This window comes from Paramisgurnus dabryanus, chromosome 6 (assembly GCF_030506205.2).
Source record: "Paramisgurnus dabryanus chromosome 6, PD_genome_1.1, whole genome shotgun sequence".
NCBI classification, from domain to species: domain Eukaryota; kingdom Metazoa; phylum Chordata; class Actinopteri; order Cypriniformes; family Cobitidae; genus Paramisgurnus; species Paramisgurnus dabryanus.
Window position 1 is genome coordinate 43654174 of NC_133342.1, and position 72089 is coordinate 43726262.

Here is a 72089-nt window from a genome sequence, read left to right on the forward strand (position 1 = left end):
AAGAGCAAGATTAGAAATCATCTCTTTAGTCCAGTGTGAGAGAGTAGGTCTCTGAATATTTTTCCACTCGAGTGCAACTACGCGTTTGGCTTGTAGTAGACTGAAATCTACCAGCTTCTGTATACTTGCACTAACAGATACATTTTCAGGATAAATATGCAGTAAACATAGTTTAGGGTCCATAGGAATATACTCTCCAATCATTTCAGAAATCACATCCAAAACCTCCTTCCAGAATTCCTGTAACTCTTTACATTGCCACATGCAATGAAACAATGTACCAGTTTCATCGTTACATTTTATGCAATTGTCTGGTATGTTAGGGTTAATCCTATGCAATTTAACAGGGGTGATATATGTCCTAAACATCCATTTATACTGTATTATTCTGCATCTAGTATTGATAGACTGAGTTTGAGCTAACAGGCAAGATTGTTCCCATTCCTCCACAGTGATCTCCACCTGGAGATCTCTTTTCCATGCTGAAAGGTATGCCTGGGAGCTCTCTTTTGATCCAGATAGTAATGTCTTGTAAAGCACAGAGATCTTTCCTCTATCATTTATATGATTCAGAGTAATTCGTTCTAAAGTAGAAGGTTGAGGTTCTGAATATGCTTTTATTTTGGAGTATATGTAACTCCTAATTTGAAGATATTTAAAGAAATGAGTTTGGGGGAGTATATATTTGGCAACCAACTGTTGGAAGGTCATTAGTGTACCTCCTTCATACAAGTTTTTTAACATACATATTCCTTTCAACTGCCAATTTTTAAACCCCATATCGTTTCTTCCAGGTTTGAAGTCATTATTGCCCCATATTGGGGAAAAGGGAGAGATCGATACAGTTTCCTCCAAAAATGAATGGGTCTCATACCAAACTGATATGGTATTTCGGAGAAGGGGGTTGAGAGTGGACTTTTTTAGTGCTTTGATTGGAGCTGAGTATATATATGACTGTATAGGAAGTGGTATGTCATCTTTCTTAATATCGATCCAAGCTGGTTGGTCTGTTGTAGAAAAGTAAAACATAGCTGTTCGAAGTTGTGCCGCCCAGTAGTAAAGTTTTATGTTTGGCATTTGAAGCCCTCCTCGATCATACGGTAGATAAAGAAGGGATAAACGTAGCCGAGGGCGCCTATTATTCCATATGAATCTTGTAAGGGCTTTACTAAGGGTGGAGAGGAGATCAGCAGGTAGTGGAAGAGGTATAGATTGAAAAAGATATAGATATTTTGGCAAAACCGACATTTTGATTATACTTATACGGCCCACTAAGGAGATTGGCATTGTGTTCCATTTGTCTAGAGATTCCAGGACTCTCTGCAGTAACGGATCATAATTAGAGGGAACTATATCATCTATATTAGGTATTATAGACATCGCCAGTGTGTCGTCATCATGACGTATTCCCAGTGGTGAACGCAAAGCATTTTGGGAATCCGCGGCACGAACATACAGGCGCCAGACTTCTTTGCATGGAGGAAAGGACGCAGTGTTCAAAATGCCGTCTACTTGCTGTGTTATAAACTGGAATAGTCGTTCTCATGATAAGTGCCATAAAGCTTTAGAACGGAAAATCCTTTTATCGTTTTCAAACGTGGAAAAATATTAGTACAAGCCATGTTTCAGAGGTGACAAAAAGGCGACGAATGGCATGGATAGCAGCAGTAAGGAGACCCAAGATAAAATAATTTTTATTAATAAAGGCATAGAACCAGAGTATTTGTAGTGCACTGACGACAATTGTGTATACTTATTTAATAATTAAATTAATAAAAAGACTGAGATATGTTTGGTAATTGTATCTGAATGAAATTTAAATTAATTTGGTATATTTCATATCAATATATTTGTTTCCCTTAACATTTTAATTAACACTAACTTTATTCTCATATTAATTATAAAAATATATTTCTGTATAAAATAATATTACCAATTAAAATACATTTGAGAGAGAGAGTTTTTGGTTAAGTTACAGTTTGACAAGTTTACAGTTTGACAAAAGCACAATGTTGTGTTGAGTGTACTGTGTAAACACTTTGCAGTTTGAATGATGTCCTGACTCCTGTATAACCAAAATGACGGAGTATGTTTAATTGTTTCCTGTTCGATCGCGACCGTGCCTCTCTCTTTCTCTCTCTTCTTCTTCTTCTTCCTTTATTTCTTAACGCCATTCCAGCATGCACGGCTCATGGCGAGAACCAGGTAATCCATACACAAGTTTTATTCAGATTCATACAAAAGTTGGGGGAGGAACAATTTGGTATCTCCAATTTGCCTAACTTGCATGTTTTTGGCATGTGGGATGAAACCGGAGTAAACCCACGCTGACACAGGGAGAACATGCAGAAACTTCACACAGAAAGGCCACCTGCCCCAGCCGGGGCTCGAACCGAGAATCTCCTTGCTACCCTCTCTCTTACTCACATATCTCGTCTTTGTATTAGGATTTAGTTTTAGGCGGTATGGTGTGAACAATGTTTTCTTTAGCCTGCTGCATTTTGTAGGATAATATTCTGTTTTTCACGCTAATTTTTCGTTATTTTCATGCCAGAACACTAGCCTGCTATGCCAGTCCATGTAAACTGGCCAAACATACCCATAATTCTTTGCGTTCTGATGACGTTGCCGCCCAGATTGTCACGTGTCTTGGCGATGTCTATTCTAATCCCCAAGTAGGTGAAGCCATCAGTCGCGTTGTTAAATTGTGTATAACATGCCGGGGCTTTCCTCTCCTGTTCATTTAATAATAACAGAATACTTTTATTATTATTGACTTTATATCCAGAGAATTTTCCAAATTTCTCCAGTATATTCATCAGGGCAGGGATGGAGTTTTTCAAATTGGTTAAAAATAAAACTATGTCATCTGCAAATAGGGATATACGGTGTTCCCTCTCTCCGATCTTCATACCCCTTATATCTGGATTTTTCCTAATAGTCATAGTACGATGTGTTTTTAAAGTTCATACTCGCTTACAGAAACGCGTTTAAAACAGAAGCTAGACGATAAGGGGAAGGGCATCTGAAAACAGTCATCTGAAAACAGTCATCTGAAAACAGCTTTTTATATAACTAATCATTGCAGATGTTTATCTGAGATACTAATTTAGTTTATGTACATGATAGTTTATCTGAATCTAGTGCTATCATTTACCCATCAGTTATGTATGTAAGGGTATTTCTGTGGACAATTTATGCTAACAGCTGTTCATAACTCTCTTTAAAGTCTGCATCCCTCTCATCAGTACAAAACTATGAAGTGAAAAAACATATTCACACTTTTTGGACATAAAGTTATATTGTAACATGAGCCACATGAAGTTTACACCTCTGTTGTTTATCAGTTTCTTATACAAGTTAAGTTTTTGAATAGGGTGTGTTTCCAAATAAACTGAAAATGTCCTACTGACCTTCATTTCTATTTTGATTATATTGTTAACTTCTAAATAAACCTCAAACAAACATGTATACATTTGTCCTCACATTCTTTACTGTAGTTCTGTCCTGCCTCATTATGCAGCTCATTATGCAGCTCATTATGCGAGGCTTTGTTTGCTAGCTGTCAATCAATCCTTCTCTCATACGGCCCCTCTAAACAAAAAGTGTCTTACAATTTCTAAATCAATATATTGGTTTATGTGAATGAGTAGGCAGGATGATTTTCAAATCATTTTAAAGAAAAAACTCTAGACTACTAGATTCTGTTTAGGAAAGTCTTGTTAAAACATGTTTAGTATGGGTTTTGTGGACTTATATCAGTGACTTAAAATTTTTGCTTTTTAAAAACCACGCATAAACCTTTTTCTCTCAAAAATACAAACATGTACATACATGTAGCTCATATAATATTTTAGGCCAGTTTGTGCTGAACACAGTGGTATGAGACACTTGCCATTATTATGTTTTAAAGCAACTGAAAAAAGACCAAGTTTAAGAGCATGTCAGAACCTCTGACAGTGTCCCAAAATGGTCGGACCCCAGAGGGTTAAAAGCAAAGTTCTGCTTTAGTACTTCAGTGCACTTGAAAAAGTATACTAAATACCAGTAAAGGGTTGTGCACACCAAAAGTTTTAAAAGCGGCTGAAAACGCATAGACAACGCCGAATGCCAGCTGTTTTTCAGCTGAGTTCCAGCTTTCTTCAGTTAAGCGCTTTGGTAGCTCTGATACGTCAGCGGTGAGACAGTTGGTTGCTGTGATACTTGTCCCGCCCCTCCTCCACTGTGATTGGATGGCCGCGTGAGAACTGACATTGACGAGTGGAGCTTTTCATACAAAGTTGAACATTTTTCAACTCTCGGCGCTCAGCCGGCCGCGGGCGTAAAAGTTTTGGTGTGCACAATACCTAATATTTAAAGGTATAGCAGAGGATTTTCTCGATTTTTTTTTAAGAACCGCCCTCTCAATTTTGTTTAAAACTGCACATGCGCAACACTGTACCTGCTCCCGACAGGCAACGCCTCCAAACGTGTGCATGAGAGAGCATGCACGAGCCTAGATAGTGTCGACTCGTGCACGCTGTGTTTACAAGTTGTTGTCGGCATCCCACAAGCTACTTTACAAAATAATTTTTGAACTTTTTCCAGGTCGTGGCCGTCTGCTCGCTGACCTGTCCCGGGAGGACTTCAGTTGGGTTGAAGAGCTTCATAAACAGAGGATGGCAATTGAAGAGGTATGTGTAACCGCTAACTTGTCATTTTAGTTGCACAATACGTCTAATGCTAACTTACAAACTCTTTTAGTAGAAGCACTAGTATTGTTTTTGAAACATTTATGTTCCAGGGTGTCAGACAGACAGTGTGACACGTAATCTTTCCTTTTGTTATTGTAATGATCCCTCATACATTACAAGGCAAACAGTGTGCAACAGTGAAAACACTCAAAAGTGTACTGCCTTATTCCTTTTATTAGAAAAAGTTTGCACACATGAATTCAGTTTTCCTCTTAGATGGTTTAGTTGAAAGTTGTATGTATCATAGGGCTTATAAGAAGTTAGCCTAAGTGTAATATTGTTTTTACAGAATAGGATAAAGAGACTGACATTGGATGAGTGTCAACAGCTTCTACAAAGATGCCTCACTCGTGAACCTAGTCTCATCTTTGACCTCATGAATCTCACCCCTGATCCCCCTCCACCAGGACCTCCTCATCCACAGGCACCCAGCTGGTGTATCTGTAGAAACTGCAGAAACATGCCAACACTGCTGGAACAGAAATGCTGTGAACAACAACCACAAAACTGCACATCACTTTTACCACACATGGAGCTATACATCTTGCAGGAAGGTGTGCTGAGACTGTCCAGGCGAATCTGGAATGACCTTAGGGCAGAGGTGGACATCCAGGATGCAGGAGAAAGTCACAGACAGTTTCGCTATGCTGCATATAGAAACTTTGTTGTCTGGCAATATGGTGTTCTGGGACCAGGATATAGAATTGTTATAGCTTCATGCTGTGTGTGGAAAATTAGAGATCGTTTCCCGGATCCTAATGGCAATTATGTAGGCTTTATTCCGGCCAGAGTGTAAATATTTTGTATTTAATAAATCTTCCAAACATATTGTGTTTTCATTTACTTCAAATGAGTTTCCCATACTTCTATCAAATATATTACAGTTATTTGTAAGTGGCTTTAGAAAGTTCACAAAGGACTATAGTTTATGTAGGCTTTTATGTGATAACTGTTTTGAACTTACATGTACAAATATATATACAATTTACCCCTTAAAAAACAATTACGAATCAAGTTTTTGCACATTTTGTATTTTATTTGCTGTAATGTGTCACAGGTCAGGGCGGACCCGAGATAGCTAAAGGGTCACGCCCCTTTCCTAGGTTTCACCTCGAGGAGGTTCCCAAAGTCACCCCAATGACCAGACACACAAGGTAAGAATAAAATTTAAAATACACTTTATTTAAATTATTTAAAAAGATAAATAGGGGGGGAACTTAAAATAACAGCCTCTTCATGTCCACTTTCTCCTCTGTTACAGGCAGTACAAGTGCGGAGCAGGTAAGTTTCCTCACTCTCTTTCTCTCTCTCCACAGGCTGCTGAAATAAGTACGGTGCAGGGAAAGTTTTCCTCATTCTCTTTCTCACTCTCTCCACAGGCTGCTGACTGGGACACAGAAGATCAGTTATTCGGACTGCTGATTTCTCTCACCTTTCCAGCTTGAGACGACGTACAGTAAGTACGGTGCAGGTAAGGTTTTCTCGTTCTCTTTCTCTCGCTTTCTCTCCACAGGCTGCGGGAGCATTGGCCAGGTAATAACAACTGAGACCGGCAGCCTTTTCATTCTCCCACGGCGAAGTTAGCGAAGGCGGGGGTTTCTGACAATACACACACAGCAGTACACAGCACCACGTCAAAGTGAAATTTCCACAACAGCACAGATTCACCCACTGCACTCAAAGTGAACACTTAGGACGCCCCGTCTTCCTCCACTTCGCCGGAGTCTGTTAGACGGTGTTTAGCACAGCCCAATCAGCATTCACGTCGCTGTGATAGCCCAAGTTGTCCTCCTTCGGCTCGCCCACCACACTGTTTAGGGGTAAGGCCGTCCTCTTTTTCCTGGAGTTGTTTACTACGAAACAGGTTAGTGTAACGTGTGTCTTCAAACTCAATGTTTCATACTCACAATCGCTGTAAGTTCTCTTCTAATGTTCTCCTCTTTGTCCCACACAGGCGATCAACTCCAGCCACACGGAACGAGGCGTTTCTTCCCCCAACAGGGTTGCACAGCGGATTCACTTTGTTCAAGTTTCAAGTTTTCACTTTATTTATCCTTAGAAAGGAAATTTAGTTTGCAGCAGGATATGTAAAAGAACAAAAACAACTAAAAGCATCACCAGATGCCATCATCAACAACATTGTAAAAACAATAGACACACATCAACTCATCGACAACACAACAAACAATGGGGACACTCCTTATCCTGTAACTAATGACAGAGACCAATACACTCTACAAGTCAATATGCCATGATGAACATTAACAGAGATAATAAAATAATAAATTAACATTTACTATAAAATTACATAAAATGTCACCTAAGTGAATTCAAGTTCCTAATAGCCACAGGAATAAAAGAATCTCTGGCACGTCTGGTTCTTAACATAGGTATCTTAAAACGGCGACCTGAAGGGAGCAAATTAAACTCCCCAAAAAGTGGATGATCAGAACAATTTAAAATTAGATTAGCCTTCCCTTGGACCCGTTGGTCATATATATTTTGCAACTGTGGTAGCTGTACTCCAACCACCTTAGACGCAGCATTTACCAGCCTAGCTAGCTTACGCTTATTGTTCATTGAAAGGCCACTGTACCAAGCCACAATACAAAATGACAAGACAGACTGAATAAAACACTGGTAAAACAGAGTCATCAGCGTCTTACACACACGGAATGTATTCATCTTCCTCAAGAAGAAAAGTCTCTGTTGGGCCTTTTTACAGACAGCAACCGTGTTTCCCTCAAAAGATAGTTTGCTGTCAATGATGGTTCCTAAATATTTGTATTCCACTACCGTCTCAATATTCATATTTTGAATGACAGTTTGTGAACCATTGTGCTGTGATCTGCGAAAATCAATAATCATATCTTTTGTCTTGGAAACGTTAATAGAAAGATAAAAGTGTTCACACCATGTAATAAAATCATCAACTACAGGACCATGCCCATCCTCGTCATTGTTCAAAAGGCTCACTAAAACAGTATCATCTGCAAATTTTACATAGTGCCTATTCTCATACTTGCTTCTACAGTCATTTGTGTATAAAATATAAAGCAAAGGTGAAAGAACACAACCCTGAGGAGAGCCTGTAGAAGTCCTAGCTTTTGATGATAAAACACCATTTACCCTAACACATTGCGACCTATTTGACAGAAAATCCAGTATCCAGGCAATTAATTTAGAATTCAGATTAAAAAGAGACTGAAGTTTCTCAGCCAACAAAAAGGGCTGAATTGTATTAAATGCTGAGGAGAAGTCGATAAAAAGGAGCCTTGCATGAGTTTTTGAGGATTCCAGATGTTGGTAAAGGGAATTTAACAATGTAAGTATTGCATCCTCGACACCTCTACTAGCCCTGTAAGCAAACTGTAAAGGGTCTAACTGCTCTTCAACATGCTTCAGTAACTCCTGCTTCATCAACTTCTCAAAAGTCTTCATCACCAAAGAGGTGAGAGCTACAGGTCGAAAGTCATTTAAAACCCTGGGGTTCTTACACTTAGCTACAGGAATAATTGTCGAGTGTTTCCAAATTTTTGGCACTGTGTGTGTCTGAAGTGATTGAGTAAAAATCACTTTAAAGATCTCACTTAACTGACCAGCACAAGACTTAAGTACTTGACCACTGATATTGTCCGGGCCAGGACTTTTCCTGACATTAATTTGTTCAAATAATGATTTGACCTTAGATACATCAATATCAAAAACACAAGTACAATCACTGACCGAATCATCACACATGTAGCTAATTTTTCCACTAAAATCACTGTTGGAAAATCTCATGTAGAAACTATTTAATTCATTTGCTAAATGCTCATCAGAATCAAAACCATTTAATGATACAGTGCTAGAACCTTTTTGTAGACCTGTCATAAGCTTCATTCCATTCCATACAGATCTGATATCGTACTCACTGAATTTAGATTCAATTTTCCTTTTATACTGAAGTTTAGCCTTTGCTATTTCCGCACGTACAACCTTCCTAATTTCAGCATATGCAATTTTATCACCACTATTGAAAACAGTCCTCTTCTTCCTTAACAGATTTTTCAGTTCTTTAGATATCCAAGGCTTATTATTAGGATAGGAAACAACTGTCTTAGTTGGGATCACACTGTCCACACAGAAAGAGATATAACTACATACTGCATCAGTCAGTTCATCAATGTTGTTGGATGTGTCTTCTTGAAAAACTGACCAGTCAATCAAAACAGCCTTGTAGGGCCAAAGTGCTCTCTTCATTCCACACTTGTACCACACGTGTCTGAACTTTGTCTCTATGTAGCACAGGTCTGTACATGGGCAAAAGATGCACCACATTGTGGTCAGAAAAACCTAAAGGAGGACCCGCAACAGACTTATATGCTCCCTTAATAGAGCCATAGCAAAGATCCAATAGTCTGTCCCTACGAGTGTGGCAAGTAACATACTGGGAAAAACTGCTCAGCGACTTCTTACAATTGACATGATTAAAATCACCAAGAAAGAAGCACGGGGCATCAGGAGAAATAGATTGTGACTTTTGAGCTACTGAAAAGATGACATCAGAGGCGGATTTTATGTCTGCTCTAGGGTGGATGTACACTACTGTCAGGAATATTTGGGGGAATTCCCTAGGCAGATAGAATGGTCTGACGGACACTGACAATAGCTCGATGTCCGGTAAACAAATCCGTTCGCGCACAGTGGCGCCGTTGCACCACTTTGGATTAATGTACAAACAAACACCCCCACCGTGGTGCTTCCCCGTCATGTCTGGGTCACGGTCCAACCGGATCGGAACCCCGAAACCCTCAATGCTCATAGCAGAATCCACGTCAGTGTCAGACAGCCACGTCTCAGTAAAGGCCATCACACAAGCCTCCCTAAACTCACGCAAAGAGTCCACACAGGTTTGCAGTTCATCAATCTTATTCCTTAATGATTGGACATTAGCCAGCAGTATCGTTGGTAAGGGAAGACGTTTCTTTTTCATACATTTTTTCAAACGTAGTCGCACTCCGCCCCGTCTCCCTCTCTTCCTGATTTGTTTACCAGGTGTAATCGAACGCCTCAAACCTTGTAACGAAGAATTGTCACTGAGTAGAAAATCAAGACGATCAAACTCCCCGCGACTTAATAACCGGGTTGCATCTAGGTCCACCACATAATTGTTTGATTTAAATCCCAGGAGAAAGTCCCTTGTGTATTGAATCCTGTCGGGCTTCACAAACATGCCCCGTGCGATGTTCAGCACGATTGTCAGGAGTAGAATGAAGAATATCTCCATTGTTGGGTCCGATAAATGCAACAAACACTCGTACACACACTAAAATAATTATTAAAAAAAAAATATTATTTTTTATTTTTTATAATAAATATATATTTTTTGTCACAATATCTTCACTATAGCAAACACTCACGCTACTCCGCTTCTCCTTTGGTTTCGTTTCAGTTCCCTGTAGCCTCCGATCGTCTTCCAACCACTAAGGTTTACTACCTCTTTCCGCTCGCTTCCAGCGATACCCGGATCAACAGAGCCTTCGGGCTCTTCAAAAGGTGCATGTCTCTAATCTGCCCTTGGCAAAAGGAGCTTTCCCCCGTGTCGATCGCTCCCTTCCTTGTGTTCCTGTAGAGCTATTTATGTGTCTCCCTCACACAGCCTCCAATCACAATTTGCTTAGTTAATTTGTTGCACCTGTGGCTCGTAAGGTCCCGATTTTGTTGCCCTGGAAACCAGGAAGTACTGGTGTGTCATTAGATGTAGCCTGGGCGGAAACCCCATCTTCAGGCGGAACCAATCTCTGTCACTTTTGGTTCCGCCCTCCAATAGTCACCTTGTGACAAATGTACAAATTACTTATACTGTAGTTCTTTTTTACATGGCATGCATTCACCAAAAAAATTTTGGTATGGCACATTATTTACATGGTAAATGAAAAAAGCACAGATATGTCCCCCTTTGTAGCTTTTTTCCAAAGTCACATTCTCTTCAAGCACCACATCTACTGAGATGGTTGACTTTTAAAAAAACAACATGGGGTACATATTATCAGGACTTTTTAGGTATAAAAAGATATACATTTTTAAAAGAATTCTATTCTATGTAACAGCAGTGTACACTGTAGAAAATTTAATTCAACAAAATAAGGCACTTCACTTGAATACAACTCACCTAGCCCTCGACGGGCTTTCTTTTCCTTCAATTCTTGTATTGTTGGGGCAGGCCCACCTGACAACAGCCCCAGCCTTCGTGGATCATCAAGTGCAAAAGGCTGCTTAACCCTGCCATCCCCCTAGGAGCCAAAAGTCTTGAATGTAGAATGGCACTCTGTAGATCTGGGATGTACTTGTAGGTTTTTGTAGTCTTGATGGTGTACAGACGCCACATCTTCGATCTTTTGTTATAAATTCTGCCATACCTTTGAAGAGAAAACAAAATCATGTCAATATTTCAATTGTGTGCATAGCATAAATTATGCTATGTAGGTAAACAGTTATAAGAAACCTACTGATATGAGCCATCTGCATTTGTTTGTGCTCCTCGGTTTAGGTGGTAGTTATAATCCAGCCCTGCCAACAGGGTCCGAGCATAGTACACTGGTGGTTTGAAGCAGAAGGCAATCATAAGAATATGATTATGGAAGGACTCCAGGTCTGCAGTCGATCTAAAAAACAAAAATAAAGAAGCAAATAAGACAATATGTAAAACCAGCATTTACCAACATTTGCTAAAGCATCATTTTGGTGGTTTGGAATGTAATTGCATTTCTAAACTGATAGTTGACTTTAAAATGAAAATTGTGTCATCTACTCATCCTCATTTTGTTCTAAACCTGTAAGAATGTCATTTTTTTTTAATGAACACAAAAGATGACATTTTGAGAAATGATGGTAAACACACAGCAGATAGTGACCATTAACTTCTATAGTAGGAATAAAAAAATCTAATGGATTTTAATGGGTGCCATCAACTTTGTGCTTACCATTTATCAACACATTTTCGTCATCATTTATCACAATACTTCCCAAATATATTTTTCTTACTAGGGAAGTCAATGGTCATTGTCTGCTGTGTGTCTACCATCATTTCTCAAAATATCTTCTTTTGTGTTCATCAGAAAATAAATTCATACAGGTTTAGAACAACATGAGGATGGGTAAATGATAACAGAAATTAAATTTTAAAGCGAACTATCCCTTAAAATGTCTACCTGAAAGAGAGATACTTTGGTATGTTTTTCAACCAGCGTGCATCATAAACACTTGTTTGGAGTCTTCTGTGTGCCGCAGAGCCCATTGGAATCCATTCTTTGTTTCTGTCTTCCTCCAAAGGCCCATGTCGACAGGCCCCAAAGTACCACTCATGTACGCCAGTCACATGATGCAGAACTCCTGTCCACAGATTCTGTATTCAAATGTTTATGCATTGTAAATCATGTGTACTACAATAAACGTTTGACAAACACCCTTTAAACATTAGGATACTGCAATTGCTTACAAATATATCCAGTAAATATACACTTACGTTGAAAGCTTCAAACGTTTCTGCTTCCTTACAGCAGTACCAAAAGTGGTTGCAAATATCTCTGTTCCAGCTCAGAAGCAGGGCACAGTCCTTCTCATGTCCGGCCTAAAAAAATTGTGAAGGAATAACATAATTATTTTCTTACCAAAGGACAAACACGTATCAATAGCAGTATACTTACAGCCAGAATCTTTTTACTGAGGTTCTTGCCAGATGTCCAGGCTGTGTTTCACACCACAGTCTTTGTATTGGCCACTGTCTTGCAAAACAACAAAGGAGTATTATTACTCGTTGAACATCATACTTGTTTTTATGTAACTAATATAGCAAAAACAACTTACTAAAAAGTGCTGATATATTTGTATATTGGCATCAGTGCAAAATTCCGTCACATTCCCCAACTTTGGGCGCAGTGTGTCCATGGTCTCCATGAATGTCGCCTTCTCCATAGCCACAGAGTTCCCTCCCACCTGTCGTTTGTCCATGTTGACAATTGACACAATTTTTTTTGTGTCATTCTCCATAGTTGTGTATGTGCAGAATTCAGCACAGAACCCAGGACTGTCCATCCTAGCATCCCCTTATAATGAAAAATATAAATTGATTAAATGGTTTGAAAATGTATAACAGAATTACGACAAATAATTATAATAACATTGTAAGTTGCAGTGATGTAATATACTAACCAAGGAGCACAACAGAGTCCTTTGAACTCAACTGGCTGATGACATTGCTACTCTCCCTCTTCCACAAATCTTGAATATTCGGCACACAAAAATTGCATTGGATTTTGTAGAATGTATTTCGGTTTATTATCCCCAAGTTCATAAACTTGAAGAGCAGAGCTATTTTCCTGAAGTTGTTTCCAGACAGGAGGATGTTCACACCCAACATAAAATCCCCAGCGAGCATTCCATACTTGAAATATCGCTGTTAACTCCACTTCCAAACAGTGTGACCATTTGGACAAATCTGTAAGAATGCAAATGTTGAGAAACACTGAAGAAAATGACATTGTTGAAATTACTGTTTGCGAACTGCAAATTTAAACATGTAATACTCACCCATTCCGCAATGACAGCAGAGCACCTTGATTTACCAGAAACCTCAAATGGTTTAGCTGCATTACAGTGTGCCTTTGTGATGGAATCCTTCACTGTGCATTTTTCAATTGGAAGGATAAGGATGTCCAGCAGCTGCTTTATAATGTCATGATAGACTATGTATGCGGGCCGACCGATGACATCTTTCTCTGTGAGGACCATAGGTGCATCTGGTGGAGTGGCACCCTCCTGCCTTTCATCTTCATTATTTTCCGGGTCATCGTGCACAGTCTCATCAAGGCCAATCACAGGATAATCCTCTATCGACATTCCATTTGGGAGGGCAACACCAGACCTGCAAAATGTAAAAAAATATTCGCTTCTGCCAGCCACTCAGGTGCTAACATAGTCTGGCAGCTTTCCACGCATTTCATTGGCTCAGCAAGGGATAAGTTATTTTGGAAATGCAACTGTAAGGTTTACCCCTATGAAAAGCATACAACATTAAACAAAACTTGCAAGCATCAAAATATTTTCCATTACAAAAGGATAAAATAATAATAATACACATACTGAATGCAAATTTGAGGATCCAGGTCTTCTGCTTCATCCACGTCAGCGGGGGTTTCATAGGTCTCGTGTTCTTCAGAGAGTTCAACCTCCTCGGTGTCATCTTCTTCTGAGGATGACTGTGATTGTGTCTCTGTATCAGGAGTCCAAGTTTCATCATCCCAGTCAATCCTTTTGAATGAAATGATTTTAGTGCCTCTTTCAGTCCCATTTCAAAAAAAGCCCCTAAAACATCAAAACTTACATTGAATTTTGTAGACTGTTGAAGGCATCTTCATCAATGTCAACTACATTTACAGTAGTTGAGGCCCTAGAAAAAATATTCAGTAAATTTCCAAATATAAAGCAAAACACAACTATAGTTAAAGGAGCATTTCACACGTGGAAACATTCATCTTTATTAAAAGTGGATCATATTTGTAGTCGAAATGTAACATACATTTCGAATTTGGTGCCTATTTGACCGAGAAAAGAAGTGTTTGTAGTCTCACCCCCTCTACAAAGATATTGGACTTCCTTCTTTCAATGATGCAAAATGATGATTTTTACATCATTGAAAGAAGGAAGTGCAACACTGAAATCTGTATTTCTCCTGTCTCAGCGGCAACTGAGAAAATGATGCAGGACCATGACTGGGGTTCTAACTATACAAAGCTTAATGCAAATGGGTAAAGTGTCCCTTTAAAAATAACAGGTATTTTCACAGAAATCTAGAATTATAATTACCTCGCTTCTTCTTGTGGAACAGTTGTTCTTTCTTCCTCACTGCTGTTACTGCTGGCCATTTTCTCGACTCCCTTCACAGAGAAATCGGCTTCTCTATCTATTACTGTACACCCATATAGAACATAGAATCTGTTGCTAATCCTTGTTGGTACTGCCACAAGTACAAGACAGTTTATACTGTAAAGTATTTAGCTTGATGATAAATATGACAATGACAATAACTTAACGATCAGACAGTGACTCCTGAATAGTGGACACATCTGGTGGCAGGGGTCTGGCCCATTGAGTGTGTGTCAGCGGAGTGGATGTCATTTTATCATAGCTGTAACCAATATTGAATTATACACATGTTAGTTGTTTTTTCTAACAAAGTACAAGCATAAAACATCTTTTAAATTATAGTGCACAGATATGCATAAAAGTTGTTTGTATGCAAGGGCATCCAAATTTGGCTAGTCACATTTGGTGGCACTATTATGTTGCACAGTTATGTTGCAACTCAAAAGCATTCATGCAAGACAAAATGTCAAAAGTCCTTGCATGTTTTATTTACTTATTATACTGATCGATTGAGTGAGGACTCAAGACACGATTTGCAACGGAGAAGTAGTTTTTGCATTTGTGTACTAAATACTATACTATGGTGAACACAAAGGAAATATCAAACATGAACACACAAGGTTTTAGAACATTTCAGCGAGATACCTTTTAACATTTTGTCATAAAACTACTTTAGACAAACTGTCTGCGCGGTGCATGACTTGTGCCAGGGCTAGCATCGCTAATCATAACTTACATCAACTTTTACTAGTACTAGCAGTGATTTTAAATGGATTTCTCAAAATAGCATGCCAAACTTTACCTGTCAAGAAGAACTTTCGCCCTGTGGGAAGCCCAACATGTGCTTTTAGTGCACGCCATCGTGTGAAATATTCTCCTAAAAACACTCGAGTCTTGTTCCTTTCTTCGGATGCCTTTCTCTTCTTGTCATACACTTCATAGACACTTTTTCTCTTGCGACCCTCAGACATTTTGAAAAACACGGTGAGAACAGCGAGCTTAAAATGAACAAACAGGAGCTCGCTCGCCACACATATACACTTGAAAGTGCGCATGCGCGGAAAGCGAAAGGGACGAGCACGTACAACGGTCTTACGTAAACATATCACATAATGATTGACAACTAGGAGTACCAATAGTCTTGATGATCCACCCGGAAAATGAAGATCCTCCGCTATACCTTTAAATAGATTTTTAAGTGTATTGAAATAAATGGTGTCTCAAAATAGTTGTGTACACCTAGATGTTCCTAACTTAATCTTAAGAAATACTAAAGGCAAATTTTGAATATTTGTATATTACAAAATTAGTGCATGAAAATAGTACATTTACTTTTTTCACCTGGTATAGCTTCTTGAATTTCACAAATTTTGAAACCCTGGCTACAGCCATGATTGCACTGTTGCCGAGAAAATCAACACATGCATGTTTTATAAGTTTTTTCACACAGGAAATATGAACACATTGTAAACACAATCAAAGCTTTAAAAACAGAAAAAAATAGCACCTTTAAGACTTTAAACACATTGTAAAACTATCGGCATATTCCGTTTGTTCAAAAAGCATTTTTTTTATCTAGCAGTATTATCACTAAAGTGGGCATGCACTTGATGTCACAGCTTTTTTTATTAGGCTACTACACATTTTGTAATTATTTGTAGCCTACCTTATAATGGACACTCTTGTGACCTGACAACAGCAAAGCTCTTTTGAATAAACACAATTTTAATACACAAAGTGAGAGTGACCATCCATGTAAAGCATGGAAGAAAGCTCTTTGAATATCAAATGTTCATTAGTACTCATTTAAATTAATTACTATTGTACAGCATGCTTATCCCTTAAATTTGTATTGGTTTCTCTAATACGCATATGAGTTTTTTTGTATCAGTCCTGCAAGCAAATGTAAATAGAAAATTGTAATATAGATATAAACTTTTAGAAACAGAGGAATTTACAAATTCCTAAAATGCTACAATAAATATAAATAAATGATTTAAGTCACAATATTGACTTTTGCTTAAGAGGATATGTGTAATAATGCATGCTAAACTTGAACTTTCATTATGACAATTATTCTCCATTTAAATGTTAGTAAAATTGTGATATGCTTTGTCTTGACGTGCTTTGTAGGGGTTGGGTCAAGCTAAAGGATTAGAAAGTGCTGTAATAGTGACTTAGCACCAGTTTAACTAACTGTAAGGGTGGATTCACCTGAAGTGACACCAGAGGTGTATAGTTGTGTACAAATATAAAGAGTTTAGAAGACAGGATCCTACATTGAGGTAAGAAAGTATCATTTATGTGTGTTTTTTATTTGTGATCATGTTAAAAATTAACTCAGTATCAGTCAGGTCAGTATATAAACCTGCATTTGCCACACATAAACAAACTGTTTACGGGGCAGGGTTTGCAAGAAATACATTCTGTGTATTAAATATGAGGAGAATAATTGACGACTGGCCGTTGAATTATAAGACAATAATGCAGACCCAAGATCGTTATGCGGCACGACGTGAAGTGGAGTGCAGTTACTTTGTGGGTGTGCATTATTTTCTTATAATTCAAAGGGCCGCAGTCAATTATTCCTCTTATACCAAAATATTGCTCTGGTGCCTATTTTTAAAACATTTTAAAGGTTAGGTGTGTGGTTATTGAAAAATAACCAACACCCATGGAACATTTCTCAAACAATCAGAATAAAGCATTCAACAGCCCCGTGGTATAAATCTTTATGTAAAATGAAGAAAAAAATGTGGAAAATACAGCTTTCAATATCTGTTGAAATCTTGTTGAACTTGAAAAGCAAATCTAGTGTATAGTGCTTCTTTATTATCCTTGAGATTATTTTGAATAACAAAAATACAAACCTGTGTTCATATGTAAATTTGAAGTGCACTGTGTTCATTCATCACAACCCTTTCTTTCAACACTGTGCTACAGAAAATAATTTCATAATTTCAATCTTGATCTTCTCTTATTATAAACAGACCAGTGTGCAGTGTTGGTGAAACATCAGCAAGGAGCTGTGACAGCAGTTATGAACATGAGTTTGTTTCTGCTGCTTCTGCTGTCAGGTTGGTGTCATCAGTTAAATCTGTTTTTACAAGTATATGTTTGCACATGCATTTATTTAAACATTCATTTAAATTTTAACAGGACTTCTGTGCAGTGCTTCTGGTCTTTGGCGAGAGTATCATTACATAAACATAAGTATGACATGGACAGACGCTCAGAGTTACTGTAGAGAGAGATACACTGATCTGGTTACTGTAGACTCAATGGATGATGTGAACAGGATGATGAATACAGTGAATGATGGGTACAGTGGATCAGTCTGGATTGGACTGCAAAAGGGAACACAGAGTCGTTGGTTTTGGTCAAATGGAGAAGATACCATTTCACAGTACAATGCATGGGCCACAGGAGAACCTAATGAAGGATCAGATTGCGTAGCTTCTTTCAATAATGTCTGGAACGATCAATCATGTACAAACTATTTTACCTTTATGTGCTACAGCGGTAAGTAGTCACTTTATTGACTGTTAAAATTCTGTCTTACTAAAAAAAGGAGCTGACAATTTTCTTTGCATCTCTCAATAGTAAAGAGTGGATACGTCAGAATAAACGAGTGGAAACCCTGGGCAGATGCTCAGAGTTACTGCAGACAGTATTACACTGATCTGGCCACCATCCATAACTCTGAAGAGCAGAAGCAGCTTTATGCAGCTGTTGGAAATACCTGGTCAACCGTCTGGATCGGTTTGTACTCAGACTCTTGGCAGTGGTCTGATCAGTGGAACCTCACCTTTAGAAACTGGGCAGCAGGACATCCATTGGCTAATTATGGTGACTGTGTTGCCATGTCAACAACTGATTCTGGGAAATGGGTTCGATACAGCTGTGACCAACAGTACCATTTCATCTGCTACGGAGGTAAGTTTAACAAATTGATTTTACTTAGTAGCACAAAAGTCATGGGTATGAAGCCCAGTGAACGAAACTATTTCATAAAGTTGACTTTGAATACATCTACAACATTTTTAATAAAAATGCCTGCCTAATGCATTAATATGAATTATATCAAGCAAATAATCACATTTGATGTGTATTATTGTTTTTTTTATTTTACTAATAAATATCAATTTGTATTTCTGCAGAGGACAAGTCAGTTAAAAGACAGATTGTCAGATTGAACTTGGCCCAGGATGAAAAATACACTTTAAATGATCCTTCACTACAGAACGCCACATTGAATGAGGTTTGTCTTTGTCTTAAATACTTAAATTACCTTCATGTTAATATGTTGAATACTCATCATTAAATATTGAGTCTGCAGTATGCTGCCGGTTCATAAAACACTCAGTAGTTATATTAAATCTATAGTCAAGAGTCAAGTATAACAACAGTCATGTGATTGGTTGTGCTAGCATCATCATGAATTATAAAATTTACATAGATTTTATCCTCAAAGTGTGTGTATGCATCTTAAGCAGATTTAAATCCCAGTCAGTGGAAGATGTGTACGTGCATCTTCACCTAATTTACTCACCTTCCCGAAACATCCATATATGGAGTATGCAATTCCTAGTTTTACTATGCATAATGTAATTTCCATATCATTTCAATATGCATATTAACATCCATGTGACAGTACAAAACCAAGGAAAATATGGTCACTGTCAACTTCTAATCTCTAAAACTGCTGCTTTTCATAAAGTTCCAAAAACACCTGTCTGTTATTAAAATGAGCGCATCTGATGCAGTTAGTGCATCAAAGCATTAAAAAACACTGAACCTGACTTAATGCATTAAGACTGCAATATTAAAAGACCAAATTCAGTACATAGATTATGAAGCATAGGCTACCATGTACAGGCAAGCAGATGAGCCCAAAATATAAACACAACGGGGCGGTTTCCTGGACAGGGATCAGACTAGTCCTAGTCTAAAATAAATGTAAGACCTGTCCAAACTGCAAACAACTTGCACTGACATATTTTAAAATACATCAGTGCCCATTGGTTTTGCCCCAAAATGCACACAAGTAATGTTTTTAGTAAGGCATGTTTGTTAAAACTAGTTATATTTTCTAATTAAACTAAGGTCCAGTCCTGGTTTAAGCTAATGTTTAGTGTTTTACCATAATAAAACATTATAAAGACAATTCATTATGGGGTGTATAGGCATAGGGCATTTAGACATTAAAAATAAAGCTATGTTCAGGCAGGATGAGACCAGAATATAACATTTAACATGCTTAAGGGAGCTACATTAAGTGTTTCAAAATATAAAATAAGAAAATAAGAAAACTAGGGCACTACAAAATGCATACATTATAAAATGTCCTAATGCATCACAGTTTTGTCATCTTACTGGTTATAACATTTATTGTAGTGATGTAAACACTTAGGTTTTTCCGTCATTTAGCCAACTAAGCTTATAAAGATAAAGTGTGACTCACAGGCTTTAAGACAGTGTTATCTGTCTTAAAGACATGACTGACTATTTGTCATGGTTTACAGAGAGATGGGACCCAAGTGCAGGTAATGTGGAACTCAATGGGGTTTATTTAACCAAAAAGCCCACAAGGGGGCAAAAGACAAACTTTAACAGCAACTTGACAAAACAGAAGACACAACACGAGACTTAACTTGACTTGACTTGACTTGATTCTTTGACAAACGGTCATCAGAACAAGGGTTCATGATACACAGGACAATACAAAACGATTCAGCCCAGGACAAGACACACTGGGGCCTTAAATAGGGAAAACTGAACAAGATAACAAGGGAAGCTCAGGTGCAGGGAGTTAACTAATAATGAATATACTAACAAGGAAACAAGGGGGCGGGGCCAGAGACAAGACACTGCAGCACACTACACAAACAAAAGGCCATGTGCTACAACACAAAACATGGGTACTGCCACAATCCTGCCACATGGCCATGAATCACCATGAACAACTATAACAGACTGGCAGGATCATGACAGTACCCCCCCTTTAAGGGGACGCCACCTGGCGTTCCCCAAGGGGTACACAAGACAATGGACAAGACAAGACTGACTAAACATGACCACATATACGATGAATATAAACTAAAATAAACAGAGTCCAAGGTGACAAACGTAACTAATAATGATGAAACAAAAGTTCATAAAGGTGAGCATAACAGAGTCCAAAAGAAAGTCCAAGGAGGCTTGGGCAAAGGCCTACACAGAAGCTGTGGCTGCGGTGCAGACGGCTGAAGTGGCTGCAGTGCAGACGGCTGAAGTGGCTGCAGTGCAGACGGCTGAAGTGGCTGCAGTGCAGACGGCTGAAGGGGCTGCAGTGCAGACGGCTGAAGGGGCTGCAGTGCAGACGGCTGAAGGGGCTGCAGTGCAGACGGCTGAAGGGGCTGCAGTGCAGACGGCTGAAGGGGCTGCAGTGCAGACGGCTGAAGGGGCTGCAGTGCAGACGGCTGAAGGGGCTGCAGTGCAGACGGCTGAAGGGGCTGCAGTGCAGACGGCTGAAGGGGCTGGGCAGACTGCAGGAGCTCTGGCTGTGGCTGGGCAGACTGCAGGAGCTCTGGCTGTGGCTGGGCAGACTGCAGGAGCTCTGGCTGTGGCTGGGCAGACTGCAGGAGCTCTGGCTGTGGCTGGGCAGACTGCAGGAGCTCTGGCTGTGGCTGGGCAGACTGCAGGAGCTCTGGCTGTGGCTGGGCAGACTGCAGGAGCTCTGGCTGTGGCTGGGCAGACTGCAGGAGCTCTGGCTGTGGCTGGGCAGACTGCAGGAGCTCTGGCTGTGGCTGGGCAGACTGCAGGAGCTCTGGCTGTGGCTGGGCAGACTGCAGGAGCTCTGGCTGTGGCTGGGCAGACTGCAGGAGCTCTGGCTGTGGCTGGGCAGACTGCAGGAGCTCTGGCTGTGGCTGGGCAGACTGCAGGAGCTCTGGCTGTGGCTGGGCAGACTGCAGGAGCTCTGGCTGTGGCTGGGCAGACTGCAGGAGCTCTGGCTGTGGCTGGGCAGACTGCAGGAGCTCTGGCTGTGGCTGGGCAGACTGCAGGAGCTCTGGCTGTGGCTGGGCAGACTGCAGGAGCTCTGGCTGTGGCTGGGCAGACTGCAGGAGCTCTGGCTGTGGCTGGGCAGACTGCAGGAGCTCTGGCTGTGGCTGGGCAGACTGCAGGCTGAAGAAGGCAGATCTCCAAAAGCAGCCTGTCAATAAATGTCCATGACGAGTCCACCAATACCTGCTGGGTCCCTGTCTGGCTGAATCGTTCTGTCATGGTTTACAGAGAGATGGGACCCAAGTGCAGGTAATGTGGAACTCAATGGGGTTTATTTAACCAAAAAGCCCACAAGGGGGCAAAAGACAAACTTTAACAGCAACTTGACAAAACAGAAGACACAACACGAGACTTGACTTGACTTGACTTGACTTGACTTGATTCTTTGACAAACGGTCATCAGAACAAGGGTTCATGATACACAGGACAATACAAAACGATTCAGCCCAGGACAAGACACACTGGGGCCTTAAATAGGGAAAACTGAACAAGATAACAAGGGAAGCTCAGGTGCAGGGAGTTAACTAATAATGAATATACTAACAAGGAAACAAGGGGGCGGGGCCAGAGACAAGACACTGCAGCACACTACACAAACAAAAGGCCATGTGCTACAACACAAAACATGGGTACTGCCACAATCCTGCCACATGGCCATGAATCACCATGAACAACTATAACAGACTGGCAGGATCATGACAGTGTTTCTTTAGTTCTGTGCAGGATCATTGTGTTGTGTGCTCGTGTTGCGTGTGCATTCAAGTCTAGCGATCTAGTCTCAGTCTCAGTCTCAGTCTCAGTCTCAGTGTTATCTGTTAGTTTTATGTTTCATGTTGTGCACCCCCTCGTGGGTCTTTGTTTTGTAATAAAGTGTTTTCTGTTTTCCCCGACATCGTCTGCTATTGGGTTCATTCGTCCTGCAATCCTCACAGAATGATCCTGCCAACACTGAACCCAGCGACGGTGTCGGGGTCCATCGCATCATCTCCTGTCTCGCTTCTGCTGCCAATCGTGGTGCGTCCTTTCCCGGACTGGCTGACCGGGAGGATCCGTGGGCGGCTCTTTTCCGAGCTCTGGAGTGCAGCTGTCGAGTCCGATCCGGCCCTTGAGGGGATGGCTGCCTTGTCCGGGCCGATCCTTGGACTGGCCGCTGTCCAGTTTGTCTCGGCCTATGGGATGACTGAGTCTGCGCAGTCCGCGTCACCCACCGAGTCCGCGCAACCGACCCAGCCTGCACAACCCATGCAGCCGTCAGCGCAGCCCGCGCAGTCGACCCAGCCCGCGCAGCACGCGCAGTCGACCCAGCCCGCGCAGCCCACGCAGTCGACCCAGCCCGCGCAGCCCGCGCAGTCGACCCAGCCCGCGCAGCCCGCGCAGTCGACCCAGCCCGCGCAGCCGACCCAGCCCGCGCAGTCATTGACTGAACGGACTAAATCAGTGAGGTCTGCTTGGCCTTTGCTGCGTCCTCGCCCCAAACCCCCATGGACTGTCCTGTTTTGAGTATTTGGTGGACTTCAGTGTGTTTGAGTTTTGTTTTTAGCACCTTTTGTTAAGTTTTAGTCTGATGTCTTCTAGTCTAGTCATGTTTTTTATCTGTCATGTTTTCTTGTCTTGTGTGTTCTCTTTTTGGACGCCAGGTGGCGTCCTTTGAGAGAGGGCTACTGTCAGGACTCTGCCTTGAAGTCTTGTTAAATTTTGTATTTTGTCATGGTGGCAGAGTTCTGGCAGTCCCTGGCCTTGTGTGGAGGTTCATGCCTTGTTTTTGTGTTTGGGCATGTACCTCCGGTGTCTTGTCATTTGTCCCCGCTCCCTCGTCCTCCTGCTTATTGTTAATTATCACTTATTCCCATCACCTGTTCCCCGCTCGTTATCTTGTTTGGTTTGCTCTATTTAATGTCAGTGTTTCTTTAGTTCTGTGCAGGATCATTGTGTTGTGTGCTCGTGTTGCGTGTGCATTCAAGTCTAGCGATCTAGTCTCAGTCTCAGTCTCAGTCTCAGTCTCAGTGTTATCTGTTAGTTTTATGTTTCATGTTGTGCACCCCCTCGTGGGTCTTTGTTTTGTAATAAAGTGTTTTCTGTTTTCCCCGACATCGTCTGCTATTGGGTTCATTCGTCCTGCAATCCTCACACTATTTAAACTAAATGTGTATATAGAAACAAAAACAGAGTTTATAATCAATCTGCATTTCTCATAACTACACTCAAAACCAGCAAAGAATGCGTACGCATGGTATAAAGAGTCCGTACTGTGCACATTGGCACATCATCACATAACGCTTAGGTTTCTTGGCAATGGCATATGCTACGGGATTGCCCAGGCACTTTGGAAAGAAGGAGGAAACCGGAGCAGTCACGTTTTTCACATGAATTTTCAATAAACTTTTGCGCACTATATAAATGAGGCCCCTGGGTTATAAATGTAATTGTTTTAGACTGGTAAACTGCTTTTGATGTGTTTTGTCATGCACAGTGGTGGCCGGTGACTTCTTTTTGTGGGCGTATGATGCGAAGTTCGTCACAACATGTATGTAGTCCGTGTGTGTGCTTTGTCATTTCAAAATATGTGTTCGGCACGTCAACTGAACCTATGTGCATCACATGTCTTGTCAAAATAAGTGCCTGCTGCACAACGCGTCTAAAGGGTTTATGATAAAGGAGACCCTTGTGTTTGCAAGACTTTGTTGTAATTATAGTCTGTTAAGTGAGTGTTTTGCGAGTATTTTGTGAACGTTTCTTGTAATATAAATGGTTTTGACGCGTCTGCAGCAGGCATTTATTTTAACAAGACACGTGATGCACATGGTTCACATGATGCAACAAACACATGTTTTGACATGACGAGCAACACACATGACACTTCAAATACATATTTTGAATTTGCACCCCTCAGAAGAGCAGTCACCTATGCAAAGATATGCACCACTTTCCTTTTAAGTTAAAACCTTATTTTTATTGATGTTTGTTTTAATTGAAGAGGACTATGAATGATATATAGCCTATGAATAAGTTATAATTAATAGCGTTTTTATTCTTTCTGACCTTTTAAGATACGTGAAAAGCTAAAGACCTTGGGGCTGGGAGGCTTTAAGAGCATAAACTGGAGAAAGGATGAAGTTGGACAGGTTTCTCATCTGACTGGCAAGACACAGCAAATTTAAATTACAAATGTAATATGAACTAATTGTCAATGTACTTCTTTAAACTGAACTTTAAACTATACTCCAATAATAATAATACAAAAATATATCATATCTACTTGTTTTAACTCTGCTCTAGTTTATATGCATAAAGATATTTCTTTTCACTCATGCAGAAATGTGACAATGAGATCATTTAAATGTCTGAATACCTCTCCTATTTTCTATGTCTATTAGCTTTATTAAAACAATGTATAGTTATAACTTTTTGCATACAGAAGAATAATATCTTTCCTATTATAAAATGTGATGGAAATTTAATCAATAAACCTGTGCGTTTTTGTGTGATGTGTAGTGTCGATATTTCGAAAGGTGTGAATAAGAGGCAGCTAAATGTATGTATATAATTAATTAAGTGCATCTTTTAGTGAGGCATGAGTCTGTTGTAGGTAATTGAGAAATACAAGTATAAAGTCACACAGAAGAGAAATTTGTCTTATGTGATTGGTTGATTGCCCTGTCAAACAATAAACCCCCAATGCATGCTCACAGTTCAGTACACAAAATGACATGGATCTGTTAAATTTTGCTCATGTGACTTTATTTTCCTACACTATAAGACAGTTTCCCGGACGGGGTTTAGATTAACCCAAAAATAAGCCTTAGTTATATTTGAACATTTAAGTAGTTTTTACAAACAAACCTTACAAAAATCATACCGGTGTGCATCTTGACACAAAACAATGACATTGATATATGCGAAGATATGCCAATGAAACATGTTTTTAAATTAAGGCAGCTCAAACATGCATTTTAGTTTGGGACAAGGATAAACCCTGCCCATAAAGCACCCCAATATCTTAATAAAAACAGAAAAAGTTGTGCTTTGTGATAGCATAAGGTAAATGTTCCTTGTCCTGAGGAAAAATCAAATGGAAATGGAGCGTGAATTTGCATTCGACTAAGCTAAACAAAACACAGGGGAGACTTCACCTCATTAAATATATACACCATGACCTTACAACAGGCATATGGAAATCTTAAGCAAATACAGTGCATAATAAAAATACATTTTCCATTTTCTGTAATTTCCATATATGGTTATTTCAAGGAGTCTAAGTTGGAAATGATGCTGCACACACTGAATTGTATTTTGTGTTTGTGAAAAGTTTGAAAATACTGAAACCTTCTGTGCATTACCACATTCTTATAGACCTAGAGTTTGTCAAACATAGAAAAATGCATTGTTATCATCAACTTTTGTCGCAATCAGAATAAAATTATTCAGATAAATCCTAAAATGGCATTTACATTAACTCTTAATAATGTGACCGGATTGATGACAAAAGGTAAAAATTTTGTGTGATCATTTTTAACATGAACACATTTCAAGATGGGCATACAATCCATCCTCCTACTATCCTGAATTTTTGCTTCAGAAATCTATTTTAGGTCCTAATAAAAAAAATAGCACACAAAGCTCTGCTAAGCTGATTATATTTAACAAGCAGCAAAAACATCAATTTATGCATGACCAAGACAAAAAGTTTGACTGACTGACTGCGAAAGGGAGAAGAAGGGAGATATTTTCCTTTCATCACGGTACTTAGATATAATTTCGGCTGTGGCTGCGCAACTCCATGTGAACTCGAACATGCACAATTTTGGATGAGAGTGCATATCAGGGATTATTGGGACAATATTTTCTTTTATAACCTCACGGTGGATTAGTGAAAGGTGGATTTAAGAATGAGAAGACAGTCACTTTATTTGTAACTCGTTCTTTGCATCATATATCATTACGCCAATACTACGCCATTCCACATGTGCAGAGCATCCCAGTTTCAAGTTCAAAGTTCTTTATTTGTCCCCAATGGGGCAATTTGCTGTGCAAGCAGATAGCAAAACACAATCACACATAATTTAGACACACACACAAACCAATACAAAGAATGCCTACATACAAACATGGTTAAAATGATAAAAACAATAAAATAAACAATCAATAAAAATTAAATCGCTAAGTTATCTGTGGTTCTTTATAGAACCTTAGATATCTAAGTTTCAGTTTTCAATCTGATCAGGTGTTTACATGTACTGTAGAGTGGATAAAAAAAGGTATAAACTTTCTATACCAACTGAGGTGTTTACCTTCAGCATTATCATTCAGATTGAATGTTTTAAGGTGTGAATTAAATCAATTCAAAACATGTCTGATATGTTATTTTCATTTTATAAATTTGGCTTGTGCTGAGTAATTCTTACTATGTGGCATGACAGCAGTAATGCTCATTTACATAAACACATTTTAATACACAAACTGAAAGCCCTATACAGTGGTTAGTGTTGTAAAACAATTCTTCAATGGAAATGAGCTATTTGAATTTTACATTGAAATCACATTATTAAATGTAAATTATTTATTATGCTTGGCCTTCTAACAAATTTTCATTGGCATGATTTTATAGTGTTAGTTTGACATGCATATAGAAGAATTTAATGATTGTGAAAATAATTCAGTTTTTTTGGGAAAAGTAACTTTTTTTTTTAGAGAGAATTGAATAAGATGCAGGCTGAACTTTCATATCTCATTTTAAGAGTCCAAGTTTCCAAGGTTAAACAGCGATAGAAGTGCAATATGATGTACATGCCGTGTAGGGGTGGGGTTACCAGATGGACAGACCCAAAACTTTTGTACTAGTGTGTTACCACCAGTTTAACTGTAAGGGTGGAAACACTCTAATACTTGGCCACAAACCATTTGAGGTGACAGTGTGTAAAACTTTTTAAAAATTACAGGACAGGAACCAATATTGAGGTAAGAAAGTATGATTTAATCTCTGTTTGTTTGATTTGTGATCATGTTTAACATGTTTTTACTCCTTGGGAAGGTTGTAACACTTAAATATATATATTTCTCAAAAACTCACAAAGATTGCATAAAAAAAGCACAGTGTATAAACCTGCACACTTTAATGTTTTACTCATGTTAGCTGATATTTATTGTATTTCTATTTTACAAATCCCTTGAAACAAAACATGTTACAACACTTGTCTGTGACATCAGAGAAAACATTTAAATAATTGTGTGTTTTAGTATTTAAATTTCTCATGTTAAAGAGCATGAAAACAAACAAGACATGGCAGTTATTATTTGTTTACGTTTCTAGCAAGATCTAGCAACATTGTAGAGAATCTGACACAAAAACTGAAAAACAATTTACACAGTATATAATGTTTACAGCTTGTAAATGATGTAAAGATCATTTAATTCATGTTTTGTATCAGATACGGTATACAAGTTGGTATGTCTAGAAAAGAAGAGGCTTATCAATATATACAGCCAACCGAAAAAGCTTGTATTGTCTTTATCCTTGTAACTGAGTAGAATTGAGCATTGAAAGGTTGTTTATCAAAGCAGTGTTTGTAGATTTCAGTAAATGTAATGTGTAATCTTGAATAAGTTAATTTCTAGTTTTTTTCTTGAGTTTTATTGTGTTAGAACAAATAAAAATTATAAATAAAATACTCTAAATTACAAACAGAGACGATATTGAATGAATCCAATGTAATAAAAATAAGCTGTTTTTAATATGTACTGGAGTTTCCCATCGAGGACATTAAAGACATATCTGACTACGCAATTTTTTTCTTTGTTTTAAATGTTAAATATTAATAAAGGTAAGCGATCAATAGCTAAAGTGAGCTCATGTTCATGAAGGCATTGGTGACTGCACTAGAGGTCTACCGATTTATCGGCTGGCCGATTAATTGGCCGATTTTTGGCATATTTAAAAAAATCGTCTTTGGCCCATTTTGCTGCAAAATTAGGTTGATTAATGGGCAGGCGCATCTGCGAGCATCTAAGCGTTGTTTTAGAACTTGTGACGCTGCCTCTTGCTGCAAGCAGATCGCTCCCGTCCCGTGTAAGTGCAGCCATGCCTTGTTCACAAACAGCTTTAGTAAACGAAGGCGGGATCGTGCAAATTAAGCAGCCTGTACAACAGTGCGACGGGCTTATGTCTCGCGGTGCACTGTCCGTGCAAAGATTAGGCTCATTTCATGTGATTAATGAGTGATGATGAGTTTTGTTTGCGTGACAGAGAGAGCAGAGCCGTGCACGCACGCTTTATGTCGTTAAACTGCCCCCCTGCTTTATTACTCAAAACAAAACTGACTCGATGGCGAAAGGTCGGAAGACCAAATCATATCCACCGAGGAAAACTTTGTTTACAGTTTTGCGCTGCTCAGCCTGGATTAGAACACAGAACATCTGATTCGCGAACTGACTCCTTTGAATGGATTAGTTTGAATGAACGGTTGAAACAACAGATTTGTCCCAACACTAAACTTACAAGACGTCACTGTCAGCACAATCAGTCACTTATAGCGCCTCAGAACTGAGAATGTAAATGTGTTTAGAAAGATTTGCCCTAAATAACAGTCTCAACTAAAAAAACATAGACATTTACTATGTTAACTTTATGATGAATAAATAATTTATCAGGTCTACCAAATAAGGATTTTATCCTACAAAGCAATAAAAGCCATGGTAAAAAACTGATCAAAGATGATGACAGCAGAGTGTCAGGTAATATCTGTGTCTGATAAATGCATGGTGCAGAGGAGGTTGTAAAACTCTTCAGAAAGACCAGTCATATATTTTTAAATACTTTGACTTAAATAGTGACATTTTTACATTTAAAATATCTGCTAATGATGAGAAAATTTTGATTACTATGTACATATAGAAAATCGGCCAAACGTATCGGCCATCGGCTGCCCTGATTTTTAAATATCGGCATTGGCCAGAGAAAAAGCATATCGGTCGATCTCTAGACTGCACTCTTTTCCCTTAATTCTGTGACAAAGGTGACAAAGATTTTTTTCATTTATAAACTGAAAGAAATTACTCATTCAATTTACTTAATTTTTTCAAGGTAAGTGGTTGCAATTTTTTTTTTATTTAAGCTACATTTGAACAAAAAGTTTTTTTCTTTTTCTTTCTATTTTTTTGTTTAAATGTAGCTTAAATAAATTTTAGAGTTTAGCTCCAACCCTAATCAAACTTACCCATATGTGATTGTCTAGTGATCATGAAGACCTTGATTAGCTTGCTCAGGTGTGTTTGATCAGGGTTGGAGCTAAACTCTGCAGTGCTCCGGCCCTCCAGGGTAAGATTTGGGGAACCCTGCCATAGACCATCTAGAAACTATATGAAAATCAGTTTAACATGCTACGATTTGTGACTAATTTTAACTTTGAAAACGATTTATTATGGATAGTATGTGAATTGAAAATTTAGGGTATGTTTAGTACTGACAGTGGTGTGCCATTTTGCCATAGTTGTGTTTGTATTAGGGCTGTAACAATTAAAGGTGCAATTTGTAAGATATTTGCAGTTAAATATTCAAATACCACTAGGCCAATGTTATATATTTTGTCCAGCTGATTACTATCAATATCTCTAATGTTTTCAACTGTTTGTAAATCTTGAAAAATTGCCATCCTCAGTGCAGTGGCCTGTCAATCAAGTTAATATCCACATTACCCTGTGTTACTGCCTTTAGTGACGTAAAAAAACCCAAATGACAACAGTGCCGTGGACAAATGCGGAAGTATGTGTTAGTGTATAGCGCCTGTCCGACTACGCACTTGTTTATGGACTTAGATTACTCTTTACCGTCTGCCGCTGGATGTGTCAGGAAAGAAAGCTCCCGTAAGCGTACGGGCCAACCAAACGACCCAAGAAGAGTTTGGGACAAGAAGAGAGAAAGAATGAGGATCAATATCGGTGTTGTCTGGATAGAGAGAGCTTCGCAACAACATTTAACTAGACAGAGATGCTTATCTTATCTGTGTTTTACGCGACAGGTTAATTGTTTTGATTAGTAACGCTTCAAAAATCATATGCTATTATATCGATCACAAGATTAGTGTGTAGACTGTAATCAGTGCGTCTTCCCGTGGACAATATTATGCACATCAAGAAATATTTTACTGCAATATAACATAACGCAACATTCAATGGTGTCATGTCATAATGGTAATTTTCAGACACTTATAGATTAGAGTTTGATAGAGTTTGGTACTGTACAGTGTAGCTATCATAATTTTGCATCATAACATTAAAATAAGATTTGTACTGTCAATACATTATGTGAAAAATCATTGTACATTGTAAGTTTGTTGATCTGAACACTTAATTCTGTGCTGTGTTAACACACCATTGTAATGGACTAATGCTGCGTTTACACCAAGTTTGCGCTAGAACAGTTTGTATTTGGTCACATTACCATAGGAGGAGAAAAAACGGCGCGACAACCTCAACGTCATCGTTCTTAGCCACCCACATCTGTTCGCTGATTGGTCCTGCAGATTTTTGCAGGAGAAAAGTGAAAAGTGTATTTACAACTTACCAGGTTGCCCATTGTCCTCACTGACACTCTTCCAAGCGAGGTCCTTTTTATTCCTGTCTCTATAGAAATATTAACTTGTGTCATATAGCTCCAGGTGACTGCTCACGGACGATATTAAGCGTTCCTTCAGGTTGAATGAGTGACTCCGGGCGAGGCTGCCACCACAGCAGCAAGCAGGCTCCTGATTGGTTAATGTGGCGCAAAATTACGCCAAAGTTTAAATTTTTTAACTTGTCGTCAGCTGCAAATTCGCGTCAAATGCAAAAGGCACAAAAAACACCATTCGCGCATCCCACGCCAGAGGCTCAATTCGCGGCATTCACACCCAATCGCTTTGGGTCGGCATACACATTTTTCAAATACACAGCACTTTCGCTGCATTTTTTTTTCTGTGTGCAAAATATGCGGGGATTGCATGATTTGCAAAAATCACATAGCAGAAAGCTGAAAAATGTTGCATTTACTTCACACAAGCACAGCCATGTCCCCTGTTGCCATGGGAACGTTATGAAGTGACGTGATTATGTGACGTAAACATCATTGAAAAGCTGCAAACTGTTTTTGCAAGTTCCCACAGTTTTTGTAAGTTCCCACAATTTTATCGCATAAAATTGCATAAATATCCAGCTTATTCCATTATTTTTTAAGAAAACATGCCGCAAGATCAAGGATTTTTACCTGCAGCAATCACAAAAAATGTGTTTTTCTGGAAGGACTGTGTCATGACTGCTGGGTGATCGATCGCTGTGTGATCTGTGTGTGTGTGTGTTGTTTACCTGTGGTGCCGGTTCCTCGTGTGTTCACTAACTCCGCCCCCTTGTTTCAGTAGATTGTTCACCGGTGGTGTCTCGTTTACCTTTCCCTTTATATTGCACGTAGTCCTGTCCTTCGTTGCGCGCTCATTGTTTTATCACAGTCCTGCTACCCTGCCTTGTCTTGTCAGTCGTTCTCTGTCTCTCCCTCTTGTTACCCCAGGTTTGGTTTTCGGCGTTCGAGGACTCGTTTTCGCCCGGACCGCTCGCTTGAGGATTACTGGATCTTTGACTTTGTTTGCCTCTCGGTACAGCTGGTTCGCTTTGTTTTTAGGCGGTATATCAGCTGTCTCGGTTTCTCCCCGGTTAGCATCATCACCCGTGAGTGGAGTTCACCTTTTTACCATTGTGGATTACTTTAACTCTATCGACTGTTGTTTTCTCGGAACCACTGGTTCGCTTTGTTTTTAGGCGGTGACCAGTGGTTTCCGAGTGGCTCTGCTACATCAGGATTTCACAGTGGATTACCATCTTCCATCTCCACCTGTCATCCACCTTCAGGGCGGCACGTATTATCCCTCTGTTGCGTGTGGTGATTATACGGGTGTCTCGACGGAGTGCGTGGGTGGCTCTCTCTCTTCCTTCGGATCTGAACTGGATTATTGTGTGCCGTGTGTGGACCTACCAGTGACTTTGCTCTCTAACATTTCTCCTTTTTCTAAATAAATAATTTAACTTGCACTTGACTCCGAACCTCATTTCCTGACAGATGAGCGCGCCAATAATGGAGTCAGCAAGTGTAGAAAGTCTGGAGTTGCAGACCGCCCTTCACCAGCAGGGGGCGGCCATCGACCAACATTCGTCGTTATTGTCTGCTGCTGCCAGAGATTTCAGCATCCTGTCTGAGCAACACAAAGAGCTCAGCAATCGTTTGGACCAAGTGACTTCTCACCATGAAGCCCCTACCTCACCCGGAGGAGCCGCTTCATTTGAACGGGAACCACACACGGCGACACCCCCCACCTACAATGGCGATCCCAACACCTGCCGATCCTTTTTACTGCAGTGCTCTCTCGTCTTCGCGCTCCAGCCCCGTCGATTTTCTTCATCCACTTCCAAGGTGGCCTATGTCCTGACATTACTCACTGGATGGGCGAGAGACTGGGGTATGGCCGCCTGGGGGGCTAGAGCTCCTTTTACATTTTCATTTGAGGCTCTCGAGGAGGAGATGTTAAAGTTGTTTGACCGTTCACTCAAGGGAGACATGGCAGCGGCTGAGTTGGTGAGATTACGGCAACGTAATGACTCTGTGTCAGATTTTTCTATACGATTTAAGACGCTCGCTATTTGCTGCAACTGGAATGACGCGGCATTAAGAGCACAGTTCCTCGAGGGTCTCACGCCGGGTATTCAGGACGAGATTGCACTGAGGGAGCCACCCACGTCCCTGGAGGGTGCCATCGATCTGGCTCTGAGGGTCGAGTCTCGCCATCGGCAGAGAGATCTGCGTCGCTCATTTCGCCAGCTGATGTCGGAACCAGGGGAGATCGCTTCAGAGACGCCCTCCGAGGAGCCAATGCAGCTGGGCAAGTTCCGGATCTCTGCTGGGGAGAGAAATCGTCGGCTGTCTAATGGCCTCTGTTTGTATTGTGGCAAGCCGGGGCATCTGGCGGCCACCTGTCCGGTAAAAAGCTCATGCCCGCCGATGAACCTGGGAGTCTCGGTGGGCGCATCGTCATTTAAATCTCCCGTAAGCAGCACCACACTACCTGTGATTATTAACTCTTTCCCGTCACAGGCGTTGCTGGATTCCGGTGCGGAGGCGTGTCTTTTGGATGCTGGATTGGCCAAGTCCTGGGGTATTCCACTCATCCCTCTCTCCTCTCCTTTGTCTGCCTGGACATTGAAGGGCCAGCATATGGCTGTGATCACGCACCGCACACCCCCTGTGAGTTTGTTTGTTTCTGGCAATCATCGTGAGGAGATCGAATTTTACATCTTAGAGGATTCACAATCGCCAGTCATTTTAGGTCATGACTGGTTATCCAAACATAATCCTCACGTTGATTGGCAGAACAATGTTGTGTTGTCTTGGAAGTCTTCGTGTTATGTTTCTTGTCTTGGTCCTGCTCCTTCTCTTGTCTCTTGTTCTGTCTCGCAGGTTCCAGCTATCGATCTCTCAGGAGTCCCGGCGGAGTACTCGGATCTGTATCAGGTTTTCAGTAAGTCCCGGGCTACTTCTCTGCCTCCTCATCGGTCGTATGATTGCGAGATCAAACTACTTCCCAACACTTCTCCGCCTAAGGGTCGTATATTTTCCCTAGCTAAACCAGAAAGAGAGGCTATGGATAAATACATTAATGACGCTCTTAAAGCCGGTCTCATTCGCCACTCCTCGTCTCCAGCTGGTGCTGGATTTTTCTTTGTAAAGAAGAAAGACGGGTCTCTTCGTCCGTGCATTGATTTTCGAGGGCTGAATGACATTACTGTTAAGAATAAGTACCCCTTGCCATTAATGTCATCAGCGTTCGAATTATTACAGGGAGCGCGCGCATTTACCAAGCTAGATCTGCGCAACGCTTATCACTTGGTACGTATTAGAGAGGGCGATGAGTGGAAGACAGCCTTTAACACACCCTCAGGACACTGGGAATATTCCGTTCTGCCGTTCGGTCTTTGTAACGCTCCAGCTGTCTTCCAGACCATGGTCAATGAAGTGCTGGGTGACATGATTAACAGATTTGTCTTTGTGTATCTCGATGACATTCTCATCTTTTCTCCCTCCATGCAGATACACTCTCAGCACGTTCGCATGGTTTTACAACGGCTTTTAGAGAATCAGCTATTCGTTAAGGCGGAGAAGTGCGAGTTCCACAGGAAGTCGGTTTCGTTTCTGGGTTTTGTTATTGCCGAGGGAGAAATTCGTCCCGATCCCGCTAAGGTTAAGACGGTTGCCGATTGGCCAGTACCCGACACTCGGAAGGAGCTTCAGCGATTTCTGGGGTTCGCCAATTTTTATCGGCGTTTCATCAGAAATTTTGGTCAGATCGCTAAGCCCCTTACGGCTCTCACTTCACCTAATGTATGTTTCCGTTGGAATAGGGAGGCTCAGGAGGCCTTTGATGTGTTAAAGTCCCGGTTCATCTCTGCACCTGTCCTCTCTATCCCCGATCCGGCTAAACAATTTATAGTGGAAGTGGATGCATCTGATGTCGGGGTAGGCGCCGTTTTATCACAGCGATCGTCTATTGATGGGAAAGTACATCCATGTGCTTTTTTCTCTCACCGGTTAAACCCAGCAGAACGTAATTACGACATAGGAAATCGGGAGCTGTTGGCGGTTAGACTCGCTTTGGGTGAATGGCGTCACTGGTTGGAGGGAACCTCGGAGCCCTTTCTGGTCTGGACGGATCATAAGAATCTTGAATATATCCGTTCGGCCAGAAGACTAACATCTAGGCAGGCTCGTTGGGCACTCTTCTTTGATCGTTTCAACTTCACCCTCTCGTACCGGCCTGGCTCGAAAAATACCAAACCTGATGCTCTCTCCCGTCTGTTCGAGAAGTCCGATTCGGAGAGGACGGAGACCATTCTCCCGGAGGGGAGGGTGGTCGGCGCCCTCGTTTGGGGAGTCGAACAGCGGGTGAGAGAGGCCGGCCGGGAGGGGGAAGTTCCGGAGGGGTGTCCAGCGGGTCGCCTATGGGTTCCCTGAGCGGTTACGTTCCGATGTCATCCGGTGGGGTCACGAGTCCAAATTTGTCGGCCATCCAGGTATTCGGAGAACGTTGGCTGCCGTCCGTCAGCGTTTTTGGTGGCCTTCTATGTCCACTGACGTCAGACAGTTTGTATTAGCCTGTTCGGTTTGTGCTCGTAATAAAGCATCTAATTTACCACCCGCTGGTCTGCTTAAATCTTTGCCCGTGCCCTCCCGCCCCTGGTCTCATATAGCCCTTGATTTTGTCACCGGCTTACCGGCATCTAATGGTAACACTGTTGTTCTAACTGTGGTGGATCGTTTTTCGAAGGCGGTTCATTTCATTCCCCTGCCCAAGCTACCTTCTGCAAAAGAGATGGCTCAGGTTTTGATTAATCACGTCTTTCGGTTACATGGTATTCCGACTGACGTAGTGTCAGATAGGGGTCCTCAGTTCATCTCTCGTTTTTGGCAGGAGTTTTGTAGACAAATTGGCGCCACGGCCAGCTTGTCTTCTGGTTATCACCCACAGACCAATGGGCAATGCGAACGGGCTAATCAGGATCTCGGTAGAACGCTCCGCTGTCTGTCGTCACGATATCCGAATTCCTGGTGCGATCAGCTCCCGTGGGTTGAGTATTCTCATAATTCTCTTCCCGTTACGTCTACCAATTTATCCCCGTTTGAACTTTCCATCGGTTATCAACCTCCCCTGTTTCCATCACAGGAGCCCGAGGCAGCGGTTCCGTCTGTGTTAGCTTTCGTACGCAGGTGCAGACGCACCTGGAGGAGAGCTAAGACACTGTTATTATCTAATTCCAGACGAACCAAAGCTGCAGCTGATCGTCATCGGCGACCTCCACCCCGTTACGTTTGTGGTCAAAAGGTATGGCTTTCTACCAAGGATCTGTCTCTCCGTGAGCCTTCTCGTAAGCTGGCTCCGAGATTCATTGGGCCATACAGTATTTCTAAGGTCATTAATCCGGTGACGATAAAGCTTAAGTTACCCCTTTCTCTTGGTCGGGTTCACCCTGTTTTTCATGTATCCAAGGTTAAACCTGTGATGTTTGCTCGCTATAACCCTCCTGTCTCTGCCCCTAATCCCCCCGCCCCTCGTCTAGTGGATGGTGCCCCTGTCTATACTGTTAAGAGGTTACTAGACTCCCGCCGCAGGGGCAGAGGATTTCAGTATTTAGTGGATTGGGAAGGATACGGTCCTGATGAGAGGAGCTGGGTTCCGGGTCGGGATTTGCTGGATCCTGGGCTGATCGAGGATCTCCGTCGGCGACAGGGTGAGTCTCCCGGTCCGTCTGGTGCCGGTCGTGGAGGGGGGGCTACTGTCATGACTGCTGGGTGATCGATGGCTGTGTGATCTGTGTGTGTGTGTGTTGTTTACCTGTGGTGCCGGTTCCTCGTGTGTTCACTAACTCCGCCCCCTTGTTTCAGTAGATTGTTCACCGGTGGTGTCTCGTTTACCTTTCCCTTTATATTGCACGTAGTCCTGTCCTTCGTTGCGCGCTCATTGTTTTATCACAGTCCTGCTACCCTGCCTTGTCTTGTCAGTCGTTCTCTGTCTCTCCCTCTTGTTACCCCAGGTTTGGTTTTCGGCGTTCGAGGACTCGTTTTCGCCCGGACCGCTCGCTTGAGGATTACTGGATCTTTGACTTTGTTTGCCTCTCGGTACAGCTGGTTCGCTTTGTTTTTAGGCGGTATACCAGCTGTCTCTGTTTCTCCCCGGTTAGCATCATCACCCGTGAGTGGAGTTCACCTTTTTACCATTGTGGATTACTTTAACTCTATCGACTGTTGTTTTCTCGGAACCGCTGGTTCGCTTTGTTTTTAGGTGGTGACCAGTGGTTTCCGAGTGGCTCTGCTACATCAGGATTTCACAGTGGATTACCATCTTCCATCTCCACCTGTCATCCACCTTCAGGGCGGCACGTATTATCCCTCTGTTGCGTGTGGTGACTATACGGGTGTCTCGACGGAGTGCGTGGGTGGCTCTCTCTCTTCCTTCGGATCTGAACTGCATTATTGTGTGCCGTGTGTGGACCTACCAGTGACTTTGCTCTCTAACATTTCTCCTTTTTCTAAATAAATAATTTAACTTGCACTTGACTCCGAACCTCATTTCCTGACAGACTGTATATTTATTCATTTGGTAAAAATAGCTTCCCTTTAATTGAAAAATGATTATAGCAGAAAAAACTGCTATATTACTTATACAGTTAAAAGGAGCATATTAAACAGAACATGTCCAGTGGCATATGCAGTACAGCGTATGGCTCATAAAACTGGCTTTTGGCATGATGTCCCTGGTTCAGATCTGCTAATCTTGAAGAAATTTTATTTCCCCCTACAACCACATACCCCCGCACGCACCTGGCAGTCCAACACCTACACTCCACCGTTTTCCAACCACCAGTAAAAAATCTATGAGATACCTACAGGGTAAAGAAAAATCCTGAGCTTGAAGTTGTAACACATTTTTTGCCTTACATCTTCAATTCTTAAACGCCCTGGCCCCCGCCTGAATTCAGGCACAGTGCCCGAACACATTAAGCCCTGTATCTAACACCATAATACATAATATATACACATAATATACTTTCACCAATCAAGATTTATTAGTTACTTTATAACTATATACAAGTAGACCATAAATGTTTTACAATTACTGCAATTACACTCAACATTGAATTGAAAACAAACTGTTGTACAGGAGGCATAGCCCATGGAAACTTCTTCCACCTGAAAATCTTGTCAGTAATAAAAGTAAACTGAGGAAATTCTTTGTAAATAAATAAATCAAAACATTAAATAAATGTCAAAACCAGGCCTAGGTACTTCTGTGTTAAAGGCTCTCTAAGCGAATCTGCGAGATGTTAGTTATTGTTGACGTAAATGCAGAGTGTTCGGTAGTGTTGCTTTCGTCAACGAAAAGTATGACGAAATATAGTCGTCAACGAACCTTTTTCACGTGACGAAAACGAGACGAGACGTAACGAAAATGCTGGTCATGTGACGATGACTATAATAAAATGTATAATGCAATATTGTTGACGAATAAAAACGAGACTAAAAGTGGTTTACAAAATAAAAACTAAGCTAAAATGTCTCTTCATTTTCGTTGACCAAAACGAGACGAGACGAAATGTTATAACGTTATTTCGTCTTTTACCCATCTCAGCATCTCCGCGCCCCCACCACCTGACTGCAGGTGATCGCGTGTGTTGTTGGCGCTGCGTAGATCAATCAAAACATGAAAGTACCGCGAGAGTGAGTAGAAAGCATGCGGAGCTTTAATGGGCATTTCAAACAGTGTACGCGGCAACCGCGAGACATGCGGAAAGCGGAGAAACGGGGGCGGTTACAGAGGTGAAGCGGAGTTGGTCCACAAGCCTTGCTCGTGCACCTAAGATCCTATCCCTTTTACGGACACGACTCTTCATGGCAGTCGCTGTTGAAGATAAACACATTTCCACTAAATGCTGCACAAAACGCTTCCACTGCATGAGAGAAGCTGTAGCCACGCGGCGATTCCGACCGGGAAGATGCAGCATTCTGGCTCCAAATGTAAAAGAAAAGTCCAAAATAAATTCCGTGCATCACTTTCAGGTCAGTTCAACAAGCCTGTTGAAATCTATAGCTTTGATTGCTGACACCACCAGTATAACAATGTACAAATTTATATCATGTAACAGTTGTTTAAATGACATTGTGCTGCGTTGCGTTTTGAAACATTGTAAATATATCTATGCTAAAGACATTCGTTGTTTTGTATATGCTTAATAACTACACTTATTTATTATTTGATTAAACAAAACATACTTCGCTGAATACTTGAGTATTAAATCAATCAAACACCTGTACTGTTGAGAACATAACCATACATACCAACTTTGCTTTTCTTAATAGACATCTGATGTTTTCTTAAAGCTGACTTTTAATTTACTTACAAGAAAAACATTTAGTAATTCTCCAAAATTGCTTGGATTTATACTGACATTTACAGTTTTTGCCAATTGCTTACACACGTTTTCAAAACTAAGTCTCCTTTTTTCAAAACTCTACACACAATTCTCAAAACTGCACACACAAAATGCAAAATAGCACATATCTCCTTCAAAATGCAACACTGCATTCAAAATGCCACAAACACATGTCAGAATGAAACATTTGCATCAAATGGAAAACACTTCTTTCATAATAATGCATTTTTGGATATTCCATCTAAACACTGCTGTTCAAAATCTAAAGCTCTTTGGTCTTTCATGGGCTTATATCTACATTTCAATACAATGTTCTACAGTGAAAGTAATCTGATGAGAGGGGTAACAAGTACACCGGAAACACCAATGCAATGTAGAAACAGAAAATATTTATAAGGCCAAATATTACTGTTGTATACATTAGCATACAACAAAACTATAAACATGTAAACCAAAAGTATATTCTTTACAGTAGAATACAGTAAATTGTGTGTGGGGTCCTGTTCCAGGATTTGGCGGGGGGTGCAGATTGACAAAACAGTGACCTTTGACCTATTTATAGGCATATCTATACTACTGTAAAGTAAAGCAGTGATTGGTTAGTGATCAGTAAAGCATTTAGTGTTTGCACATGTGAGGAGTGTGTCTGTTTGACCTGGTGAATGAGTGTAGCATTTTGATTGGTTGTGTTTGGAAAAGGAAAGCAAGTGACTTCCTCATAGATCTTTGTGTTTTAGGTAGAGAATTGTGTGTAGTGTTTTGAAAAAAGTGTTTTATGCAATTGAAAACTGAGTCAAAGGCTGAGAAATAGCTTATGGTTTTGAAGATTTGGCATGTTTTTTTTGCACTTTGAGTGAGAGGTTTTGAAAATTGTGTGACATGAAAAGATTTTGTGTGTAACCAATCGTAAAAAATTGTAAGATCAGCTTTGTCACATTAGATTAAGCCAAAGTCCATTAGGTACACTGGTGGTAACGTACAGATGCAGAAATATAAACTATAATAATATATAATTACATATGTATGATTGTAGTTTGTGCTGCTGTCAAAATACAATTATAAATGTTAACAATAGCATATTTATATTCTCACACATACTATAGTTGTGTGTGACCCATTTGACCTTGTGTGTGTGTGTGTGTGTGTGTGTGTGTGTGTGTGTGTGTGTGTGTGTGTGTGTGTGTGTGTGTTTGCTTAGACTACTTTTGTTTTGATTATGTAGACTTTTATGTAGACTCCTACGAACAGTCAAGTCACTCACTCAGAGGATAGTAAAATAAATATCTATTCAAATCAGAGCATCTTCCATGTCTGGAATGGATGTATTCTTGGGTCTATAAGGTAACAATAATATAACTTTTGTTTAAAATGGGTTTGGCTAAAAGAAAATATTGTTTTGTCTATAATACTATTAGGTCATTATACTATATGGGTTAAATAGAATGCATTACTAAAAAGAGACTAAATACAATTTCACTGACTAAAACTAGACTAAAATGTCATCAGTTTTCGTCGACTAAAACTAGACTAAAATAGTAATGGATAAGTCTGACTAAAATAAGACTAAAATGGCAAGAATTTTAGTCGACTAAAACTTGACTAGACTAAAAAGAGTATGACGTGACTAAAACTAATAAAAACTAAAATGACAGCTTGACACAAAGACTAGACTAAAACTAAAATGAAAACAGGCTGCCAAAAACAACACTAGTGTTCGGGATCTATGAAGACATAGGACAGATCACGTTCCTGCTCTTAAATTTATCAGTAACTGTAGCCACAATAATTTTCAAAATCTGTTTTCAAGGTCAGGCTATAGGCCTACTGTAGTAGGCTTAAAAGGCATTGATTTATTGTCCATTCAGTAAAGCAACATGGTGTGCATTTTCCTCTATTAATAATGAATAAGTAATTGGTTTAAAGTGAGTAGATTTCATTCTGGCTCAATGTTTTTTTAATAGAGCTTATTCTTTGGTGTGTAGTAATTTGAGTTGCATCTTGTAAATCTTGTACATCTTGTAAAATTCTATCTTAAATTAAAAATCATTTTAAATGTTTAATCAGCGCTGTCTCACGGTCACATTGTCCACTACGGGAACGTGAAATGGCCAGACTGCAAGGAATACAGGATAGCATCAAATACGCATCCATTAGATAACTGCAGAACACCATGTAAATAACCAAATATTTTTGTTAATTACTATTCATTTTTATCATCAAATGTAAAAGTGTGGTAATACAGTCGTCAAGCTCCTGGACAATTGTTTCTCTCTATGTTATCCTTATAATAGTCCTAATTATGATGTTCATAACCAAACTGGCATGAAGAAACATGTGATTGCCTATTAAACTAAAATAAATATTTACTTACACATGCACAAGTTAATGTGCGTCTGTTAGGTACAAGGACATTGATTTATGTTTTTAAATTATTCATTTTCTATATTTCTGCTTTATATGTAGAGTGGAGGAGAACACTTGTGCTGCTGGAGAACACTACGCATATATCAGACGCTTGCACAAAAGGAGCAGAAAACACATCTATGCTTTGAAAGTGTATAGAGTACAACTATTCTACAGATTATTTTAAAAATAATTGTGGTGACAAAAGCACATGTTGTATGTAAGTACATTCAAAATGTTCTGTTACCCTTCATTGTGCAGGTCAGAAAATTAGAGGCATTTTAGATACTAATAAAGAGTTTTACAATCTCTACCACAATATGCATTTATTAGACACATATACTCTCACTTGTCATTTCTTGCCCTCTTTACAAAAAAGCTGTGAGTTTTTTACCTGGCTTTAAGTGTCTGATTGACTGACGTCTCATGAGTTCAGTGTTGTAGGCTACAGATCAATAGTTTCAATTGTTTATTAATGAGTCAGATGAGTCATTAGTTTGGGTATTTAGCAGGAATAGACGCGTTGTAAACTAATCAGCTGGACATCGCAAAACATTTCTGTACATAAGACGGAAAAAATGTTCTTGCTGGATCTGCGTGAGCGTGCGCGAGAGAGGGAGAGAAACAACGAGCAGATACCGTCCGTTTTCATATGTGGAGGTCGCATAGGCAGCGTCATCAAGCCTGGTTTATTTAAGTTAACTGACTATTACATTCGCAAGTCATACGCATATTACAACTATTTATTATGAACAAAGAATAATATTTAACTTTAGAATTGTTAATATTCTGAAACAAGACAGTGTTGATGACGTATGCAGCCTGGATATGCGACCTCCGGAGGCTGCAGCGTTCGCATTCAGACACGCCCACTCTAGTTGTGCGCGCGTGCGGGGCACTGCTCGTTCTTTCTCATTCAATCATCAACATTATCACTATAATTACATTACAAAAAGACTTTGGCGAGACAAAAATTTGTTTTGGTGGCTGCTAAAAAAATCAATGTAGGAAATAACCTGCAAAAAATAAAACTTATAATAACAATAAAATAATCTGTAAACTCTGGCGGGCCACATAATTAACATAATTTGGTAACTCTCGCGGGCCAGATGAAATGAGGGGGCGGGCCGGATTTGGCCCGCGGACCTTGAGTTTGACACCCCTGTCATAAAGGGATGGACATGGTCAAAAACAATGCTCAGGTAGGCCGTGGCATTTAAACGATTCCCAATTGGCACTAAGGGGCTTAAAGTGTATCAAGCAGGTGGGTAATCGGGAGAACCGGGAGAATTCCCGGTGGGCTGCTTCACTTTTGGGCCGGTCGAGTTTTTTTGTTTTTTTTTACATTTGTCACGTTGACGTGAGTCTATCTTCTCTTAAATGACAATTCACACGTTTCGCATTGACACTGCAGTGCACAGCCTCTGCATGGGTTGTACCATGTGAGGGAGTTTTCCCCTCCCCTCCCATAGAGTTGGTTCGGTCCATAGCGCGTCCAAGAAAACTTTTCTCCGGTAGGCTGGGCCGGCCCTACTGTAACAATACGCGTCTGAGAGGAGGAGGCCGTAAAAAACAGTTTGAAGAAAAAATCCATTAGAGGAGGATGCTGCCAAATGTGCCAAACCTACAGATTTATTTTCAAGAGGACAAACAAAAGTGGCAACAGGTAACTTAAAGAGAAATAAGCCTAGTAATGATTAGCATTAGCAACGTAATTATTCGGCTAATACCGTTGTCAAACTATTTACAAGCCAAACATTTTTTTTTTGTTAAAATATTACCCTTTTGTGTATACATGGCGATTCATAGACTTTGCAAATATTATGCAAGCAGCTTCTGAGCAGTCCCCCCTGAAAATGAGGAGGCCATGAGTAAACAATATGAATTAAAGTTATTTAACCCTCAGGTTGTGTTCAGAACCCTATAACACCTTTTGTTTTCCCAGTAAAAAATGACCAGCCTAAAAAAGCTTATAAATCACTTGTTATGCCATTTACCCAATATTGTATTCAATATTTTTGTCAAAATGTTTTCTTTTTTAATTAGGACTTTTATATTTCTATTTGCATTAATCATCGGCCTCATAGCATTAGCAATGCTAATAATTTATCAACCTTTCCTTATAGAAAACACTCTAAAAAGGGCTAGGTTTATTTATATATTTTATATATTGGACAGAACACGCTGCTGGGTTAAAATTGACCAAGTGCTGGGTTGTTTTAACCCAACTGTTGGGTTATTATAATTCATGGTTGCATAACAACAACCCAACATTGGGTTATTTTTAACCCAGCATGTGGTAATTTTTAACCCAGCATGTGTTCTGTCCAATATTTACTCATTATGGGTAAAAAGTAACCCAGCCTTTTTTAGAGTGTAGAGGAATATTTTTCTTAACTTCTTATCTTAAGTGAAATATTATTTAACTTTTACCTTTTATGTTGAACCATGATATTACTAAAAACTATAGTAACAGCTGAACTGTTGCTTTATTTATCCAATTTGAAAAAGTGCTAATTTGGAATAACACTATGGAAAAAGTGGGCCAGTCTTGGGCCTGAAACTCCCGGGCTGAAAAGTGGCCCCACTCCGGCCCTGGTACCAAGAAAACATCCCCCACACCATTACACCACCAGCGTGCACAGTGGTAACAAGGCATTATGGATCCATGTTCTCATTCTGTTTAAGCCAAATTTTGACTCTACCATCTGAATGTCTCAACAGAAATCGAGACTCATCAGACCAGGCAACATGTTTCCAGTCTTTAACTGTCCAATTTTGGTGAGCTTGTGCAAATTGTAGCCTCTTTTTCATGGGGTCTTCTTTTGTTGTAGCCCATCCGCCTCAAGGTTGTGTGTGTTGTGGCTTCACAAATGCTTTGCTGCATACCTCGGTTGTAACGAGTGGTTATTTCAGTCAAAGTTGTTCTTCTATCAGCTTGAATCAGTTGGCCCATTTTCCATTGACCTCTAGCATCAACAAGGCATTTTCACCCACAGGACTGCCGCATACTGGATGTTTTTCCCTTTCAGACCATTCTTTGTTAACCCTAGAATTGGTTGTGTGTGAAAATCGCAGTTACTGAGCAGATTGTGAAATAGTCAGACCGGCCCGTCCGGTAACAACAACCATGCCACGCTCAAAATTGCTTAAAGGGGACAGAGAATGAAAAACCATTTTTACCTTGTCTTTGTTGAATAATGGTAGTCTACCCGCATTCACAAACATACAAAAAGTTCTAAACATGCTAAACATCTCAGTCTCATAGAAATTCCTCTTTTAGAAATGTCAACCAGAAAACAGCCCAATCTGAAAAACTGATGCTTATGACATCACAGGCATCTAACTGCCCCTCCACTTTAAAATAATTGGCTAAATTTTTTGAGTGGCAGCAAAGTCAGCCAATCAGTAATGAGATTGCAAGTTAAGCCAGTAGGGGGAGCCAAATAGGTGCAAAACCACTTGTTTAAAATCCCCCACCCTAATAGAGCTATCTGAGAGAGGTTTTTTGGAAGCTTCTAAGGCATTACAGACCCAAACAAAATTTTTTTGGTCTACATGTCACATCACAGAACAAGGATAAATACTCCGTTCAATCATTCTATGTCACCTTTAAATCAAATTTCTTTCCCATTCTGACATTCAGTTTTGAGTTCAGAAGATTGTCTTGACCAGGACCACACCCCTAAATGAATTGAAGCAACTGCCATGTGATTGGTTGATTAGATAATTGCATAAATGAGAAATTGAACAGGTGTTCCTAATAATCCTTTAGCTAAGTGTATATAAATGCTGCAGTAACTCCTGTGTGTAATGCTGCGTCCTTGCAATACTGGAGGATTACGCAAATGGCTTGCGTTTATTGGTTGGGCGCATTTAGCTTATGAACTAACAACTGAATGACAGTCTCATTAATATGAGGATCAGCATTCAGGAGGTGATTTGCATTGACTATTTATGGTTAAAAATGGGTGTGTATAGGGCAGCATATAAGGCAGATTCATGTACACATACTTTGAACTCATGCATACCTACCAACAATAAAACAGATGTCAGTGAAAGGTTTCTGGAGATCCAAACAGGTCTATCTGCACGGCCCTGAACTGTCTCCAAATAAGCTCGGGGTGGAGTCGCCACTTGCCTTGGAGCACTGCTCATGAGAGCTCGTTGGCCACGCGATTAAGTGTGCCCAGAATGTGAATTGCTCAAAGCGACCTCGGGTGCTTATGACTCCACCGAAGGATATGGCAGGCGAGTAGCGATGGGAGTGTAGACCACCTTATTGTTTGATGTACACAACGGTTGTAGTATTGTCTGTGTGCACTGCCAACAAGTTAAGGCAGTTGCTATGCCAGTGCGGCGGAGTACTCATCCAGACCCCTGAGACTATGTGCCCATGGGAAGAGGCATCTGTGAATACAACAATATGCCCGAACACCTGTTCTAAGTTTTAAGTTCTGTAGTGGGACCATTGTCCTGTGTTTGAATTCAAGCCGGTCACAATCAACTGAACATGCAGTAAGGTGTGCTGTCTGTGCGACGAGTCCTGTTCCATAGTAAGATAAGAGAACCTGCTCTCCTGACTGTGCTAGTAAGCCAGTTGTCCAAGTAGTTGAGGAGGCGAATGCCAAGTTCTCTCAGGGAAACAAGGGCTGCCACCGCGACTTTCATGAAGACATGGGAAGACAAGGGCAGCCTAAATAGCCGAACTCTGTACTGATATGCCTGCCCCTCATACACAAAGCCCACAATGGCCTGTATTGGGGGAGAATCAAGACATGATTCATGGGGCAAGCATATCAGTACACAGTTCTGCCCTTAAGGCTGTCCTAGTCTCCCCACGTCTTAATGAAAGTCGCGGTGGTGGCCCTTGTATCCCAGAGACTCAGCATTTGCTCCTGTATCGCTCAGTGGTACAGCATTGCATTAGCAGCGAAAAAGGTCATGGGTTCGAACCCAAGGAACTCATGTTGGTAAAATGTATACCTTGTAATGCACAGTAAGTCGCTTTGGATAAAAGCATCTGCCAAATGCATAAAGATAATATAAATACATGAGAATTGAGAAATGCGCTTCTTTTTGAGCATTCCGAATGGCGTCTTGTGAAGTGCTTGGTTGAGTGCTCGCAGTGGCGTGTTTACCCACCACACAAACCACGCAATTGCCTGAAGCCCCGCAGGCTTGGGGCGCCCCTACTGGCCACAAGGTGTGCAAAAGTATGTTATGTTTATTCAGACCCAAATCTAAGATACGGATAAAACATGGGTGAGTGAGAGATGTGCGAGTATGCACGCAGAATAATATTTGCATCCCCGCGAGGGCACATATATATATAGATATATATGTGACCAGTCACGGAAAGTAGGGACACAAGTCGGATCTGGGCATTTTGAGTTATTCACAGATTCTGAAAGTGCAGTTTCTAAGCTTTCCAACGATGTGTAACACATGGAAATCTGATAAGATTTGGAGAAGTTGTGGCCATTTGAATATAGGAACTCAGAAATACTCAAACCGAGAAAATCGAGATGAAAGGGACTCTTCTTTTCAGCTGGGGGAGACAATAGGGCTCATTTATGTCACAGGAGTGACGATCTTTTAGGCGGAACCAAAAATTGGGAAGTTTTGGTTCCGCCCGGATGTTTCCGCCCGGACCGGTAAGAGAAAACACCGGACATCCGGTGGCGTCGCGAACGCTGTAATCAGCCAAACTACACACAGCTGGGAGTTATTAAGAGGAGCGCCGGGTGATTGGAGGAGAGCAACACCCAGGGGAGTATTTAAAGACAACTTAAACCACAGTCTTGGCTGATGTTATCCGCTGTTGTGTTGGTGTGTATTGCAGCGCCGAGTTGGGCTCGCCGGATACGCTATATTTGGATCGTTGTATTGCTCTCTCTCTCTATGTTTGGATCGTAGATCGATGTAAATGAGGATATCGATGACCTTATAGGTGAAGTACTAGACGGACACTGACATTGGATGAGAGAAACGGAAGAAGAGGAAGAACTTACCGTCGTGAGTATACATCTGTGGAAAAGTGGTGTTGGTGGCTGGAAAGCGCCCTGTCTAGGTACCTGGAGTTATTATAGCGTGAAGTCAACCTAGGACGAAGAAAGGCAGAGATTGTGAGTAACCAAATCCCTTGAAGTAGGTGTTTGTACAAATTTGACCTATACATCGTTTGAGTGTTTTTAAGAGAGATTGAGTGGCCCTACCCCTGTACCAGCGTGGTGGGTGAGCCGAAGGCTTCTCGTGTGAAAGCAGCTACAGTGACGACAACAAACAAACACTAGGCCATCTACCATCTCCCTATTCTCGCCCAGAGCGAAGTGGAAGAGGACGGGTGTCTATTGTGTGCACTGAGCGTGGTGGGTGAGTCTTTGGAAATTTTCACTTGAAGTGGTGCTGTGTAATGCTGTGTATTGCAGTGCGAGTGCTGTGTCTTGTTTGACGTAACCCCGCCTTCAGTCACTCGTCCCGGGACGACGAAGAGGAAAGAACGGCGCTAGAGAATACCTGTACAATAATGCTGTAGTGTGTTTTCAGTTTCACAGAATTACAGAGTGGCGGCGAAGAACTGTGCGAGTGGCAGTGTGTGTGAGTATTACATCTACTATTGTTACCTTACTTGTGTCCCTTTCATCATCACAGAGTAGAGGCGAAAGAGATCCGCCGGCCCGAAGTCTCGACGAAAGGGCGCCCCGGTCCAGTTTTCGATTGACCAACGGGTCTCGAGGAAAGGGTAGCGCTCGACCCGGTGTGCCGGCGTGGCTTTCTCGCCCCTCTGTCAACCAACGAGTTCGCCGAGAGGGTCTTTGCCCCCGGCGTCCCATTACAAATCATTGCTAAATCGACGCATTGCAGAACCAGCCAGCATAAGCCCGCCACCCTGTAAGCTTCCATATAACCTGTTATGTCTGCTGATTGACAGGAAAGTGAGTGAGTCGTGAGAGCTGTGGAGAGAGCCATATCTACCTAGAAGCTGTAACCAGCGCAGAGGTGAGCGAACGCCTTGAAATCGATTCACTGTGTCCCTGTATCCCAGCAGTCGTCTGTGGAGAGAAAGAGAGCCAGCGTGAACACTGAAGATATTGAGCTGTGGAGAGAGCCATACCTACCTAGAAGCTGTAACTAGCGCAGAGGTGAGCGAAAGCCTTGACATCGATTCACTGTGTCCCTGTATCCCAGCAGTCGTCTGTGGAGAGAAAGAGAGCCAGCGTGAACACTGTAGATATTGAGCTGTGGAGAGAGCCATACCTACCTAGAAGCTGTAACCAGCGCAGAGGTGAGCGAAAGCCTTGAAATCGGTTCACTGTGTCCCTGTATCCCAGCAGTCGTCTGTGGAGAGAAAGAGAGCCAGCGTGAACACGGAGATATTGAGCTGTGGAGAGAGCCATACCTACCTAGAAGCTGTAACCAGCGCAGAGGTGAGCGAACGCCTTGAAATCGATTCACTGTGTCCCTGCATCCCAGCAGTCGTCTGTGGAGAGAAAGAGAGCCAGCGTGAACACTGAAGATATTGAGCTGTGGAGAGAGCCATACCTACCTAGAAGCTGTAACCAGCGCAGAGGTGAGCGAAAGCCTTGAAATCGATTCACTGTGTCCCTGTGTCCCAGCAGTCGTCTGTGGAGAGAAAGAGAGCCAGCGCGAACACTGAGATATTGAGCTGTGGAGAGAGCCATACCTACCTAGAAGCTGTAATCAGCGCAGAGGTGAGCGAACGCCTTGAAATCGATTCACTGTGTCCCTGCATCCCAGCAGTCGTCTGTGGAGAGAAAGAGAGCCAGCGTGAACCCTGAGATATTGAGCTGTGGAGAGAGCCATACCTACCTAGAAGCTGTAACCAGCACAGAGGTGAGAGAAAGTCTTGAAATCGATTCACTGTGCCCCTGTATCCCAGCAGCCGTCTGTGGAGAGAAAGAGAGTCAGAGTGAGTGCCGAGGTACTGAGCTGTGAAGAGAGCCATACCTACCCGGGAGTTGTAACCAGCGCGGAGGTGAGAACAACCCTCGAAACCGATTCACTGTGTCCTCGTGTCCCAGTTGGAGTCTGAGAAGAGAGAGAGAATAAGGAAGGAGAGTGAGTCAACGAGCAAGGATCTGTGGGAAATAGGCGGTGCACCGCCGTGCGCTAAGTAAAGGTACACAGACAGGAAAAACCCATACCAGCACTCATTGTGTTTTATTCTGCCTCCAGGAAGGAAGAGGAGCGCGCCACGGGTAGAGGGAACCCGAGGCGGGAGCCAGTTCCCCCACGTAAAACCCCCCACCCTCAGTCATTCATTTGGCCGTGGCCCCCTGGAGGGCGGATCCTGATTTTAGTTTTAATTTCCCTTTCCCAAGTCCCCATATATTTTAACTATTTAAATAAATAAAGAATATTTTATACTTGTACTCGTTGTTGTCTGGTCATTGGGTTGGTTTTGGGGACCTCCTCGAGGTGGAAGTTTAGAAGGGGCGTGGCTTAACCACTAGTAGCCAGCCCCTGGCTTGTGACATTTACATCTCATTTAGCTAAGCCATGCCCCCTGTAAAACCCTTTTTGAGATGTTCTAGCATCATATGTAGTATTTTATGACCAAATGACAACCCGCAAAAATAAACATGACTCTTTTACCTTTGTGGGGATCACAAGTCGAATCCAGTCTGTTTCAGATTATCCAATGACCATATTTGTCCACAAATGCGTATAATCCGTGAAATATAGATTGTTTACATCAGATTTCGCATGAATGTCTGGTAATACAATATAAAATATAATCTGAAGACTATTTAAATCGTAACATGTAAGGGTATATGAGCTTACACTCCGTTAAACACATGAACCCGCCTTCAAAGTTTGTATTTAAAATAGGGAAGTAGTATAATAGATCATCCAAACAGCGCCGTCGAAAACGTGACATCCTTTAGAGAGGTTACCAATGGCTCGCTCGTTCCTCCATCAGCCAATGACTTCATGGAAAATATTGATAGACAAAACATGTAGCCAATTATATGAAGAATACAACGTTATCTGTGTAACTTCTGTGTGTTTGGACTCATGCTGCGCTGCAAGAACTGACATACAGATGACGTCAAAGTACCGCGAGAGCGAGTCGAAATTAAACTACTCCGTAAGATTTCTTGAAGAGCTCTCGCGGTACTTTGACGTCATCCGACTGCGGCGCCGCATAAAGTGAGTGACGCGGCTGACGTACGATGCGGCTGACTGTTATTTGTTCCGCCCCAGCTTCTTTTATTTTTCTTTTGTTTTGTGCGCCCGAGCTTTACAGTCTGGTGAGACGCAGGCTATAAGTTTGAAAAAAAAAAAAAACTTAGCAAACATGTCTGAGGAACAGGGCAGCGCGTCACTACAGTCACGTGACTTCACGCTCGAGCCGGAAGAGAAGACAATGCTGAATAAAGTCGTAATTCTGCTATTTTTGGACCAAACTGTATTTTCGATGCATCAACACAATCTTACTGACCCACTGATGTCACATGGACAACTTTGATGATGTTTTTATTAACTTTCTGGACATGGAAACCATACATAGATTTTCAATGAAGGGGATAGAAAGCTCTCGGACTAAATATAACGATAAAACATCTTAAACTGTGTTCCGAAGATGAACGGAGGTCTTCCGAGTTTAGAACGACATAAGGGTGAGTCATTACTTACATTATTTTCATTTTTGGGCGAACTATTCTTATTTAGTTGTCACGCTGTTCCCTTTGGGGGCGGAGGCGAAAACACAAGCTTATACAGTATGTAAATATACACACAGACAATGACGCCCCCCGCTGCACGCTAGAATCTCCTGAAAAACAAGCCTATTTCAACCGCAAAATGTACGCTTTTAAATATACAAAAACTGCTATCTCAAACATGGAGAGGCTTCTTCGTGATCTCAACTAACAGATTCTGCAATAAAACGAAAATCACAAATTTCGAAAAAAAAAACTTTGTTTCTCATTTTCTCGAAACTTGTGCTGCCGACTTGAGTCCCTGGTTTCCGTGACGGGTCACATAAAGACTACTTCATGAGCGAAACTCTAAGGCAGGGGTGTCCAATACGTCGATAGCGATCAATCACAAAAGCAATGCCGGTAGATCGCACTCGCACATACGTAAACTGTGTATGCATTGCTGCTCCACGCCTCCACAAGCTTCGGAAAACAGAGCGTGAAGTTGGCATTATGGTCTTGGGGTAATTGTGAAACATGCAAGTCTTTTTGAGTTGCTGTGCCTTTCTTCTCAAATGTGATTTTATAAATCTTACGCTGCCTGCTGCAGCTCGGTCATGTAACTTCTGAAATTTACCAGGAGGCACATTTTTGCCTTTATGCAGGAGCTGATCCACAGGCATGGTCACGGTGTGTGCGCGCGAACGGGAGATAGAGAGAGGGATGCTTCTGATACGGTTTTCATTTTCTAGTTTGTTTCACGAAACCGCATCTCCTCTAGTTTAAAGAGTACTCGACATGTACTCAGGGATTTTTTTAAACTCCTCAAAAAGAATAGAGTAGTGGTGACAGCCCTAAATTCAATGAAGAGATATATGCAATATAGTCCTAACACGAATTTAAAATGTTATTAAAAAATTAAACTGTTTTTAGCAGGTAGATCTTGTCTGCTTTATCATTTTAAAAGTAGATTACCACACAAAAAAGTCTGGACACCCCTGCTCTACGGGAAAGCGCACCTCTGCTCAGCGTGCACAAATGCAGCCAAGTGCTGGAATGAGCGCTCGCTCGACTCTCTCTGTGCTCTCGTAACTGCACAACATTTACTCGATGGTCAAGTTTACTTTAAAGACTTTGGGCTTCACACCTGTGATTGGTTGTTTGATTTGATCAGTGACACGCATCTTTTGTTCCACACTCGTACAGGTATAAACATGATAAAGACACCACACAGGGGTTTAAATCACGTTGAAAATGCATAAATCATATTCTGTATCTCATCAATGTCATTAAAATCTCATCTTTAGTGTATGTCTAGTCTATATGCTTGTTGTATCTCACAGTAAGTTTATTTTTGCAAAAGAACATGAGAGTTATGTGATTCCCATCCATAAATTCAAGCAATAACCAACTTACAATGTTGTTTGCTGGTGTTTGTTAGTTCAGTTTGTTATCTCAGTCTGAATCATAATCTAATGCTTCCTCTTTTTTCTCAATTAGTTTTTTTGTAAGATGTCAGACACTGAAGTTGCAGTTTTAATTACATTGTTTTAAATACACATATAAGACATTTGCAAGCAAAAGATATATCTTAGAGGGGCGTGAAAATATTTTTTTTCAACCAAGATTTTTTGTCATACCAAACTGTAACAATTTAGTGTTATTTTAAGCAGTAACAAAATAAACACGGTTTATATATATCTCACTTAATTCTATATACTGAATATTATTGTTGTGCAATTCAAATGAAAAACCTTGGGCTATGCTGGGGCATGGGGGCCCGGTTCTTGGACTTTGCTTAGGGCCCCCAAAATGGTAAACACGCCACTGAGTGCTCGCATATCCAAAATTGTTCGGAACCCATCGCTTTTCTTGGGTACGATGAAGTAGGGGCTGTATACCCCGTTCTCAAATTAGATCCATTGCGTCCTTTACCAGTAGGACAGCGATTCCCGCACACAGACATTGAACTTGGAGAGGCAAACTTGTAGCGTAGCCACATATGGAGAGGACTTTTTATATACTGTTAATATAAACGTGCTGTCAAATGTCATTATTATATTATTATCTCCAACGGTACTGTTTTTTGTCCCTCCGTTGGGTGTTTTGTCCCATCCATCGCTATCGCAAGAGTTTGCTCTGCGATCTCATGTCACGTGTGAGGTTGCCAGAGATACTTTCTGTTTTTACATATATGGAGCTGGTTCCGGCATTCGAGACAGCATGATTTATGGTTGGCAGGCGATCACTGTGAAACAACTAAATACATTTGCCTTTCGGTGTGGGTTAAGTTTCCTTGAGGGATATATTGTTTATTCATTGGATTAGTCACTGATATATGTCCACAAAACACATTCTAAACATGTTTTCACAAGTATTTTATAAATCAGGATCTGGTAGGCTAAAGTTATTTCTTTAAAATAATGTGTAAATCATTCTGCCTACTCATTTACATAAAACAATATATTGATTTAGAATTTCTAAGAAACTTTTGGCTGAGAAAGGCTGTATGTTATTGACTATGAAGGTATATTTGGTGCAAAACAACTCCACACCTGTGACAGTGCAATTTGTATTTGTAGAGATTATCCACACATGTGTATCAGTAAACTTGAAGTCACAGAGGACGAGATGCAAACTTGTAGATTTTTTTTCTTTCCCTCAAATACAACACAACAGTTACACATTCACAAATCCTTCAGTGCAGCTGCACAAATCCCATTTTACAAATCACAGATTAAGAAACTCACAAGTTCACATTTTTTGCTACAATTGATGCAGTAAATATGGTGCATAACCTACTTGAACGCCTGCATCAAATAATGTGAAGTCACATACAAATTTTGTACATTTGCAAAATCAGTTTGTGCATCTGTGCCATGAGACTTGCATGTGTGTACAATTTATTTTTCACAAATATTTTTTTATTTTTTTAATATTTTCTAGCCCAAACACAAGTACATAAATACAACTGCTTGAATCTGCTGCTACGAGTTTCAAACACTCTTTTTCATGTGCTCTCTCTTCTGCACCAAATATCCTGAGATAAATGGTGCGAAAGTGATTTGTATACCTGTAGGCTTTGGCGAGCACTGTTCAGCACTGCCCACCAGGTGGCGCCCCAGACACTCACTGAAGCAGAGTTTATTAATTACCACCAATGTTTCAGCAAAGTAAATCACCTTTATCAAGGTATTATTTTCACCAAGTGGAGAACAATATAAATGGGAGTGCTAATTATACACACATGAAGGTAATTACATACAATACTCCAATGATTCATTAGTAAACAAAATATAAGTTTCATAAATTTCAAACCATCAATATAAGTAGATTAAAAAATACAAGCAGCAAATACACACATAGGCCTACATTTAAATAAGATACCAAATGATGTAAGTCCCATTCATTTTTAATATCATAAAACAAATTATTTTATTTTTCAGACTAATTTTTAATTCAAACAGGAGGTGGGGCCATGGAAAGAACGTTTGTGATTTCTTTTGCAAAATAACCTTTTTTTGAAGAAAAATATGTGTATTTAAATCATGCTTTTTCTTCTAATATACTAATTTGGATGATTATTTCTGTCTTTTTGAATCGGGTTACTGAACAACTAAATTCTTTTTATTATTATATAAAAAGTTATTCTGATTTCTTAACATTTACTTTGGATGCTAACCCAAATCAAATCAGCTTTTTAGACTTGTGGATAGCTCGTAATTGTTTATATAGGGATCCGATTAAAAAACCTACAGCTCGTAATATTCTATTGAGAGTGGATTCTTATTGTCGTGAGCAGGGCTGTACGCAGGATTTTATAAATACTGAGGTCCATATGTATTTTTTTAGGGCATGTACGCCAGGAAAAAAATTCTTATTTCTCTGCTCTACATATATGAATTATAACACATCAGAAAACCAAAGACTCGAATAACTATAGATTTCAAACCATGTCAGTATGCGCAAGACTTGTGTTGTTTATTAGTAAGATATTGAAATAATTATGTTACCATCCTGGGCACTGTCAGTTAAGTAAACATAGGCTAACTGAATATAGGATCAGTTTAGTGAATTAACCAAAGGCTATCAAGAATTTGTTTATTAAATTCATTCACAATATGCACACACTTATTATACACTTAATATGCTGAAATACAACATCAATATTGCAGTGGCAGAACTACAATTTTATAAATGGGGTGGCCAAGGCTACTTTAGGGGGTCCATATCCCATGAAAGAAAACTTATTTAAAATTAAATATGGATTAATCTTTTTTTACGAAGTTACAGTCAGGACCAGTGAGTGATTTTCTCTTCTTTTGTTATTTAAGTAACTTTAATGACTTCAACAGGTACTGTTTTTTAGACTTTAAGACAGAATGTAATAAAATGTTTACATTCGGAAGACATATTAAGACATAATCAGTAGTTTGCTATGATACTCACTAAAACAGTCCGGACCTCAATGGTGGGTACGGCCAAGGTCAAGAGTCCTGTCTGTGTATTTCCCTCTTGTTCCTTTGTTGCCCCGCCCCCTTTTTTGTTGCCATGGACATTAATTCATACTCCACCCACTGCCCATCTGTTTCCATAGTAATTAATTGTTTCTGTTCTGTCATTGGTTCTTGTCACGTTTAATTACCCTGTTGTTGATTGCCTGTTTGTCAGCCGTTGTTTTATGTTGGTTGTTTCCTGTCATGTGTTACTGTTCGTGTTCTTGCCTGTGCTCCTGTACCTTTTTTGGATTTAATACACTTAAAAACTGCATTTGGATCCACTCATCTTGCCATGTCTTGCCTTCCTGTGACAGTTATCATCCGTTAACATTGAAGAAAAGTCTTCCTTAAGGTCAAATGTAATATATAAGTCTAAAAATAATATATAAGGGACCAAATGATTTTATTAAGAATCTTAATGATATGGAAATATTTTTGGGATTCACCCCCAAACAAATACAAGCTTATTTATTTGATAACATGTCACTGTGGTAAATCATATGTAGGAAAAACACACATCACAAAACATCAGAGTGCAATAATATGCAGAAATATGAACCTGCCATTAGCACTGCATTTTGTTGAACTTGATCATCCTATTACTTCATTATTGTATATAGGAATTGAGAGGGAATTTCCATCTAGAAGGTGAGGTGAGGTGAGTTTGACCAATTTTTACTTAGACAGGAGGCCTTTTAGGTATATTAAATGTGAACATTGGCACACATGGTTTAAAAGTAGATTTTGATTTGGGTTGTTTTTATAGGTATTATGATATTAAAAATGAATGGGACTTACATCATTTGGTATCTTATTTAAAGTTAAAATGTGTGTATTTGCTGCTTGTATTTTTTAATCTACTTATATTGATGGTTTGAAATTTATGGAACTTATATTTTGTTTACTAATGAATCATTGGAATATTGTATGTAATTACCTTCATGTGTGTATAATTAGCACTCCCATTTATATTGTTCTCCACTTGGTGAAAATAATACCTTGATAAAGGTGATTTACTTTGCTGAAACATTGGTGGTAATTAATAAACTCTGCTTCAGTGAGTGTCAGGCGCCACCTGGTGGGCAGTGCTGAACAGTGCTCGCCAAAGCCTACAGGTATACAAATCACTTTCGCACCATTTATCTCGAGATATTTGGTGCAGAAGAGAGAGAGCACATGAAAAAGAGTGTTTGAAACTCGTAGCAGCAGATTCAAGCAGTTGTATTTATGTACTTGTGTTTGGGCTAGAAAATATATTTAAAAAAAAAATATTTGTGAAAAATAAATTGTACACACATGCAAGTCTCATGGCACAGATGCACAAACTGATTTTGCGAATGTACAAAATTTGTGTGTGACTTCACATTATTTGATGCAAGCGTTCAAGTAGGTTATGCACCATATTTACTGCATCAATTGTAGCAAAAAATTTGAACTTGTGAGTTTCTTAATCTGTGATTTGTAAAATGGGATTTGTGCAGCTGCACTGAAGGATTTGTGAATGTGTAACTGTTGTGTTGTATTTGAGGGAAAGAACAAAAATCTACAAGTTTGCATCTCGTCCTCTGTGACTTCAAGTTTACTGATACACATGTGTGGATAATCTCTACAAATACAAATTCCACTGTCACAGGTGTGCAGTTGTTTTGCACCAAATATACCTTCATAATTGACAGCTGAGGAAACAAATACTCGCATAATGAGCTTTGTAGGCAGTAATGTAAGTGGAAAATAATTTCTCTGTAAATAGCCATTACTCCGTTGCATGTTGTTTGAAAGCAGCACAAAGATATGCTCAGCCAGGCGTGTGGTCGTTGGTATAATAAACTTGGTGTGCAGAGACAGACACTCTGCGCTTTTACTATCAATGCCACGTGGGTGTGGCAATCTCAGCTCATTTCAGTAGTGAAATAACAGGAGAAAGACGGTACTTCTCCTTCTCATACAGTTTATATTGAATAAGAATATTTGTTTTTAATTTCACTTACATCATTTAAAAGCAGACATTCCAATCATTATGTAGACATTCATCTTTTGTTTGTCTGACAAGTATTCGTTAAGCTACAATTATTTTTTGACACGTTTCTGAAAGTCCTTAACTGAGAGAGAGAGAGAACAAAACGTCCATCATGTTTATTTTTTTTTATTTTGCGAAAAGCACAACATTCTGTTTTTATTGGGAGTGGACAGAAAAAAAATACATTTTAAGGTTTCAAGTTTAAAACATTATACTTTAAGATCTGCTCCAGAATTTTTAACACATCATACTTCAATAGCCATTACAAAACACATGGTATTCTACTGAAATTTCTGTTGAATAAAACAACAAAAAATATATAACTGTTAAGTTAACTACATACAGACAGCCCAGTGTGTACTATACTGTACATATACCGTAAACAAGTCCAGACATGCACTTTTTTTTAAATTTGCAACTCATCTGCTTAATATGCGATTTTCATTTAATGGGGAAAACACAGTCGCTGAATTAATGTCACACACATTCTCCAGGATTTTGTGCAAAAACATGTTGGAATAAGAATGTTTTCTTTCCCACCGGGTAACATGCGTAATCATGACATTCACATCGTATACCTTAAATGCTTAAATAGACTGGACGTTGCCTTGGTTTAGATGGTACAAGATCTTTTCCAAATTATTTCAATACACAAAACTACAGCCCTATGTGACCAGTTACTGTTTAGCCAGTGATTTGATGTTGTGAAGGAGGTCAGTGTTCAAGAATAGCAGATGTCAAAAAGGGGAATATTTCAAAATAAAAATGTCGAAGTTGTAAAAGTAGGAGCTGTTAAAACAAAATGAGTAAATTCTTCAGTGTTTAACAAAGAAAATATAAAGTTTTCTTTATATGAAGTACACTCAAAAATGCCTCATGAAATGAATCTAATCATGTTTGTTGGATGCAACTAAACCCTTTATACGTAAGAATTTCATATGGAAATTTGCCATTAAAATACATTCAACTAATGAGACATTTTAAGATAAAGTAAATTTGAAATGTTTATCATGTATAATTCAAGTCCCTGCTTATAGTTTTTAAACTGTACCACAGTAAATAGTTGATTTCTTTGTTGATCTTCCTTCCCAGCATGCAGTGATGGTGAAACATCTGCAAGAAGCTGTGAGGGCAGTTATGAACATGAGTTTGTTTGTGCTGCTTCTGCTGTCAGGTTGGTGTCATCATTTAAAACTGTTTTCACAAGTATATGTGTACACATGCATATATTTAAACATGTTCATTTTAACAGGACTTGAGTGCAGTGCAACTGGTTTTCAGAGAACATACCACTATATCAATGAGAATATGACATGGACAGATGCTCAGAGTTACTGTAGAGAGAGATACACTGATCTGGCTACTGTAGACTCCATGGATGATGTGAACATGATGATAAATACAGTGAATGATGGGTACAGTGAATCAGTGTGGATTGGACTGAAGAGGGCTACACAAAGCCGTTGGGGTTGGTCTCTGGGAAATGATACTGTTACACAGTACAGTGGATGGAGTCCAGGAGTGCTGGTTAATGATGCATGTGCCTTTTTTGCTTATGGATTTTGGTACACTGACTTATGCTCAACAATTCTGTACTTTGTGTGCTATGAAGGTGAGTAGTTAGTTTATTAACTGTGTAAATATGTAGTTTAGCTGAAAAGAAGAGTTGAGACCTGATTCTGCTTTTGAATCTGTCAATAGAAAGTACTGGATACATCTTAATACAGACTTTTAAAACCTGGAGAGATGCTCAGAGTTACTGCAGACAATATTACACTGATCTGGCCACTATCAGCAGCGCTGAGGAGCAAAGTCGACTATATACAATTGTTGGATATGGGCCATGGGTCTGGATTGGTCTGTTCAAGGACTCTTGGCAGTGGTCTGACCAGTGGAACCTCTTCTTCAGATACTGGGCAACAGGATACCCATCACAGACTACAGGATCTGGTGACTGTGTTGCCATGTCAATGACTGACTCTGGAAAATGGGTTCAGTATAGCTGTAACCAACAGCAGCATTTTATCTGTTATATAGGTAAGTTTAACAAATAAAATACTTTATGCACAAAGTCATTCTTCTAAACTGATAATACAAACAATTGTGATATGAAATAATCTATTTTCTTTCTGAAAATAAATATTAATCTATTTGTCTTTTAGATGTTAAAAAACAAATTGTCCGGTTAAACTTGTCCTGTGATGGAAAATGTAATTTTACTGATTCTTCACTACAGACTGCCATTCTGAATGAGGTTTGTCTCTTTCTTTATGATAAAAACCTCATTACTTATAGCAATGCTTCATAGTAACCCAAATCATTGTCATAGTTCCAACACAATCTCATTACAATTTGTTTGTATTTTACGTGGTGGCTAATTCCTACAACCACATTTTTACGATTTGTACCACATTGTAACAATCACCCCCCCCCAACCCCCGACATTGGGGTTAGGGGCAGGGTTAAAGGTGGGGTTTCATTATTGGTTTTTCCCTAATAATCATACGTTTTAGTACGATTCACTTCATACGAATTCGTACTCGTAATTAGCCAACTCGTAAATTCTACATAGGCCAGCATCACACCTAGTTACTTCATTAATAGTAAAACTTGGATAATCGTACTAGTTACTGTATAAAATAAATTTGATTTGTATCCTGCAAACATGTCAATATTATTCAGGTTTATTTTGGTCCTTTTTTGCTGGTCTTTCAGTTACATAAAAAGCTAAAGCATATGGGTCTGGGAAGTTATACACAGACAAGCTGGAGAAAGGACGAAGTTTGAGAGATGTTACACCTGAAGTCCAGACACACTGCACATTGAAACAACTGACTGTGCTATTGTTTCCTGTGTAATATGTTTATGTCCCTTTTTATGAATTTAATATGTAAAATCAATTGATAGAAACAATATAATATTCCTATTTTCTGGTGATCTTAGATATTATACATAGTGCACATTTAAAACTGATAATGAAACATTATAGATGGATTTCAGTCATGTGACCTTATACGTCACGCCGCCATCTTGAGGACCTACCGAGTACCAGTAGGCTATTGACAAGCAATGGCTACCATGCTACGATTTACGGATTTCTTATCTTTTACTGTCTATGATTCTTACGGATACAGTAAAGGGCTACGAGAGACAACATGTCGCATCTCGACTGTCATGAAAATAAACGCTACTTTAAAAAATATATATCTTGGTTAGGGTGTGATGCCTACTCGATCCCTGATGCGTTCTTCCAGCCGCTGTCCGGTGCTACCGAACTACCACTATTTTACAACATAAGAAGGTGCGACACAACATGAAACTTTGCTCGAAGTATCACCTGGATCTCTACACATGAATGCGAGCATTGAGAACATTGTTTGTGTACACAGAGTTTACTAAAAATAATGGTTTTGTACAACTGACTTTGGCTGTTATGTTGTCCGCTCGTCATCTCTGCCAGACCCAAATAATCAATTTCCGAATGTGAATGAATTAATCTCATATGAGGCTCCTTTTTCAACTAGAAGGTCAATATTGTTTTTCACTTGCAAAAAAACAATGAATTATGCGTGCATTTTTATGGAACTGTGCTTCAGGAGCTATCAATCTTTACTCTCCTCCCTCTTTACCTCGCAATTGGAGATCGATACATCTTGACAGGGAAGAAGGCGGCGAGCGGATGCCAAATCATCCAAAGTCAGTTGTTCAAAACCTTCTTTTTAGTTAACTCTGTGTTCATAAACAATGTTCTTAATGCTCGAGTTCACGTGTAGAGACACAGGCGATACTGCGAGCAAAATATCATGTTTTATTGTTTTATTTGGATCCCCATTAGCTCCCACTTTAGTGGTTGCTAATCTTCCTGGGGTCCACAAAAATCACAATACAAAAGTACAAAATTCAATTAATTAATACATCAATAAGATCTATAAAAACTTTACGATATATTAGCTATCATGACACACATTTAAGGAGTACAAATTATGCAGTTATGCAAAAGACTCTTCGACATACAATTCGACAACACAATTTAAAACAAACATACAAAAATAAGATAGATAGTACTTTCACACCTGTAATCTCTGTTTTATTGTTTTCTTAAAAGAAACTTTACTTTTGAGTTCCCTGACGCTGGATGGAAGCGAGTTCCACTCTATAGCCCCTCTGTATACAATAGTTTTCTTCATAAAATTACATCTTGTCAAACATCTTATTGTGTTGAGTCTTCTTAGTGTTGTTAAAATTGCTCACAGCATATTGAAGGCATAGTTTATAGTTCTTTTGCGATCACTTCAGGTCCTCAAAATGGCGGATGATAAGTGAGTAAAGTCAGCTGATATTCATGTATACATTATACACCAACATGACAGTTAGAAGTACATCCTTAAAGTCATTTATCAAAAAATTGTCATGTGAACAAGTAATAGATCAGCAATTTAGTTTTGACTTAATGAAATTTAAATGTTTTAACATATATCATGTTGCTGATGTCATGTCTGTACCACTGTTTAATTCCTTTAGATGTTGAAAAGCCTTGCTGATATTAACTATTTACTTTTATTGTTTAAAAGGTCAGGTTCTTTCTGTGTTTTTGAAGCTTTGAATTCGCAATATAATATAATATGTGATTCACATGTAAAGAAACGTGGTATTTTTCACACAATTTTCTTATCTCTACAGTGCTGTTTTCACTGTCCTCAAAATGGGCTGATGTCTTCCTTGTTCTATGAAGTCCCTCCTTAAGAAATACGTACAGAGTTCTGATTGTGAAGCTTGTTAAGTGTGCTGTGATTCATGAAGAACGTGACCTTTAACAACAGATGATTCCCTAGATTTTAGGATTTAATAGACACAGTATATGACCCCGCCTTTGAAACCCCACCTAAAGTCGCAACGTAATCATGAGATTTAGAGCGGCAAAGAGAGAAATTAAAGGCACAGTATGTAGGATGGTGGCCAAAACTGGTATTGCAATCACAAAACTTGTGGCTAAAACTGGTACTGCAACCACACAACTGGTGGCCAATACACAACATGACAACATAAACATCAGTTGAGGGCTGCAACTCCACTTTTTAAATGACAATATCTTGGCCAGACCACTGTTGTGAGTGATAAAAGTATTTGAAATGAAAATGATTTCTTAATGTCTAGTGACATATCAGGGCCATTTCATGATTAACTGATATACATTTATAACATACTGTTCCTTTAATATAAAACCGCATACTAGCTACATGTATCAAAGTCTATCTAAGGATCTAAGAAAACTTGCTTTGCTTTTAATGTATAAACTTTATTTTTTTCTATTGAACTAGGAAGATATAAGTTTATACTACTAAGTTTAATGCTATTTCTTCTGTTATTATTCTTACATAATTTTAAATAAAGTTGTGATTGTGTGTAATGTAAAAATGTTTTTATTCAGGTATACATATTCAGTGACATGTAAACAATTGCAAAAAAGTTTTTATTACAAGAAATATCCAATATTAGTAAATGCCATTAAAGGCAAGTGATTTGAGTGAGTGCAGTGCGCGTGAGCGAATTAGCATGAAGTTATCATTATAATGTGGTCACTAATATATTTATTGTTATAATAATCGTTATAATGTATCTTAAGGGTTTTATACGCTGCTGTCATGTTATTTCAGCTGTTTCTGGATGAAGGCAGACTGCTGACAGTGAGTCTTGTTGGCAGAGTTCAGGTAAAACTTCCTAATGTCAAGTTTAAAATGAATTTGTGCTTAAGGTGTGTGACTAAAACACACGCACACTTCAGTTAGTGCGGTATAAATGCGTTTAAGCATACTGCGATTAAAAAACGGCGTACGTCACCTCTTTTAATATGATTATAGTTACTGCGATTATGAGCTTAATGGCAATATTTGTATCGAAGTATGCATTCATATGAAGTAAAGTATAATCGCAGTATTGTCAATATCCCATCGCATCATAATCGCATTATGAGGGTGCATGTAAATGCAATACTTCGATAAAAATAATGCCATTAAGCTCATATCGCAGTAAGTATAATCGTATTAAAAGAGGTGGAGTACGCCGTTTTAAATCACAGAATGCGTCCATGTAAACGCTTTAATCACGTTTATACCACACTAACTGAAGTGCGCGTGTTTTAGTCACGCACCTTAAGCACAAATTTGTTTTAAATCATGCAAAGCACTTGCCTTTAATGGCATTAACTAATATTGGATATTTCTTGTAATAAAAACTTTTTTGCAATTGTTTACATGTCACTGAATATGTAAATATGCTGTTCTTGTTGCATTACACAGCGGGTGAGTAGCAAATGTTCTCAACTCGTGCGTTTTGCGTGACTAAACAATGAATTTAGTAATTTGTGTAATAATATATCTTATCAAAATCGCTATCGTTATAGTTGTTGCGTGAACTCCGCTATTATCTTTAATATAAAAAGATTTTCAAAACTATAGTTTTATAGTTATTGTTATAATGTGAACGCCCTTTACAGGCACTGATAATATTTCTGTCTTCATCACGCACCGGATAATGAAATATGTCCATAACAACGTGTTTGTCATTTAACGCAAGTAAATTAAAACAGTGGACCATATATGGGAGTTCATCATTCGTGCTCTGCATTGGGCTGTGTGTGAAAAATCCGAAAATAAAAACTGAATGTAAACAGGAGTGAAGAGGTTAGCTCCAGTCATGTAAACATTTTACTGCAATTAAGTCCTTACTCTGATTATTGGAAATAATCGCATTATTGGTGTACATGAAAACAATCTCATTGTTGTTCTCAATAGGCTTTATGCCAAGCTGCACTACTTCCTGAACTTCAGCCAGCTCCTTGTTTCCTGTCTGCCATTATTGGACAAACTGATTGATCCAGGTGTGTCTGATTATTGTTGTTGTAACTACTGAGGTCAGGCACACCTGGGGCACGTTCAATCTCACACCGGTGCGCAACGTTTTGCTACGGTTTCCGGGTTGAACGACATGTTTCCTGGAAACGGTGTGCAACGGAATGCAACAGGTTTTAGAAGCGTTTTCTCTTGTTTGGTGGGTGTGTCAGAAATGTCGGCCCAATCAGCGCCAAGATGTATAAAACCACGCGATAGTAAAGAGACAGCTCGCTCAATGGGTTCAAGTTGGAATGTTGTCTTTCATTCTGGACGGCAAGGTCAGTGACTGTAACATCAAGGGTATTTTACAGTATTAAACACACATTTATAAAGATTTCATCAGGCCTTAGAAACATTTAAAAAAGAACACAAAGAATGGCCTCTCAGCTACCGTAGTTGCAACTCTAGCGTCATCACAACAGGGTGTTCAATGCATCACCGTTTCTGTTTAATAAACGTTGTGCAACATTTTGTCGGGGCTGAACCAGTGTTAATTTTGGCAGCAAATTCTGATTTAGTCTTAGTCTTTTGAATAACACACCACTTAGTTTTAGTCTTATTTTAGTCATCTGAAATATTTTAGTCTTAGTCTAGTTTTATTTGACGAAATATCATAAGAGTTTTAGTCTTAGTCTAGTCTTAAGTTTTTTAGTCTGTCATGGAATGGTTTTAAGGTTTGAATATGCAATACAGAGACAGATTTAATAGTTGTTATAAGAAAACACGTATTTTATTTTATTCTTAATGTCAAAAAAACTGACCGTGGCTTTTTCATAAAAAGATAATATCACATAAAATAAGCATAAGGCCCGCTCTACCTAAAAATATACATGGTCCCTGAAAAAGATATGCATTCTCCCTAAATGACATGCAGACGCAGACACAGACATACACACAGTCCAGTCATGTAACACACCACAACATCTACTATAATGGTAACGTTACACATTTCATTCAATTTGAGGACACTGAATATTTACTCAGTATTAATTCAGACAACCCAATACAATCAATACAGTTCAGATGTGTATTCCTTTTCAATGTTATTCCAAGTTTAGCGAAAACACGGTGGTTTATCTTATAAAATAACCTTAGCGTGTATGCTTACCTTCGCATGTATTTCTGGATGAGTCGTCTTTACAGGCTGTCGTCTTGTCATATTTGAAGTGTGATCAGATTAGACACTAGCTCTGACATTGTTGTTGTTAATGAGACATGTCTTCGGATCGGGTGCACCGCAAAACGTTAGCGTGTTGCTAACGTGCGAAGTCAACTGAAATCAGCCGAAGCTGGGTAACGAAGACTGTACAACTAAATATAATGTAAACAACCTGTTGTGAAAACGAACTTTGGCGCGGGTTTTTAAAATGCCTCTACTGCCTGCTGCCTGCGTAGATCAACCTACCCTCAAAGATTCGCTCTGATTGGATCCCACAAAACTTTCCCCACAAAATGAGTAGCTCTGATTGGATCTCTTCTCCATTCGTCCCTCCCTAACATTTTCGTCTTATTTTTATTCGTTGACTAAAGTGTTAGTTATATTTCGTTACAGTTTTCGTCATTATATCTGACTTTTATTTAGTTTTTATTTATTTTTCGTCCGTGAAAAAAGGTTTGTTGATGAATATTTTTCGTCATCATCTTCGTCAACGAAATTAACACTGGGCTGAACGCAGCCCTGGATTAATCAGTTTGTCCAATAATGGCAGACAGGAAACAAGGAGCTGGCTGAAGTTCAGGAAGTAGGACAGCTGGGCATAAAGCCTATTGCTTAACTCTTTCACCGCCAGCGTTTTAAAAAAAGTTGCCAGCCAGCGCCAGCATTTTTCATGATTTTCACCAAAGTTTAATAAAAAGTTCCAGAAAATGTTCTTCTTTAAATATATAAACATACTATATAGCAAATGAAAGAACAGACCCTCTGCTTTCAAACAAAAAACCCGTTTCATCCTACCTTTAGTGGTTCTTTTGCAATCAGCTTTTGAATATGGGTAGGTTTTTGCAAAAACACCATATTTTGAGCAAAAAGCAGAGATAATTCCATTTTAATGACGGACTTTTCATAGAGATCCCATTCAGAGCGATCTTTAAAACAGACACGGACATGTAGCAGCTTGCCATAGGACAATACTTCCGGTTTTAAAAAGTTGCCACCTGGTGGATAATAGCGGTATTGCGGAAAGACGGAAAATCTCGTCATTGGCGGGGAAGCGTTTTCTCTTAATTGACGAGATATCTCGTCAATGGCGGGGAAAGAGTTAACATTATGAGTACAACATTTAAAAGCTACACTCAAAAGTGTCTTAAAATCCTAATATCAATTCCAACTTATGATCGTGATTACAATATGATTATTCATGCATAGAAGTGCAACAATAAAACACTTACCATATATAACCTCAAAAAGACGCAAATCTCTAAAACTCTTCTTGCCATGGCGGCCAAACAAACTGTATTGGATTGCCACTTCATTTGAAATAAGGAATCTCATCATCCTCCTCGTCACATCATCCAGTGTGGAACCACCAACATCTGCAACCACTGCAACCTAAGTACAAACATAGAATAATTTGTAGATTACATGCTTAAGTCAACTCACTTTCAGTACGATCCAAATAAAAACCAACAAGCAACACTGATCATGAACCTACAACAGCAGACATAAATCCTGGGTCATGCAGCCTTTTATTCATAGCTTCCACATCTTCTGTTGTTGTTAGAGGGAAGACGACTCCTTCGGGACCATCTGGCAATGACTCACGGTTATGCTCTTTAAGCAAAGCATTCAACATTTTGCTATGCACTCGCTGAATATCTTTTACTTCAAGTTAAAAGCTTGACAAACATGGCATTATCGGTGGTGCCGATTTTCTGACCAGCTGGTCCTGTAGCAGTGAATCCCTGTGCGGCAGGTCCGGGGTTGGCTGGTTCATTAGCTAGGGGTGGGTGAAATGGCAAAAATAGCATATCAAGAGTTTGTTTTGCAATATCAAAATTTACCATTTTCTCATTATTCTTTTTCATGTTGGTTTTACTATTTAGCAAGTTTCTGAGCAGCACAGCCTAATTAAATAATGTTAGAAAACTTAGCATTATAAGGTAACAAATTATAAAATAACAAAATAATACATTAAGACCAAACTGGACAGAGATAAAAATTGTGTTACATTATCTTTGTTATTAAAAATAAAAACAAAGATACAAATTACAAACACATATCACAATATACAAGATAAATAAACAGCGTTTTACTTTTTCAGCTACAGAAGTGATGTGAAGTGAGTATTTTCCAATGTATGGTAACCTATACTTGGAATGTGACCTCTGCATTTAACCCAACAGCGCCCGGGGAGAACTACAGTAGGTGTATTTACTAGTAGCATTTACCACTATGTAGATTTCACTGAAATAACTAGACCAGGGATGGGCAACTTCGATCCTGGAGGGCCAGTGTCCTGCAGAGTTTAGGTCCAACTTGCCTCAGCACACCTGCCTAAAAGTTTCTAGTATGCCTAGTAAGACCTTAAATGGCTGCTTCAGGTGTGTTTTATTATGGTTGGAGCTAAACTCTGCTGGACACTGGCCCTCCAGGACTGAAGTTGCCCATCCCTGAACTAGACAATGAAATCCATGTAGTAGAGGCTGGAAGTAAGTGGATTTGAGGCGAAAATATTTGAGCATATAATATGTGCCGAAACCATTCTCAAAGTTTTTTTCTTTTAATGTTAGTAATATAAAGACACAAATTTGATTTTCTCTCTTAAAGCGTTTATTTTTCCATTAGACATAACTGACTGCGTTTATGTAAACCTTGCATTTGACAATATTAGCAAAATTAAATGCTTATTATAACGTGGTCCAGTAAACGTGATGTTTGACAAGCCTTTAGAGTGTTGTTAATGTGACCTTTGGTGTACTCTCTCAGAAAAACGCATGGCAAACAAAATGCCAATAACATGCAAAGGCCAAATTTCTGTGAATGCAAATAATGGCAGTGTCTTTTAATTGTAACTCTACTGCTGAGCTGACAAGTAACCTAAAATAATTTTTTTAAGCAGCCTGTGGAGATAATTTTTATCGTCAGAGATCAAAATTGTGTTGTTGCACACCACTACCTGTAGGAGTAAATCCCTGTGAGGCAGGTCTGGTGTTAGCAGGTCCTGCGGCAGGAAATCCCTGTGAGGCCGGTCTGGTTTTAGCTGGTCCTGCGGCGGTAAATCCCTGTGAGGCCGGTCTGGTTTTAGCTGGTCCTGCGGCGGTAAATCCCTGTGAGGCAGGTCTGGTTTTAGCTGGTCCTGCGGCAGTAAATCCCTGTGAGGCAGGTCTGGTTTTAGCTGGCCCTGCGGCAGTAAATCCCTGTGAGGCAGGTCTGGTTTTAGCTGGCCCTGCGGCAGTAAATCCCTGTGAGGCAGGTCTGGTTTTAGCTGGCCCTGCGGCAGTAAATCCCTGTGAGGAAGGTGTGTTAGTGACCACGCTCTGAGTGGTAATGCTGTTGAGTTGGTGGGGGGGGGGAGTGGTGGTTGTTCATCCTCAGTATTACTGTCCGATTCTTCACTTGTTTCAGAAAAAAAAATTCTATTTGGCCTAAAAGAAATTTGAAACAGAATTATTAGAACATTTTTGGGTTTGGACATTTGACAATAAAGGTACATTTTTTTGTAAAAAAAGAAAAGAAAATCAACACCGTTACATATTAACCACCACAAACATGCAAGGTACTTTCTCCCAGCTCTTAGGACCAAATAAATGTAAATAAAGTATGTCAAAGACTAAACTTAAATTTACACCAATAATGTAACCGCTTCCAATAATTAGAATAATAAATTAATCACAGTAAGATGTTTACATGACCACTTCACTGTTGTTTTACATGCAGTTTTTCTTTTCTGATTAATCAGTAATAATTGTGGTTATTATTAACACATAGACCAATGCACAGAACAATGATGAACTCACATTTTAGATGCGTTACTGGCCAATGTTAATTTATTTACGTTAAATGAAAAAACTTTCCAAAATGTACTGCGAGTAATATTGGCATACGGCACGTTTTAATACCATTCTACTTCCTGCAATTATTAGCTTATTCACAGTGTTTTTATCAAAGTATTGTGTGTACATGAGATTTGGTGTAATTGCAATATTTTTTAAATCGCATTATAAGGATGCATTTAAATGTAGGTCATTTTTTTATAAAACTGTCATGAAATTTGTTATTATGTATGTATTACAGCTTGTAGCAACTTATTTATCTATCGTTTAGCAAGTTCTGACACAAGAAGTGTTTAAAACCACAATACACAGTCTGGTTTGTATAACTTTTAACCGAGGAACAAACATCCGTTTAAACTTGATAATTGCTGTGATAATTATTGACATTGACAGTAAAAACATAATTCATTGAGAATTTTTGGGTTACATTACACACTCAAGACAATAAAAACTGTATTCTTGGTGAATATTTTGCCAGGGCAAGTAAATGTCGTATAGCTCCTAATCCCAACAAGCATATACTTACAATCTTTTGCGCTTCTTCGGCACTTCAGTGTCAGTTTGTAAGTCGGAAGTGTCCTCGGCCCTGCTAAGTTTAGATCTTGCTGCAGCAAGTTTCTGTAAAAAAGAGAAACATTTAGGAAAAAAATTATTTTTAACCAAATGATCCTTTCAAGTTAGCTGCATTTCCTATAATGCGTATGGTGAACTTTGCCCAGTCTGCTTCAGGAGGTATTTGTTTTTTTACAGCCTTGCTGATAGAGACATTTCTACCAGTAGGCCAAAAACATTCATCACTTTTTGGTCCAGTAATCTAACTTGCAGGGATGACGTCAATGACAGTTCTTCCATCAGTTGAAAAGTCATCAATGAACTCCACAACACTAAAATGGGACATTCTGAACCATTGAAATATAGAGTCAGTAATCATGCAGCTGTGGCAAAACCACACACATATCCTTCATTGGCAGAAGAACAAGTTTTTTGGAAAGTTGTGCCAATGGAAAAACAAATAACTGGTCAGTAAGTCCTGAGACAACAGTAATTCCCAAGCTTGAGGAATTGATAGGATAGTCATAAAAGCAAGTCCCTGTATTTAAAAACTCTGCATACTGCAAACATTTCTGCTGCGGGAGAGACCAAAATGTTTCTAACAAAAGAAACTCTGTTGTCAATTTCAAAGCAGTTATTTCCTGGAGAACAGCTGAAAGTCATGCCTTTGTATTGGCATTGTTTAAACTGTGTGCATGTGGAAAATCCTGGTGGAGTTGGTCCAGAGAAATGTGGCTGTTTAAACTGTCCATCACATGTTGGACCTCCTTTTGTGTGTCGGTTTAAAGTTTGTCTCTCACCCACACGTCTCACAATTTGCTCAACAGGATTCTGAGGTGTTCTAACCATCTTTTTTAATTGTCCTAAATAATTTTCGAAGGGAAAACATGATACAGAGTCAAGAGCACCATATTTTCGAGCATCTTGTGTCAAATGTATGAGACTACAGTATGTGTGTTATATACAAGAAATTCATGCCCATAGATTTTACCAAAATTTGTTACAAAACATTTCATCAAGTTTTCGGCATAGTCACAATAGTTACTGCACAGATCTGGACTCAAAAGAATTCTCATGGCAACTGACAAGACAAACAGTGACCATGGCTTTCTTGAGAAATTTCTGGGCAAATTTTGCCTAAGTAATTGTAGGTTTTCAGATACAACTGAAAGAACACTTGATGAAAGTCTACATGTCAAGGGTCCCTTGACCCACAGTGAAACAAGCTTACGGACAATTCCTAAGCACACTAAATGCATGTAATCAAGAACAAAAGTAGTAACTAACCCTACACCCAACTCCCTGAGAGGTGAAACATCACGATGGTGTTCCTCATCTACCATTTCATCAAACTGCGCATCTGTTCTGAGGGCTGCATTCATGTCTGGGTA